The 53,789-nt window shown below is 37.0% G+C and overlaps 4 protein-coding genes and 2 non-coding genes across 6 annotated transcripts; 3 read left to right on the forward strand and 3 right to left on the reverse strand.

The window, feature by feature from the left end:
* Positions 1–2,673: 2,673 nt before the first annotated feature.
* LOC142621399 (small nucleolar RNA Z196/R39/R59 family) lies at positions 2,674–2,760 on the reverse strand. Its single transcript, XR_012841779.1, has one exon. It is a non-coding gene; the product is annotated as a small nucleolar RNA Z196/R39/R59 family (small nucleolar RNA).
* A 151-nt stretch (positions 2,761–2,911) lies between these two features.
* On the reverse strand, positions 2,912–2,997 carry LOC142621398 (small nucleolar RNA Z195/SNORD33/SNORD32 family). Its single transcript, XR_012841778.1, has one exon. It is a non-coding gene; the product is annotated as a small nucleolar RNA Z195/SNORD33/SNORD32 family (small nucleolar RNA).
* A 16,799-nt stretch (positions 2,998–19,796) lies between these two features.
* Positions 19,797–20,405, reverse strand: LOC142620714 (uncharacterized protein At4g02000-like). Its single transcript, XM_075794039.1, has 2 exons — positions 20,253–20,405; positions 19,797–20,210 (listed from the first exon to the last, which is right to left on the reverse strand). Exons 1-2 carry the CDS (start codon positions 20,403–20,405, stop codon positions 19,797–19,799), a joined length of 567 nt encoding a protein of 188 aa, XP_075650154.1.
* Positions 20,406–23,653: 3,248 nt separating this feature from the next.
* LOC142620715 (G2/mitotic-specific cyclin S13-7-like) lies at positions 23,654–24,508 on the forward strand. Its single transcript, XM_075794040.1, has one exon. It carries the CDS (start codon positions 23,654–23,656, stop codon positions 24,506–24,508), a length of 855 nt encoding a protein of 284 aa, XP_075650155.1.
* Positions 24,509–34,532: 10,024 nt separating this feature from the next.
* LOC142619119 (TPR repeat-containing protein ZIP4) lies at positions 34,533–39,544 on the forward strand. Its single transcript, XM_075792187.1, has 5 exons — positions 34,533–35,891; positions 37,303–37,492; positions 37,616–37,648; positions 37,868–38,488; positions 38,676–39,544. The coding sequence occupies exons 1-4, from the start codon at positions 34,561–34,563 to the stop codon at positions 38,162–38,164; spliced, it is 1,851 nt and encodes a 616-aa protein (XP_075648302.1). The 5' UTR covers positions 34,533–34,560; the 3' UTR covers positions 38,165–38,488; positions 38,676–39,544.
* Positions 39,545–39,933: 389 nt separating this feature from the next.
* On the forward strand, positions 39,934–45,364 carry LOC142618293 (rhodanese-like domain-containing protein 4A, chloroplastic). Its single transcript, XM_075791202.1, has 3 exons — positions 39,934–40,683; positions 41,633–41,735; positions 44,929–45,364. Exons 1-3 carry the CDS (start codon positions 40,040–40,042, stop codon positions 45,124–45,126), a joined length of 945 nt encoding a protein of 314 aa, XP_075647317.1. The 5' UTR covers positions 39,934–40,039; the 3' UTR covers positions 45,127–45,364.
* Positions 45,365–53,789: the final 8,425 nt, after the last annotated feature.

The raw sequence follows: 53,789 nt of genomic DNA on the forward strand, positions 1-53,789 counted from the left end.
CATATCTGATTTTCACAAAGTTAAAGTTACTTTTTTCTACATACTACAAAACAGATCTGGTATTTTGATAAATCAAAATCAATTTTTTCTACCAACTAAAACAGATCTGATTCTTTTCAAAAGAAGAGGCTTCATTCATAATAAATTGGTTTGATTAAATTTTATTTCACATGTTCAACATATCATTCATGACATACATAAAATGGTACATTGGTCACAAGAATTTATAAGACCAGATTCTGTCTGGGCGGAATGGGTGCCTAACACCTTCTCATTCTGTAACCTAGCCCCAAATTTATATTCTTTGGATAGGTAGACCTAGGCTTTATCTTTGTTTTTATTTTTGGGTAGATTGTAATTAGGACAAAAAGTCATTTATTTTTAGTAGTTTGTAACTAGAGCCCAAAGCCATGTAATCTTCAAAACTTGTATTTATTTTTAACCAATCAATGACAATGAGGCATTTCAATCATGAAAATTTATATTTTAGTTTTTCTTATTTTTTGTACATAAAAAATAATTGGCAACTCCACACCACTTACCCAAAAAGAGAAGTGCCCTTAAAAGCACACCACAAAATCTCTCTTTTCTGAGAGCACCCCAATTTCGAGGTCTCCCACAGATAGACCAAATGCTTACGCCATATATATCTTCTAGTCATTGGCAACTACTTTGGAAATGGCTACAAGTACCACCAAGCCCCATATCTTCACTTCACTAGTTGGCAAAAATGGCAAAATGGTGACTGTGATCCTTTCATTTTAACTGTCAGTCATGATTCTCGAGCTCTTTGTATGTTGTTCTTTTGTATGAATGAATTTAGTTTTTTTTTTTTTTTTTAATTTTTATAAAAAGACTTTAAAAAAATTGTCATGTTGATTTGGTTTTTTTAGTTGTACAAGTAACAAGATATTTCAGTTTTCTAATATATGCACAATGTTGTCACGTTTGACGTTTGTAAATATGTATTACTGTGTCCCATTGTTGTATTTGTTTATGTACCTCATTTGAGAACTGCCATACGATTACGAGCGGAAAAATCAGATGACCAACATAGTAGTATCCATGTGTAATGGCACCTGATAGATTGGGTCAAGCGTTTGAGCACATGGGTTCTCTCTGTTGGAGGGGGTGGCCACAAATCATAAAGAATTCACCACAGGTTACTCTCTAACATAAATCATAACGCATTACTGCAATGCTGAAAGAGCTATCGGTGTTCCTCAGATGCATAGCCTTCAGCTCAAGCAGTATTGTTTTCAAATTCAGCTGTAAGTGTAATGTAATGGAACTTTGGTCAAACCAGTTATTTTGCCTTTGGGGTAACAACTAACAAACCTTATCCAACCCATATTTCAAAAGGAATTTAGGTTGTGTTTGGTACCATTGATGAAAGTGCATTTTAGAGTTTGGCATAAGATTTCATATATCACCCAAAAAAAAAAAAAAAAAGAAGAAGAAGTTTGGAATAGGAATGCATTCAACTTTTGGGTTTTCCCCTTCATTGTTTACTCTTAGGAGGGGTTCAGTGATGATGTGGCCAATCAAAACTCAAATTGAAATAATCGCACACCCAATTTGTTGACTTGTGTGATTGTGAGTAATTGACATTTTCTATTCGCTAATGACTTATGTGACCCATCACTTTTTGTCGATCACCCGCAATTGCAAAAGTTAGTAAGTTGTGAAATTGGATATAGGAATGATTGCGCTCATAATATTGTTGCCCACCAAAAGTACACTAGTTTGACAAAGGTACTGCAAAGAATGTTACAAACTATAACATCTGCCTTGGTATGAATCCAAAGACAAGGGCTGTGATGTTGTGATGAGGTCTGGGGAGTGAGTGAAGGTGATAATTGAAGCAAGAGAGAGAAAAGGGTCAACAATATTAAAAGGAAAAGCAAGCAAATGCAAAAGACTCAGCAATAAAAGAACTAGAGAATTTCTCAATGAGCTTTCCCTTCTCTATCCTCCTTTTACTTGTTTTCTCTTTTGTCACTTGAATTCTAAATTGAGCACCATGTTTTCTTTTTAGCCAAACAAGACATGAATGCAAAATCAAAGAGACAAATGCAATTCAATTTTGTATCGAAAGCGTTTTTCGTCAAGAGAACGATATATTTCAATATCAATTAATCTAATAAAATATTACGAGATTATATATAATTAAATATAATAAAAATTATTTCATTATTTTTATTGAAGTATAAAACAAATCATTTTAATAATATATTATACATCTTTACCAAATAATTTTTTTTTATTAGACTTGAACCCCGACCCTTACTCCCCACACCCCACAAGCACTTATATTTGTAGAGTGACCATCGCACTAAGGGTGTGTGGTGGTTACTAAATAAAATTTTAAAAGACTAATTGTTTTTTTTAGTAATTAATATTAGACTAATTAATACATTTTTGTTTAAATACAAAATTCTCCCTTTAAATTTCACAATTTTTCATTTCAGTCCTTTAAATTTGAGTTTTGTCATTTCAATTTTCTAAGTTTCAAACTTCCTCAATTCTGTCCTCCTTTAACCTGTCATCCATATTTTCCGTTAACTTGTTCAAAATGACGTCATTTTGGAGATAATTTAAATTTAAATTTTTATTTAATTATTTCCTTCTTAATTAAAAAAAAAAAAAAAAGACCAGAAATTTATCAAAGTAACCAATCTCAGCCGAAAGATGGTGATTATTTGTATACTAATCACTTTGAAATCAGTAACTATTGGAAAATTTTCATCCTTGATTGTGCAATAAACAAAAAAAACAATTATAATTTTTTCTAAAAAAAAAAGGAATTAAGAAAGAAATTGAAGGAGCAACATCCTTGATTGCACAATAAACAAAAACAACAATAAATTTTTTTTTTTAAGAGGAATTAAGAAAGAAATTGACGGAGCAAGAGAGATCAAATGGTAGTGCATGTTATAGAAATCATCAAGTTGTGATATATATAGACTTGCATGGATAAACATCATCACGCCTCTTTTGCGGGATTACTAGTATCTTTTGGGGGATTACCATGAAGCATCGAATGGAGAGATGCTTGTAAGACTGGGGTGACACAACTATTATCATCATCTTCCTATTGTTCATGTTCCTACAAAAACAGATACAGACTGAGACAAATAGAGAGGCTTTCAGTGGCTTGGCTCCAGGGTTTCTCGGCAGCTCTGCTCAACTCCAAAAGTTGTACTCGGTGGCTCCAACCAATACTCCACTGCTCCAGGAGTTGTACTCATTCACTCCTTCTCCCTCTCAATCTCAATACTCCGCTGCTCCAGGAAATGTACTCGTTCACTCCTTTTCCCTCTCGATCTCTTGGTCTCCTTCTCCCTCTCAATCTCTCTTTCTCTCTCTTTCTCCATCTTAGTCTCTCGCTTATTGATGGGTTAGACGGGATTTTGTGCTCTTTAGAGTTCAAAAGAGATGGGCGGGGTTATTTTGATTTCTAGTTTTTTTTTTTTTTTTAATTAAGAAGTAAATAATAAATTAAAAATTAAGCCAAAACCATGTCATTTTAATAAGTTGACGGCATCAACTAATTGAATACTAATGGAAGATTCAATTAAGAGCGAATAAAATTTAAAGGATTGAAATGATAAAATTTATATTTAAAAAATTGAAATGAAAATTTGTGAAATTTAGAGCATAAATTTTGCAATTCCGCCTTTTTTTTTTTATACCACACATAATACATTACTCAAGCACAACATTCATTGTTTAAAAAAAAAAAAAAAAAAAAACCCAACAGTCTTTGCTCAACATCTCTCTCTGCATCAGCTCTGTTTCTCAATGACTCGCAGCCATTCACCGATCATCAGTATCACCAAACAGCATCTCGTTGTCATCAGTTTGTGGAAACAAAGCAACTCAATACAAGAGAAAAACAGCAACCAACACAGCACAACTCTCACTCTCCGTATTTACGCATACACAACCTCATCACTTTACAACAAACACAAAACACATACCCGATCCATAATTTCACGCACTGCAGTACCCGAAACCAAACCCTCCAAATTCTCAAAATTGAGTTGGGTTGGGTCAATTTGAGCCAACCTGTGTCTCTCAATAACCCAGGTCCCACTGAAACTCTCTCAAACTTAAAACCCAATCCCTTGGGCACAGATCTGTTCAAATTGAGCCCCTGTCTAACCAAGCCCATATTTGAGCCCAACTAAAACAAATATCCAAATAAAAAAAACCCTACCAGCCATTAATGGATAAAGATCGACGTCGTTTGTTTACGTTAAATAATAAAGAACGACGTCGTCTCTTTCTTGGATTGTTTTTTCTTTTTGTTATAAATCTTTCTTGGATTGTTGATAGTTGACTCGGTGAACAAGTTTCATTAGGAATTTCGAATACCAAAAGGAAACAATTGTTGGGTATTTATAAGATTATATTGCATTGAATAAATTTTACATTATTTGACAGAGCAGATTTACGCTTATTCTTCCTTCAAAACCCACTCTGATCTGTGTAATTCAACTTCAACAACTACAACCCATGACTATATTTGCTTATCTCCTGGGCTGTTTCAAGAAGAAGAAGAAGGTGCACCATTATACCCATAATAACGTAGCACTAGAACTAGAACAACGACAAAATATGTACGCCTTTTACAAACACATTGAGAACCAAAATCAACTCAACACTAACTTCTTGCGTTTCCAACCTCACGTTACTGAGTACCTAAGAGACTATGCAGTGACGAGTTCAAGACTTTTTTTTTAGGTGTTTTTTAAGAAGCATAAATTACACAATCTAATAAAAAGAAAAATTCATATATTGACAATAACAACAATAAATAAAAAAAACACATTTTTTGCCTTTTATAATGTATTGGTTAATTAAATTATTAATTATTGTTGTTTAGTTGTTTCATCATTAATTATTGTTGTTTAGCACACACCTCACAGTGTAGTAACACACACTCCATGTGCATTATCCATGGCTCAACCCAATGCCTAGTACCTAATATAATTTAATTTTTTGTTTTTTATAATGTATTGGTCAGTTAACCTTTACTGCCTCTACTTGTCCACTTCCTCAATTCAAATATCCCACCCCACAGCCCCATGGCCCCCATTCACCCCCACTTAATAGACAAGAGTCACAAGAGCCAATCAACATTCTGCAAAACATTAAACATATAAAACATTCACAACACACAAAATTCACAATACACAAAACGACAAACTCACAAGCCAATAAAGTCAAAATGTCAAATAAAGTTATAAAGTAAAGGCAATTAGACATAGAGAAATAGAGAAACAGAGAGCAGTAAAGAACTAAAATACCTTGAGGCCTGAGGGGCGACGCTGCGGCAACACGTCGAGGTGCGGACAAAGGACTTGAGGCAACAAGACCAATCTCTGACCGATCTCCAATCTCGCTGTCGAGGCGACAAGGCCGAGCGACATCTTGTTGCTCGAGTTTGAGGCCCAATGTGCTTTGTTGCTCGCGATTGAGGCTCGATGTGCTCTGTTGCTCGAGTTTGAGGCGGTCTAGGTGGAGGCGTTGTCGCGCTGATGTGCTTGGAGCTTGGTCGTTGATAAGATTTTTTTGGTTTTAGGTTAGGATTTCTAATTTCAGTTTAACTTTACCATTTGATGATTTTGATCAATTGGTGGATGCATATTGGGTTTTGGTTGGTTTTTTTTTTTTTTTTTTTAAGAATTCATTTGGGTTGGCTTGATTGGGTATTTAGTTAATAAAAATTTAACAAAATTTTTTTTGAGAATCTGTTTGGGTTAATTTTGTTTAGGATTGATGTTGGGCTTTTTTTCCCTAAGGTGGGCTTGCTATGTTACAATTTTTTTTTTTTTAAGATTTTAGTTCAAAACTTTTTTTTTGGCTTTTTCTTTTTTCTTGAAAGTAGAACAAATAATAGAGCAAAATTTAATTTTATAGGCATAAAAAAAATTGAGTGTTCCCAAATTTTTTTTAAAAGGTAGGCATAAAAAATTTTAAATTGTTATATATAAATTTTTTCACCCTGGCCTTAACGTGGCGCTGACATTGACTCTATGGTTGATTCGTTGACATCCCTCCATTTTTCTCTCCATCTTACGAAATCGACTCTCTTTCTCGCCGTCAATTTCTTTGATCGTTTCCTCTCAGTTGAGCTTGTGTTGTCTGAACATGACTTGAAAATATCCTTTCTGAACCCCTACTAATTGTTATTAATGAGAAGTTTTTTTTTTCCTATACTATGGTTGTAAGTCTATTGTTGTGTTTTGGAATTAGGAGAAGCAAAGTTTCAGCAAATAGAAACTTCATGGCAAAGCTTTAAACAAAGAGGTTGGGTTATTCATCTCATTGATTTGACTTCTCTTTACTTAATTGATTCTTTATTAGAAACATTATAAGATGTTAATTGATTTACAAAACTCTTGGCAGAATCTCGTTCAAAATAATTTTTTTATGAGTTGGAAATTTGCGGACATTTGCGTAATCTATACTATTATTTAAGGGGCTTCCCCTATTTGGATTCTTTATTTTTTTTTGTTCAAAAATGTCTCTACACCCCAATGTTTAAGTAGAGATAAAATTAAAGCACAATCTGATAAAAATAAAACTCTAACTCTCACTAAAATATTGCCTAAAAAATTGTGATGGCGAACCAAAAATCGAACCATCTCCATTCGTCCATCGTGTCATCTAGGTCCACAAGGGTCGTCCACCTGATATATTAAATATTTAGAATCAAAATAGAGATTTAACCTAAGAGTGCCTCCGAAGGAGGTTGTCCAAGTGCAAGAAAGTCGTCCAACATAAGGTCACCTAGACGACCTCTCAACGCTTAGAAACTTTCAGAATAAGTCTCTATCCAAAGGCTTATAACTCGGACCATGTTCTACTATTCTAAAGTATAACCAAAATCCTTATTCATCGCTCTAACTTCTCATTAAGTTCTTAACTTTCAATAGTAGTTGTAGAAATTAAGTGCGAACCTTCTAACTTCCACCCACATTGGGGAAGTTACTAAATAAGTAACCACTCCAAAACTCACTATAAAAGGACTCAACCATGTCAAATCAAGGTAAGTTTTCACCATTTGTAAAGTTTGAATTCCTAAGTTCAAGAGAAGAAAACTTACTTAAGCATGGGAGGGTTCTTGACCGGTTCACCCCGGTCACCTTTGATCTTGTGTTTCTTTCTTTTCAGGCCATCCTAGAAACTTCAAGCCCATTGAAGCCCGAAGTATTTAGCCTGCTAATTTTCTGTGTATCATCAAATAGGGCTACTAATAAATTAGATTTTCAAAATAAAAATTATATATATAAAATAAATACACAGTTTTTTTTTTCTACAAAATAAGATCACTAAGACTCATGATACTCTTGGTTGTATTAGTAGTTTTAAATGCATAATATTAATAAGAAAACGTGTAAATCTCAAATTGGAATGAATGAAAAATTATGACACTAAAAAAAAAAAACTCAACGCACACGCGAAACGTATGTGATGAGACCAGTAATCTAATAGATAATACTTACTGATTATTAGATTATATATATGAAAAAATATTTTTAGTGTGGATTCTATAACTTTTTTTAAAGGTACATTGATAACCTTATCCTCAAATAAATGACTAGTTAAACATTTATCTAAATAATTTATCTTTTGTTAAAAAAATAAAAATGGTGTGTTTTGACTGTCAAAGTTTTTCAACTTTTTCTTTTATAGTTTGACATTCTCTCATTTAATTACCAATGAACTAGAATTATATCAACTAAACAATTAATTAATTACTTATATATATATATATATATATATTTGTTGGAAAAAGCTGTACCTTCTGATGTAACCTGTTAAAAAAAATCACATTTCTAATAATTCAGAATTTTTTCCCCAAAAAAAGAAATAAAAATTCAGAATTCTAACGATAAAAGGGCCGGCGAGGAAAGGAGTCTAGAAGATTCTGATTTAAAAAAAAAAATAAAAGCTGTACTAATTAATGGAAAAAGAACGCGGTCGTTTGCTCTGTTGTTAAAAAAAAAAAACACTTTCCTTTTGGGATAAACCAGAAACACAGAGCAACAAAAGGTGACATTGTTCACCGCCTAATAATAGGAATTCGAAATTCCTATTTCCTAATCACACTCGGATTTTGTTCACCGCCTCATCTTTCTTGTGTTTTACTCTCAGAAGTAGCCGTTGAAGCGGTGATCACAATCCGAGTGTGATTAGGATTTCCGAATTCCGAATAGCGAAAGGAGAAACAATTGTTGGGTATTTATAAGATTGCGATGCTTTGCATAACGACTACAATTTTTTATATTTTGAAATTCCAGTTTCCACAGCGTCTCCTTCACCCATTTGATTTACTCTACATCTTCTTCTTCCTTCAAAACCCTTTCTTACTCTCTCTGATCTGCGACCCTCATTCATGGCTATTATTGCTAAACTCCTGGGTTGTTTTGAGAACAAGGTGCACCATCATACCGACAACAACAACGTAGCACTAGAACAAGAACAAGAAGAAAGTATGTACGCCTTTTACAAACGCATTGAGACCCAGAATCAACTCAGCACTGACTTCTTGAGTTTCCAACCTCAAGTTTCTGTGGATGTAAGAAACTCTCTGGTTGGTTGGTTGACGTCCCTCCATTTTTCTCTTGATCTTTTGCAACCGACTCTGTTTCTCGCTGTCAATATTGTCGATCGTTTCCTCTCTGTTGAGGTTGTGTCGTCTGAACATGACTTGAAACAGGTGGCGATTGTTGCATTAGTCATTGCCTGTAAATTTGAGGAGAACTGGTCTCCTACTGCTCTTACTTTAATGGAGGAGGATGAGGATGGTTATGGTAGTACTTATTACAGTCAACAGCAGATTAATGCCATCGAAAAAAACATTCTTCAAAAATTGGGGTGGAAATTATTGGTTCCTACCATCCATTCCTTTTTGGTTGAAATTTTCGAATCTTGTGGTTGTGGGTACTGTGATCAAGAGTTCAAGGATATGGCATTCTTTTTTGGTGAAGTGGCACTTAACGATTACCATGCTACTATCAGTTACTCTCCATCCACACTGGCTGTCTCTGCCATTTATGCTGCAATGTGCGTGCTAAAGAAAAGCCGTGGTTCCAAGAGGAGATTTCTTAACACCAATCAATCTTATTCTAAAGGAGAAGTCACCTTCTGTGCTAGAAGGCTTCAACGGTTGGCAAGTGTGGCAAGCACTGGGAAACTGATGAGAACCCTTGCTGAGAAGTATTCTGATCAAATTTTGATATTTACATCCCAAAAAGTAGTAACACTAGTTTCTATGTTTTCTGTTTTTTTTGTTTCTTGTAAATTTTAGTGCTTTTTTTTTTTAATAGAATCTAGTATTATTTCAGTGGTTTCAATATGTAACTTGGACACAATGATATCACCAAAAAGGTGATAGCACCATTTTTTTTTTTTTGATAACATAATGTCACCTTGAGCACACTATGAGTGATAATATGGACTAATTTCAATAAAAATGTCACCTTGATGAAAGTGCATTTTAGAGTTTGGCATAAGATTTCATATATCACCCAAAAAAAAGAAAAAATAAAAAGAAGTTTGGAATAAAAATGCATTCAACTTTTGGTTTTATCCCTTTATTATTTGCTCTTAGAAGGGGTTCAGTGATGATGTGGTCAATTGATACTCAAATTGAAATAATTGTATACTCAATTTCATAATTTGTTGACTTGTGCGATTATGAGTAATCGATATTTTCTGTCACTACTGACTTATGCGACCAATCACTTTTTGTTGATCACCCACAATCACACAAGTTAATAAGTTGTGAAGTTAAATGTCAAAATGATTGTGTTTGTGATATTGTTTTCCACCAAAAGTGCACTAGTCTAAGGTACCGCAAAGAATGTTACACACTATAACAACATCCGCCTTAGGTGCACTAGTCTAAGGTACCGCAAAGAATGTTACACACTATAACAACATCCGCCTTAGTATGAATCCAAAGGCAAGGGATGTGATGTTGTGATGAGGTCTGGGGAGTGAGTGAGGGTGATAATTGTAGTAGGAGAGAGAAAAGGCACAACTATATCAAAAGGAAAAGCAAGAAGGGCAAAAGACTCAACAATAAAAGAACTACAGGATTTCTCAATGAGCTTTCCCTTCTCTGCCCTCCTTTTACCTATTTTTCTCTTTTATCACTTAGAATTCTAAATTGAGAACCATGTTTTATTTTTAGCCAATCAAGACATGAATGCAAAATCAAAGAGACAAATGCAATTCAATTTTGTATCAAAAGCTGTCAAGATAAGGATATATTTCGGTATCACTTAATCTAATATACTATTAATAGATTATATATATATATATATATAATTAAATATAATAACAATTATTTCATTATTTTTATTGGCGGATAAAACAAACCATTTTAATAATATATTATACATCTTTACCAAATAAACTTTTAAAAGACTAATTGTTCGTTTTAGTAATTAATATTAGACTAATTAATACAGTTTTGTTTCTATTTTTATTTATACCACACATAATACATTACTCAAGCACAACATTCATTGCTTATTTTTTTTTTTTTCTTTTTTAAAGCTGTCAAAAAAAAAAAAAAACCAACATTCTTTGCTCATCATCTCTCTGTTTCTCAAGGACTCGCAGACAGCATCTTGTTATGGAAACAGAGGAAACAAATCAGCTCAACTCTACGAATTAGCAACCAACACACACAACTCAAATTCTCAGACTTCACTCTCCGAATTTACACAGACACAATCTCGTCATGCTACAACAAACAAACACAAAACACAAACCTAATCAAATCCGAAACCAAACCCTCCAAATGCTCACCAAGGCCCACCTCCCATAAAATAGAGTTGGGTTAGGTCAATTATATCCAAACCGTGTCTCTCAATAACCCAGTTTCGACTGAAACTCTCTCAAACTTAAAGTAAAGCCCTTGGGCCCAGTTCTCTTCAAATTGGGCTCATGTCTAACTAAACCCATGATTGAGCCCAACTCATACAGATATCCAAAATAAAAACCTTACTACGTTAAATAATAATAAAAAACGACGTCGTCTCTTTCTTGGATTGTTGATAGTTGAGTCGGTGAACGAGTTTCATTAGGAATTCCGAATACCAAAAGGAAACAATTGTTGGGTATTTATAAGTTTACATTGCATTGAATAAATTTACATTATTATTATTATTTTTTTTAAATCTGCTTGAGATTACAGAGCAGGTTTACGCTTAACCCATGACTATTTTTGCTAATCTCCTGGGCTATTTCAAGAAGAAGAAGGTGCACCATCAATCCATCATACTCACAACAACGTAGCACTAGAACAAGAACAACGTCAAAATATGTACGCCTTTTACAAACACATCGAGAAGCAGAATCAACTCAACACTAACTTCTTGAGTTTCCAACCTCATGTTACTGAGTACCTAAGAGACTCTATGGTCGATTGGTTGACGTCCCTCCATTTTTCTCTCCATCTTACGCAGCCGACTCTCTTTCTCGCCGTCAATATTTTCGATCGTTTCCTCTCCTTTGAGCTTGTGTTGTCTGAACATAACTTGAAAGTGGTGGCTATTGTTGCATTAGTCATCGCCTTTAAGTTTGAGGAGAGACGGTTTCCTTCTGCTCTTACTTTAATGGAGGATGGGATCGGTAGTAATTAGTTATTAGTTCCAACCATCCATTCCTTTTTGGTTGCAATTTTGGATTCTTGTGGGTATTTTGATTGAGAATTCAAGAATATGGCATTGTTTTTTGGTGAAGTGGCCCTTAACGATTACCATGCTACCATCAATTACTCTCCATCGACACTCGCTCTCTCTGCCATTTATGCTGCAATGTGCGTGCTAAAGAAAAGCCATGGTTCCAAGAGGAGATTTCTTAACACCAATCAATCTCATTCGAAAGGAGAAGTCATCTTCTGTGCTGAAATGCTTCAACGGCTGGCGAATATGGCACCTAATGGGAAACTAATGAGAACGGTTTCTAAAAAGTATTCTGATGAAGTTTTGCTGGTGCATTCCAAAAATATGGTTTCTATGTTTTCTGTTTTTTTCCTTTTTCCTTATTCTTTTTTTTTGTTTCTTGCAAATTTTAGTGCTTATTTATCTATTAATAAAATCTAGTATTATTTTAGTGGTTTCAATAGGTACTTTGGATCCAATTATATCACAAAATGGTGATAATGTCATTTTTTTTTTTAATAACATAATGTCACCTTGAACACACTATGAGTGATAATATGGACTAATTTCATTTACATTTTTTAAAGGGGAAAAAACAAATGATTTCATTTCATTGCTATGTCCAAATTCCCCAAAAAAGTTATTCAATTTCTCAAAATGTAAATGTCATGCAAAAGCATATCCAAGTTTTCTTACCAATTGCAGGGCAGGAACATTTGTAGGCTCCCCTGATATTTAGGCGTTCTCATTAGTTGGTTGCTCGTGTTCCCCCGCCATTTGTTGATCTTGGTTTGAACTTATATAGCTTGAATCATCCATGCTCCGCATCTTTGATTTCAAGGACTTGGATCTCGAGTCCAGCGAGTGGCTGAAAGGACAATGAACATGGTGTTTATCTTTTGTTATATCCACAACCATGGTGTTTATCATGCTATATACACACTCACATAACATGTAAAATAAATATATTTTCACCATTGGCCTTAACATAGATGTGACATTAATATACATCCCCGTGCTTGGAAAGCAACTGCTTAAGGATAGGGACCAACCTCAAAGGAACCATGTAATCTGCAACACTGGCAACCTCTTCTTTAGGAGCCCACTTAGAGCTAACCTCGATAATCTCCTGTACACTATTAAATGGTTCAGGTTTCTTTACACCACAATTAAGAATCTTCACAAATCGTGTACAAGCCTTGTCAGATAATAGGAAAGCTTCATGCACACTGTCTTCTTCATCATGGTCATCCTCTTTATCAATAACTTGTTCTTTCTTCTTTTTTTTTTGGCACCATATTCTTTGCTGTGTTTTTACAAATCAACTTACCAGAATGTCCAAGAGTACTTCTCAATTATACGTCTCCATACTCTCCCTTAAGCGATGATATTACCTAGGAACCAACTAGAGATTGAGTCAAGAGTACAAACCAATAGTATAATGTTCAACAGAGGAAGAATGCATAACTATTGAAACACCCCCTCCCCCCAAACCAAGGATCTTAAACAAGGAACATCAAAAGCAATTACAATTCAAATATTCTATTGATTGTTGCTTTTTACCTGTGTTTTGGGACTTATTTAAACATATCATATTGATTAGCAGAGATTTTAGTTCTCAAGATAATTTTAATAAAAGATACATGTACACATAGTATATGCTACTGCATAATAGAAGTCTCTAGATTACTAGATTACGGATTATATAAGGAGAAAATCTTCATATATTTTGTTATAAAAAAAAATCATTTAACATCATGACCCTTTTTTTTTTTTTGCCATATCTTAACTTTGCAAATTGGTTGAAATTTTCCTGTGCTTTCTGTGGATCTATGATAAATAAAAATAATAACAGAGCCATTATTAATGAGTTTTTGACTTTAGTAATTAGATAGTTGAATAAGATTTTAAGGAAATGGCTTGCAAATAAATCTCTTTTAGATTTGAACCTACATTCAATAAGCCATGTGTAACTTTGAAATTAAGTAGTTTTTGAAGTTCTGCCTTGATGACGCATTCTACACTATGCCATATTTTCTATAAGTTACGTGGTTTCCACCATATTTTACAAACACACGACATTAACGAGCCGTGTTTATCCAATGATGTGCAATAGTTATCATTGATATGGTTGCAAAACTAAACATTACTACAATTTATGTTTTAACATGCTATCCGGAAAATTTTCCCTGTCATAAGTCATAACTTATTATATATATATATATATATATATATATATATATTGTGTTAGCCATAAAGAGTAAAGGGATAATAATTTAGAATGCAACTCAAGTCTCAGGGTGATTTCAATTCTGAAATAAAAAAGAACTTCGCTAGTAGCAAGTAAGTTATGGTTTTAATTAGATACAAGTGAAGAAATATGATTCACAAATATTGTAGATGACATTTAATTTTGATAGTATATGGTAGTGGACCACAAGTAAGATGGAGATTAAGATCACAATAGATACAAGTGAAGAAATATGATTCACAAATATTGTATAGGCAAACACTGCAGTCAAGTTCATTTTTCTCTATATTGTTGTCCCTGGATTGTAGAAGGTGACCGTGACCTACGTATGTTATGGCAGGCAACATTAAAGTGCTGCATTCATCATGCAAGAGGAAATCACATTTGTAATCCTCACAAATGTAGGCGATGCTTTGCCTATTTTGTTGTCCACAAGTGAAAGGAAGGATTAACTTGCGACAGGCATTGCAAAAGCTTTCATTGTTCACGAATAATTTATCAAAATAAGAATAGGACTCACGAATATCACTGCGCTTGAGCAGGGTGAGAGGGTGATATGGATGGAAGACTGTTGCGGCAACTCAAGGCATGAATTGTGAAAGTAAATGCCCTTAACAGTATTTTGAGGAAGCTCTTCCACAAACATAAGTAGGACCTGCACTGCAGCCTTTCCCACAAACACAACAATTATTTACTTCTTCTTCATCATCCAGCAGCTGCTTGTTCTTTCCAAGTATCAATGGATGTCCGTGGAGGAAGTGGTGAATCTGTTCTTCATTGATAGTGGTGGTGGGTAATAGGGCGCAATCAATATCCATCACACAACAACACTGTTTATAGCTCTAGTACCAATACTTAGGAGGCTTGTTGAGATGTTCACAACAAGCTTTGCAAGTAATACCTTGATCTGATTCATTAGTGAAGATGGATAGAAGATGGGGTTGATAGAAGTGTTGGATCTCTAGTGGCAACTGCCTCTCAAAACATGATTTATGGATAAAGAAGAGACATGGGATTCAACCATAGGCCGTATCTCGATTCAAGAAGTAGTCTCCACATACGGGGCAGTAAAAAATTAGCCTGCCGGGCATGTTCTCAATGAGTAGCAATGGATGCTGGTGGTTAGGATGTGTACGAAGTTCTTCTTCCTCTTCTTCATTTAACTTAACCTGAATCATTAAAGTGCAGTCCATATCAAGTTGGAAATTGCACTCGTCACAGCGGAAAATGAGCCTTGTAATTCTTAAAAAAGTGCTGGAGACAAATAAAGAGAGACAAATCGGAAATGATCCCTTTATAAAAAAGTTGCGTATTTTGCCAGCCCACTTTATCATTCTTCTTTCTTTTTAGAGGGTCCATTTTGAATCCATGACTATGAAAGTACCCAGTAATTTTAAAAGATAAAGTAATGTTCAGTGCATGTGGGCACCAAAGTCCAGCCCATACCTATCAGTGCTCGATCATTTAATTAGTTTATGATGTACAAGAATCTTATTTCAAATGGGAGACTTAATGCGACTGGGCAAAGAATCCAAATTCGAATAAGATTAGGAATAAGAGGAGGTTGCTTGCTTATAGAAGCAAAAAATGGTTGTTGCATAAGGTGTGCAAGAAAAAGAAGACATCCAAAAGAGAGTTGTGTGTGGAGAAGAAAATAGAGAGGAGAGAGCAATGTATTGCTGCATTTGAAATAAATAATTAGTGCGTGTGAGAGTAAATAAAAGATGGTGATTTTCTTTAGTCGTGAGACATACGCTAAAGCATTTTAATTTGATAATAATGAATTGATTCAGAGTTTGTTCCATAGTTTTTCCTTTCAAGGAGAAAATGTCTTCCATGTAAATATTTGTATTCTTGTGTGTGATTGTCTGATTACTATTTTAAATTGATAATATATGTGATAATATTATTTGGAACTCAACAATTAATGCCTAAACAAACATTAATTTAACCGGAGTAAAAAAAAAAAATACACACACAAAAGAAGGAATGCAAATGGTGGTGGTCATTGTAGTCGTGGAAGAAACCCCTTCTGAAGATTGAAGGTACTCACTTTCTTATCATCATCTTTTTCGTTTGTATCTAAAAAGTTTCTTGTCTTTACTCTTATTGGTGACTCAACTCAATGTGAACTTTATTGTTTGTCATATTATATTATATAATGTATGTACAGTATATGTACCTTAAAAACTTGGATGGCTACTGAGAAAATATGGGTAGAGAAATTTCTAAAATGGAATTTATTTTCTAGGCCCTTTGTGAAAACAAAAACCATGATGTGATATGAGCCTGGCAATAAAATTTAGCTTTCTGAGTTCAGTTTAGCTTGCTATGAATTAGAATAACATCAAACTAAAAGAAAAAGTACCCTCTTCATTGGTCTCCTTAACAACCAAAGAGTGCATTGGCTACTCTGTTCCAATGTAGGCAAGGAAAAATCTAGAGAACTATGGCTCAAGCTCAGTGATAAGAATTCCAAATTCTTCCACTTGTCCACTATAATTCGCAGAAGAAACAACAATGTTGATGCAAACAAAAAGGAGGATGGTTCTTGGATTTATGAGCCTAATCAGATAAGAAAGTTGTTCCGTGACAATTTTATCAACCTGTTTAAGGAGGAAGAAATCAGCTTCCCTGAGCACCTTATTCTACCCAACATCACTGAAGAAGAAAATGTGCTCCTAAAAAAAATCCCCTCCCCGGAGGATTTTAAAGAAATGTTATTCCAAATGCAAGATTTAAAGGCCCCAGGCCCAAACGGATTTCTAGCCTTATTCTATAAGTAGTTATGGCCTACAGTGGGCAATGATCTCGTCAAGGCAATCACATCCTTCTTTACAATCGGTTCCATGTCAAAAGAGGTAAATAGTTCCTTAATTATGCTTATCCCTAAGATTTCTAACCCGACCTCTGTAAATCATTTTAGGCCTATCAGCTTGTGTAACGTAATATACAAAATTATTTCTAAGCTGTTTGTTGCTAAGCTTCGACCGCACCTGGACAAAATCATCTCGCCTACTTAGTCAGCCTTCATTCTAGACAGATGGATAGCTAAGAATCAAATTATTGTCCAAGAAATCTTACACAGCTTCAAATCCCGTAAAACAAAGCCTGGACTTATGGCAATCAAGCTTGACCTCCAACAGACGTATGATAGGGTTATCTGGAAGTTCATCCAAGCTGTCCTACTCCATTTTGGTTTCAAAGAGACTTTCACTAAATGGGTAATAGCTTATGTATCCTCAGTCTCTTTTGAAGTGCTTGTGAATGGTGGCAAAACTAAGTCATTTAAGACGAGCAGGGGAATAAGGCAAGGTGATCCTCTCTCACCTTACCTATTCATTTTGGGCCAAGAAATGTTATCAAGGCTGATTGATCATGAGTTAAATCTGAAAAATATCAACGACATCAAAACTAGCATCAGTGGGCCAACCATCATTCATGTCATGTATGCCAACGATATTATCTTGTTCTCGAAGGCCTCTAGAAGAGATGCAGCAAATCTAGTGAAAACTTTGTAAAAATATTGCAGATGGTCGGAGCAATCCATTAATAGGAACAAGTCAGGGGTATTTTTTTTCTCCAAGCACACTCAAGGCCAATCCCGTAGATCAGTTAAGAGCATTCTCCAAGTAAAAAGCCTAAAAAAGATGCGGTCTACCTAGGAGCACCGTTGTTCTTATCCAGATCTCCCTCCAAAGATTTTGCATTCCTCCAAGACAAGCTCGAAGCAAAATTGATGGGTTGAGAAGCAAATGTTTGTCATGGGTAGGGAGAAGAACCCTCATCAATTCTATAGCACAAACTCTACCTATCTACACCATGTCCACTTTTAGCATTCCCAATAAGGTGTGTGACAAATTGGACTTCTTAACCAAAAGGTTTTGGTGGAAGCCATGTCAATGAGAGGGCAGATTTATTGCTTGGAACTCATGGGATAAACTTTGCTATTCGAGGAGTGTTGGAAGTCTAGGCTTCAAAAAAGCAAAGAATGTGAATTCCGCATTGCTAGCCAAGTTGGTCTGGATGATAGCATCCAAAAGGGATAGCCTTTGTATGAGGATTCTAAGATCAAAATACAAGGTCAAGGAAGATTGGCCCAGGGCTGAAGCATTGAAGCATGTTTCCCTAATCTGGATAGCTATTAAGAAAGATAAGGCCACTATTTCAAAAGGAGCTTGTTTCATTATCGGAGATGGCAGCTCGGTAGATGTTTGGCTAGATCCTTGGGTGCCATGGATCCAGGGCTTTATTCCAACCCCTAAAGGTCAGTCCACACCCCAAACATCTCTTAAGGGGGCCCACCTCATGAACTCTGATCATCATAGATGGAAGGTAACTTTAGTCCTTGACCTCTTTAACCCAAACTCTGCCAATGCCATCCTCTCTATCCCTATTCCCTCTAGACCTCGTCCTAATAAGTTGGTTTGGATTCCTGATTCCAAAGGGCGTTTTTCTATAAAGTTTTCCTATAAAGAGATAGTCAATCTCTCATCCCATCCAACCACCCCTAATGTGGACTAGAGGAAGCTTTGGAAGTTTAAAGGTCCTGAGAGGATAAAATTATTTCTTTGGAGAGTTGCTGTCAATGCCTTGCCTACAAAAGAAAATCTAATGTGCTAGATGCAGGTTGAGGATCCTTGCTATGTGTTGTGTAATTAGGGGGTGGAAACATTTGCCCATATCTTCTTATTTTGCCCTATGGCCAAAGCACTTTGGTTCTTTATTTATCCTATATCTACTCTCCCATCCACTAATGCGTCAATATGTGTTTGAGAGTACGTTTGAACCGCCACTGTTACCCCTTCCTTCCAAAATAAGGCCAGGCCCCCGCTTTTCTCAACACTCGAAACAAACAAGCCGTCTTTCATGTTGCATTTATCCTTGACCATATCCATCCAATTCTTCTTATCAGACTTAGTCTCAATGAGGAAGACAATTTTGGGATCTTCTTTTTTAACAACCTTTTCCAAGGCGTTGACTGACCGGAGGTTCCCAAGCCCCCGACAGTTCCAGCTTAAGCAAAGTCATTGTGTCCGGTGGGGCTGCCCCACAGCCTCCGCCGATCCTAAATGTTCAAACAACAAAGTACTAAGTTGCCTGGTTTCCTCCTCCATACGCAGCTTCTTTTTTATCTCGAAACACTCAGCATGGGACGTGTATGCATGCTCTTGTTTCCTTTTTACTACGTACCCACTAACGGATTGCATGGCATCCTCATGTGCACGTTCATCATCCTGTGCACTTAAGAGATTACCTTTGTGTGGGCTTTTCCTTATGGCCGATTTAGGCTTATTTGGTGAAGGACCATTTTTAGTTTTTGAAGAGTTCTTACTTTTGTTTTTATTACGGTTGGGCCTATGCAAGCCCACTACATTATCCAGTACTTTGTCAACCCGACCCACCACGAAGGAAGATTCTGGAGGAGTACTAGAACCCTCTCTGACATAATGATCATCCTTATCCCTCCTTGATTCTTGCAACACAGATTCTGAGTTCAAGAGCAGAGATGTGTTACCGTTGAGAAGTAGATTTCTTCCTATATTTCCAGCGTGAATTTCGGGATCCCCACTCCTTGAGGGCGTGATCTTTGGGTCAGCTGTTAAAGCGTCATCAATTTCCCTGATACACACCTCGAAATCCGGGATTTTGCGCCCTGTTGTTGTCACCTCGATCCTCGCCAAATCACCGTCGAACTGAGGACCACCAACACTTTCAACGACCATGGAGGCCTGAGCGAAGTCCTTCTAGTTATCGGCCTCTACATCGTCAGCGTTTCCCAGCTCTCAATGTCGTGCTTTTTTCACCGCCGTAACCGTGGTGTGTGTTTGGTGCATCGACAATGGTGCGCGCTATACTTCGCTCTCTGGTTTATCAAAACCCAGGACTTCCACCACAGATTTCTTTGCACCGCTGAATTGAGGAGCTCGAAGCCACGGTCCGTACTGCTGGTCCTCCGTTAAAAGGCTGCCTCGGCTGCTCAGCCACACCACGTAGTCCTTGTCGTCGTGGGTGAGGCTACCACACCAATAACATAGATTTGGTAGCCTCTCATAACAATAGGAAACCCATCCTTCTTTGTCACACTCCCATGTCACCAGTCGCCCCCTGCTCAACGGCTTAGTAATATCCACTACTACACGGACTCGTACGAAGTTTCCTCCCTGCATCTCTGAGTAGTCCGCTGGCTTGATCACCGTTCCCAGTGTCGCCCCTAGACTCAGAGCAACCTCCCTTGTCAATAAAGAGAAAGGAAGGCCATGGACCTATATCCAAAAGGTCGTATTGCAAAAGTTAAGCTCATTCACTGGCTTCTGACCATCGTAATGTTCTAAAGCCACCAGGTGTTGATCATATGTCCACGACTCTCCATGCAAAACCTTTTCCACATCCGCCTCCAACTTGAAAGCGAACAAGGCTATGTTGTCGCCGGCTGCCCTTATCTCGAAATTTCGACACATTCTCCACAAAGGTCGAAACGTTTTAGCAAGAGCTTCGATGTTAATCGCTCGTCAGGTGAAAAACTTCCCTACAAGAACATATTCTGGTAAGTGCTTTTCATTTGACAAATCAAACTTTGAACCTTCCGTATTTGTTAGGGAGAATTTTTTCCACTTTTGGGCAAGCTCCTCCATTAAATTGTTTCCCTGTACCCTTGACAAAAACCCACTAGCCTCCTAGCAACTGTGTTGCTAAGAGGAGACAGCCCGTCCTCCTCTGAAGAGAAGGGACTCCTATGCTACAGGTAGAGAGCAACTTCCCTACCAGAGAACTTGTTTTTGTATTCGGTAACTTGATTGTATGTACACCTTTTATAAACACATTGAGAACCAGAATCAACTCAACACTAACTTCTTGAGTTTCTAACCTCATGTTACTAAGTACCTAAGAGACTCTATGCAGTGGCAACTCCAAGAATTTTTTTTCAGAGTGTTCCTTAAGAAGCATAAATTACACAATCCAATAAAAAGATAAATTCATATATTGACAATAACAACAATAAAAAAAAATGCAAATACATATAGTTTACGATTGCCTTCTAAGAGTTTTCATAAATTAATTTGTTTAACATAATTTAATTTGTTTGTCTTTTATAATGTATTAGTTAATTAAATTATTAATTATTGTTGTTTAGTTGCTTCATTATTAATTTTTTTTTTTAGCACACACCCCACTGTGTAGTAGCACACACTCTATGTGCATTATTCATGGCTCAACCCACTACCTAGTACCTAACATAATTTACTTTTTTGTCTTTTATAATGTATTTGTCAATTAACCTTTACTGCCTCTGCATGCCATTACTGCCTTTACATGTCCACTTCCTCAATTCAAATATCCCACCCCACAACCCCATAACCCCCATCCACCCCCCACTCAATAGACAAGAGTCACAAGAGCCAATCAATATTCCACAAAACATTAAACATATAAAACATTCACAACACACAAAATTCACAATACACAAAACGACAAACTCACAAACCAATAAAGACAAAATGTCAAATAAAGTTATAAAGCAAAGACAATTAGACATAGAGAAATAGAGAAATAGAGAGAAGTAAAGAACTGAAATATCTTAAGGCTTGAGGGGCGACGCCGCAGTAGCACGTTGAGGCGAGGACAGAGGACTTGAGGCTACAAGGCGAAGCCAAGCAATCTTTAATCCGATCTCCGATCTCGTTGTCGAGGCGACAAGGCCAAGTGACTCGTTATTGCTCAAGTTTGAGGCCCAATGAGCTCTGTTGCTCGCGATTGAGGCTCAATGTGCTCTGTTGCTCGAGTTTGAGGCGGTCCAGGCGGAGACGCCATTGCGCTGATATGGTTGGAGCTTGGTCATTGATAAGGTTTTTATGGTTTTAGGTTAGGATTTCTAATTTCAGTTTTACTTTACCATTTGATGATTTTGATCAATTGGTAGACGCGCATTGGGTTTTGGTTAGGTTTTTTTTTTTAGAATCCGTTTGGGTTGGCTCGGTTGGGTATTTAGTTAATAAAATTTTAACTAAATTTTTTTTGAGAATCTATTTGGGTTAATTTTGTTTAGGATTGATGTTGGGCTTTTTTTTCTCTAGGGTGGGCTTGCTATGTTACAAATTTTTTCTTTTTTCAGAATTTAGTTCAAAACTTTTTTTTTAGGCTTTTTCTTTTTGCTTGAAAGTAAAACAAATAATGGAGCAAAATATAATTTTATTGGCATAAAAAAAATTGAGAGTGTTCCCAAAATTTTTTTAAAGGGTAGAAAAATAAAAAATTTTAAATTATTATATATAAATTTTTTCACCCTAGCCTTAATGTGACGCCGCCATTGACTCTATGGTTGATTGTTTGACGTCCCTCCATTTTTCTCTCCATCTTACGGAATCGACTCTCTTTCTCGCCGTCAATATTTTTGATCGTTTCCTCTCCGTTGAGCTTGTGTTCTCTGAAAATGACTTGAAAAAATCCTTCCCGAACCCCTACTACTTGTTATTAATGAGAAGTAGTTTTATGCATAATATTAATAAATAAAAAACTTGTAAATTTCACATTTGAATGAATGAAAAATTATGACATTAAAAAAAAAAAACCTCATCGCACGCGCGAAACTCGTGTGATGAGACCAGTAATCTAATAATCAGTAAGTATTATCTATTTTAATAAGATATTTTTATATTAAAAAATTATTTAGTGGGAATATTTCATATATAAAAGAAAATTATATATATATATATAAATATTTTTAGTGTGGATTCTATAACTTTTTTTAAAGGTACATTGATAACTTTATTTTCAAATAAATGACTAGTTAAAATTTTTGACATTTATCTAAATAATTTATCTTTTGTTAAAAAAAATAAAAATTGTGTGTTTTGACTGTCAAAGTTTTTCAACTTTTTCTTTTATAGTTTCACGTTCTCTCATTTAATTACCAATGAACTAGAATTATATCAACTAAACAATTAATTAATTACTTTTATATATATATATATATATATATATATATATATATATATATATATTGTTGGAAAAAGCTGTACCTTCTGATGTAACCTGTTAAAAAAAATAACATTTCTAATAATTCAGAATTTTTTCCCAAAAAAGAAATAAAAATTCAGAATTCTAATGATAAAAGGGCCGACGAGGAAAGGAGTCTAGAAGATTCTGATTTTTTTATTTTTATTTTTTATTTTAAAGCAGTACTAATTAATGGATAAAGAAGGAGTCTAGAAGATTCTGATTTAAAAAATTAAAAATTAAAAGCTGTTCTAATTAATGGATAAAGAACACCGTCATTTGCTCTGTTGTTAATAAAAAATAAAAAAATAAAAAACCTCCTTTCCTTTTGGGATAAAACCAGAAACAGAGAGCAACAAAAGGTTACATTGTTCACCGCCTAATGATAGGAATTCGAAATTCTTATTTCCTAATCACACTCGGATTTTGTTCACCGCCTCATCTTTCTTGCGTTCTACTCTCAGAAGTAGCCGTTGAGGCGGTGATCACAATCCGAGTGTGATTAGGATTTCCGAATTCCGAATAGCGAAAGGAGAAACAATTGTTGGGTATTTATAAGATTGCAATGCTTTGCATAATTACTACATTTTTTTTTTTTTTATATTTTGAAATTCCAGTTTCCACAGCGTCTCCTTCACCCGTCTGATTTACTCTACATCTTCTTCTTCCTTCAAAACCCTTTCTTACTCTCTCTGATCTGCGACCCTCATTCATGGCTATTATTGCTAAACTCCTGGGTTGTTTTAAGAACAAAGTGCACCACCATACCGACAACAACAACGTAGCACTAGATCAAGAACAAGAAGAAAGTATGTACGCCTTTTACAAACGCATTGAGACCCAGAATCAACTCAGCACTGACTTCTTGAGTTTCCAACCTCAAGTTTCTGTGGATGTAAGAAACTCTCCGGTTGGTTGGTTGACGTCCCTCCATTTTTCTCTTGATCTTTTGCAACCGACTCTCTTTCTCGCCGTCAATATTGTCGATCGTTTCCTCTCTGTTGAGGTTGTGTCGTCTGAACATGACTTGAAACAAGTGGCTATTGTTGCATTAGTCATTGCATGTAAATTTGAGGAGAACTGGTCTCCTACTGCTCTTACTTTAATGGAGGAGGATGAGGATGGTTATGGTAGTACTTATTACAGTCAACAGCAGATTAATGCCATCGAAAAAAACATTCTTCAAAAATTGGGGTGGAAATTATTGGTTCCTACCATCCATTCCTTTTTGGTTGAAATTTTCAAATCTTGTGGGTACTGTGATCAAGAGTTCAAGGATATGGCATTCTTTTTTGGTGAAGTGGCACTTAACGATTACCATGCTACTATCAGTTACTCTCCATCCACACTGGCTGTCTCTGCCATTTATGCTGCAATGTGCGTGCTAAAGAAAAGCCGTGGTTCCAAGAGGAGATTTCTTAACACCAATCAATCTTATTCTAAAGGAGAAGTCACCTTCTGTGCTAGAAGGCTTCAACGGTTGGCGAGTGTGGCAACCACTGGGAAACTAATGAGAACCCTTGCTGAGAAGTATTCTGATCAAATTTTGATATTTACATCCCAATAAGTAGTAACACTAGTTTCTATGTTTTCTGTTTTTTTTGTTTCTTGTAAATTTTAGTGCTTTTTTTTAAATAGAATCTAGTATTATTTCAGTGGTTTCAATATGTAATTTGGACGCAATGATATCACCAAAAAGGTGATAATATCATTTTTTTTTTTTTATAACATAATGTCACCTTGAGGACACTATGAGTGATAATATGGACTAATTTCAATAAAAATATGTCACCTTGATGAAAGTGCATTTTAGAGTTTGGCATAAGATTTCATATATCACCCAAAAAAAAGAAAAAATAAAAAGAAGTTTGGAATAAGAATGCATTCAACTTTTGGTTTTACCCCTTTATTGTTTATTCTTAGAAGGAGTTCAGTGATGATGTGGCCAATTGATACTCAAATTGAAATAATCGCACACTCAATTTCATAATTTGTTGACTTGTGCGATTGTGAGTAATCGATATTTTCTGTCACTACTGACTTATGCGACCCATCACTTTTTGTTGATCACCCACAGTTGCACAAGTTAATAAGTTGTGAAGTTAAATGTCAGAATGATTGTGCTTGTGATATTGTTTTTTACCAAAAGTGCACTAGTCTAACTAAGGTACCGCAAAGAATGTTACACACTATAACAACATCCGCCTTGGTATGAGTCTAAAGGCAAGGGATGTGATGTTATGATGAGGTCTGGGGAGTGAGTGAGGGTGATAATTGTAGTAGGAGAGAGAAAATGCACAACTATATCAAAAGGAAAAGCAAGAAAGGCAAAAGACTCAACAATAAAAGAACTACAGGATTTCTCAATGAGCTTTCCCTTCTCTGCCTTCCTTTTACCTGTTTTTCTCTTTTATTACTCAGAATTCTAAATTGAGAACCATGTTTTATTTTTAGCCAATCAAGACATGAATGCAAAATAAGAGAGACAAATGCAATTCAATTTTGTATCAAAAGCTGTCAAGATAAGGATATATTTCGGTATCAATTAATCTAATATACTATTACTAGATTATATATATATATATATAATTAAATATAATAACAATTATTTCATTATTTTTATTGGCGGATAAAACAAACTATTTTAATAATATATTATACATATTTACCAAATAAACTTTTAAAAGACTAATTTTTCGTTTTAGTAATTAATATTAGACTAATTAATACAGTTTTGTTTCTATTTTTATTTATACCACACATAATACATTACTCAAGCACAACATTCATTGCTTTTTTTTTTTTCTTTTTTAAAGCTTTAAAAAAAAAAAAAAAAAAAACCAACATTCTTTGCTCAACATCTCTCTGTTTCTCAAGGACTCGAAGACAGCATCTTGTTATTGGAAACAGAGGAAACAAATCAGCTCAACTCTACGAATCAGCAACCAACACGCACAACTCAAATTCTCAGACTTCACTCTCCGAATTTACACGGACACAATCTCGTCATGCTACGACAAACAAACACAAAACACATACCCAATCAAATCCGAAACCAAACCCTCCAAATGCTCACCCTGGCCCACCTCCCATAAAAAAGAGTTGGGTTAGGTCAATTATATCCAAACCGTGTCTCTCAATAACCCAGGTTCGACTGAAACTCTCTCAAACTTAAAACTAAATCCCTTGGGCCCAGTTCTCTTCAAATTGGGCCCATATTTAACTAAGCCCATGATTGAGCCCAACTCATACAAATATCCAAAATAAAAACCTTATTACGTTAAATAATAATAAAAAACGACGTCGTCTCTTTCTGGGATTGTTGATAGTTGAGTCGGTGAACGAGTTTCATTAGGAATTCCGAATACCAAAAGGAAACAATTGTTGGGTATTTATAAGTTTACATTGCATTGAATAAATTTACATTATTATTATTATTTTATTAAATCTGCTTGAGATTACAGAGCAGATTTACGCTTAACCCATGACTATTTTGCTAATCTCCTGGGCTGTTTCAAGAAGAAGAAGAAGGTGCACCATCATACTCACAACAACGTAGCACTAGAACAAGAACAACGTCAAAATATGTACTCCTTTTACAAACACATCGAGAAGCAGAATCAACTCAACACTAACTTCTTGAGTTTCCAACCTCATGTTACTGAGTACCTAAGAGACTCTATGGTCGATTGGTTGACGTCCCTCCATTTTTTTCTCCATCTTACGCAGCCGACTCTCTTTCTCGCCGTCAATATTTTCGATCGTTTCCTCTCCTTTGAGCTTGTGTTGTCTGAACATGACTTGAAAATGGTGGCTATTGTTGCATTAGTCATCGCCTCTAAGTTTGAGGAGAGACGGTTTCCTTCTGCTCTTACTTTAATGGAGGATGGGATCGGTAGTAATTAGTTATTAGTTCCAACCATCCATTCCTTTTTGGTTGAAATTTTGGATTCTTGTGGGTATTTTGATTGAGAATTCAAGAATATGGCATTGTTTTTTGGTGAAGTGGCCCTTAACGATTACCATGCTACTATCAATTACTCTCCATCGACACTCGCTGTCTCTGCCATTTATGCTGCAATGTGCGTGCTAAAGAAAAGCCATGGTTCCAAGAGGAGATTTCTTAACACCAATCAATCTCATTCGAAAGGAGAAGTCATCTTCTGTGCTGAAATGCTTCAACGGCTGGCGAATATGGCACCTAATGGGAAACTAATGAGAACGGTTTCTAAAAAGTATTCTGATGAAGTTTTGCTGGTGCATTCCAAAAATATGGTTTCTATGTCTTCTGTTTTCTGTTTTTTTCTTTTATCTTTTATCTTCTTTTTGTTTCTTGTAAATTTTAGTGCTTATTTATTTATTAATAAAATCTAGAATTATTTTAGTGGATCCAATTATATCACAAAATGGTGATAATATCATTTTTTTTGATAACATAATGTCACTTTGAACACACTATGAGTGATAATATGGACTAATTTCATTTACATTTTTAAAAGGGGAAAAAACAAATGATTTCATTTCATTGCTATGTCCAAATTACCCCAAAAAAGTGATTCAATTTCTCAAAATGTAAATGTCATGCAAAAGCATATCCAAGCTTTCTTACCAATTGCAGGGCAGGAATATTTGTAGGCTCCCCTGAAATCTGGGCGTTCTCATTAGTTGGTTGTTCCCCCGCCAATTGTTGATCTTGGTTTGAACTTATATAGCTTGAATCATCCTTGCTCCGCATCTTTGATGACAAGGACTCGGATCTTGAGTCCAGCGAGTGGCTAAGAGGACAATGAACATGATGTGCATCTAGATTTTCAATGTGAGACCACAAATTGGGCAATGACTCTACCAGCTGCCCAACTTCGTTACCAGAAACCTTATGACTTCTAGTTATTATAATGGGGCTTGATGTTACCTTTGATTTTTCTTTCTCAATATCAGTCAATAGATTCAGATGAATATGACTTAAGTTCATATATAGCTAGAGGTCCAGAATGTTTTCCCCTGAAATGAAACACAATTTTGGCCAAAGGAAGCTTGATTTAAAAAAAAAAAAAAATCTGTATCACAAACATGAGAGTAATGTTATGTGAAGTATAAATTTTCTTCTTCTCCCTTTGTTTTTGGATAGGTTTGTACAATATAACTTGGGTTGATAAACTACAACGATAGTTTATATGTTGGCAACAGAATATTCTAAGAATGGAAAGAACAAGGAACCAAAATGCCTCAGTAAAGATGTGTGCATGGGTTTATTGACCAAAGACTTGTTTGGATCTAAAATAGCATAAGGATAAGCAATGATTTGATATATTTTGACAGTCACGTTTCCTTTACAAAAAATCACGACACATAAGGTAGACTAATACAAGGCGTATTTAGTAATCTAGTATTTCATTCCCCTAACCCAAATGTTGCACAATCAATTGTGAACCACATCTCATGAAACAGTGATCACTAGTTAAAACATCTCCTATCTCCTTCCCTTAGCGCCAAAAACCTCACCTATAAAGCAAAAAGGTACCTACTTTCCATGCTTTAATATTGAAGTCTCTCTCAAGCATTCCTCAATTAAGCTGGATTTTGCAGCTACTATACACTTGCGTTTAAGTGCTTGAAAATTTTTACCAAGTTCATCAAGAGCATTGTCTGCTTTCTTTTTAACATGAAGACCGTGGTAAGCAAGCGCAAGTCTCTTCAAATGGTCAAAAGTAAATTGGATTTAAAATTTTTCGAATTGTAAGATCTTCAAGCTTGTCCACCAATTGAGAAGCAAATCTTTTGTTATATCCACAACCATGGTGTTTATCATGCTATATACACACATAACATGTAAAATAAATACATTTTCACCATTGGCCTTAACATAGATGTGACACTGATATATATCCCCGTGCTTGGAAAGCAACTGCTTAAGGATAGGGGCCAACCTCAAAGGAACCATGTCTACAACACTGGCAACCTCTTCTTTAGGAGCCCACTTAGAGCTAACCTCGATAATCTCATGTACACTATTAAATGGTTCAGGTATCTTTACACCACGATCAAGAATCTTCACAAATCGTGTATAAGCCTTGTCAAATAGTAGGAAAGCTTCATGGACACTGTCTTCTTCATCATGGCCATCCTCTTTATCAATAACCTGTTTCCTTTCTTGAGCCCCCAAATAACTATTCAATTGCTCAATATCATCTTTACTCCAAGATTCCAAAATATCAAATAAAGTCAAAGCTTTCTTGACTTGGTTCTTTTTTTTTTTTTTGGCAGCATATTCTTTGCTGTGTTTTTACAAATCAACTTTCCAGAATGTTCAAGAGTACTCCTCAATTCTACGTCTCCATACTCTCCCTTCAGCAATGATGTTACCTAGGAACCAACTAGAGATTGAGTCAAGTACAAACCAATAGTATAATGTTCAACTGAGGAAGAATGCAAAACTATTGAAACACCCCCTCCCCCCAAACCAAGGATTTCAAATGTTCTATTGATTGTTGCTTTGTACCTATGTTTTAAGCCTTATTTAAATATATCATATTGATTAGCAGAGATTTTAGTTCTCTTCTGTTCTCAAGATAATTTTAATAAAAGATACATGTACACATAGTATATGCTGTTGCATAATAGAAGTCTCTGGATTAACAGATTACGGATTATATAAGGAGAAAATTTTCATATATTTTGTTATAAAAAAAATCATTTAACTTCATGACCCTTTTATTTGGCCATATCTTAACTTCGCAAATTGGTTGAAATTTCCTGTGCTTTCTGTGGATCTATGACTAGTAAAAATAATAACAGAGCCATTATTAATGAGTTTTTGGCTTTTATTAATTAGATAGTTGAATAAGATTTTAAAGAAATGGCTTGCAAATAAATCTCTTTTAGGTTTGAACCTACATTCAATAAGCCATGTGTAACTTTGAAATTAAGTAGTTTTTGAAGTTCTGCCTTGATGACACATTCTACACTATGCCATATTTTCTGTAAGTCATTGGTTTCCACCATATTTTACAAACACACATTAACGAGTCGTGTTTATCCAATGCTGTGCAATAGTTATCATTGATATGGTTGCAAAACTTAACATTACTACGATTTATGTTTTAACATGCTATCCGGAATTTTTTCCCTGTCATAAGTCATAACTTATTATAATTATAATTATTATTTTTTGTTAGTCATAAAGAGTAAAGGGATAATAATTTAGAATGCAACTCAAGTCTCAGGGTGATTTCAATTCTGAAATAAAAAAGAACTTCACTAGTAGCTAGTAGATTATGCTTTTAAATTTTGGATCTTCAAAAATAATAATAAGATTCTATATATATTAGGTTACCCGAGAGATTACGCTTTTAAGTTCAGCAACATAATGACATTCTGCACAGTGATAGATGGGTAACAGTGGGTCTCTTTCTTCCTCACAAGCATCAAAACAATTTGTATGCCTTGTCTTCCTCTCCCTCTTGAAGTGGAGAATTTGTAAGGACGAGGGGATGTAGATGACATTTAATTTTGATAGTATATGGTAGTGGACCACAGGTAAGATGGAGATTAAGATCACAATAGAGACAAGTGAAGGAATATGATTCACAAATATTGTATCGGCAAACATTGCAATCAAGTTTATTTTTCTCTATATTGTGGTCCCTGAATTGTAGAAGGTGACCATGACCTTCGTATGTTATGGCAGGCAACATTAAAGTGCTGCATTCAGCGTGCAAGAGGAAATCACATTTGTAATTCTCACAAATGTAGGCGATGCTTTGACTATTTTGTTGTCCACATGTGAAAGGAAGGATTAACTTGCGACAGGCATTGCAAAAGCTTTCATTATTCATGACTAATTTATCAAAATATGAATAGGACTCACTAATATTACTGTGCTTGAGCAGGGTGAGAGGGTGATATGGATGGAAGGGATGGAAGATCTGTTGCGGCAACTCAAGGCATGATTTGTGAAAGTAAATGTCCTTAATAGTATTCTGATGAAGCTCTTCCACAAACATAAGTAGGACCTATACTACATCCTTTCCCACAAATACAACAATTATTTACTTCTTCTTCATCATCTAGCAGCTGCTTGTTCTTACCAAGTATCAATGGATGTCCTGGAGGAAGTGGTGAATCTGTTCTTCATTGCTAGTGGTGGTGGGTGATAGAGCGCAATCAATGTCCATCACACAACAGCACTGTTTACAGCTATAGTACCAAAACTTAGGAGGCTTGCTGAGATGTTCACAACAAGCTTTGCAAGTAATACCTTGATCTGATTCATTAGTGCAGATGGATAGAAGATGGGGTTGATAGAAGTGTTGGATCTCTAGTGGCAACTTCCTCTCAAAACATGATTTATGGATAAAGAAGAGACATGGGATGCAACCATAGGCTGTATCTCGATTCAAGAAGTAGTCTCCAATGGATGTTGGTGGTTAGGATGTGTATGAACTTCTCCTTCTTCACTTAATTTAACCTGACTCATTAAACGCAGTCCATATCAAGTTGGAAATTGCACTCGTCACAGCGGAAAATAAGCCTCGAAATTTGTAAAATCACAATATTCTTCTATACAAGTATCACACATAGGATTAATTGATATGGTCACGTAGCTATCGATGTATGGTAAGTGTATGTGGTGGTGAAAGAGGCCTTGCAGCTCTTGTGAAGCTGAAAGCATTGCACATGATTGGTGCAGGGCGTAACTACATCCTTCGCTACAAATGTACAAGGTCTGATCACCATTCCAGTTGAACAAGCATGCAGTGCAATGCAAGCAATCAGGTTCCTTAGTGATAATCGATGCTCATAATCAAAATGTTTAATCTCCTCCATATCTCTCTCTCTCTCTCTCTCCCTCTCTTCCCACTCTCCAGCATGCAAAGCAGAACCAGAGTGCTGGAGACTAATAAAGAGAGACAGATCGGAAATGATCCCTTTATAAAAAAGTTGCGTCTTTTGCCAGCCCACTTTATCATTCTTCTTTCATTTTAAAATTACTGTGCTAGAAAAAGAAGATAAAGAAAGAGTTGTGCTGGAGAGGAAAATAGAGAGGAGAGAGCAATGTATTGTTACATGTTTGAGATAAATAATTAGTGCGTGTATTGCTGCATTTGAGATAAGTGATTAGTGTGTGTGAGAATAAATAAAAGAATGTGATTTTCTTTAGTCCTGAGACATAGGCTGAAGCATTTAAATTAAATAATAATGAATTGATTCGGAATTTGTTCCATAGTTTTTTCTTTCAAGAAGGAAATATTTTTCATGTAAATATTTGTATTCTGGTGTGTGATTAACTGATTACTATTTTAAATTGATAATATATGTGATAATATTATTTGAGACCCAACAATTAATGCTTAAACAAACATTAATTGAACCAGAGTAAAAAAAAAAAAAATACACACAAAAGAAGGAATGCAAATGGTGGTGGTCAACTGGTCATCGTAGTCATGGAAGAAACCCCTTCTGAAGATTGAAGGTACTCACTTTCTTATCATCATCTTTTTCGTTTGTATCGAAAAAGTTTCTCGTCTTTGCTCTTATTGGTGACTCAACTCAATGTGAACTTTATTGTTTGTCATATTATATTATATAATGTATGTACAGTATATGTACCTTAAAAACTTGGATGGCTACTGAGAAAATATGGGTAGAGAAATTTCTAAAATGGAATTTATTTTCTAGGCCCTTTGTGAAAACAAAAACCACGATGTGATATGAGCCTAGCAATAAAATTTAGCTTTCTGAGTTCACTTTAGCTAGCTATGAATTAGAATAACATCAAACTAAAAGAAAAAGTCCCCTCTTCATTGGTCTCCTTAACAACCAAAGAGTGCATTGATTACTCTGTTCCAAATCAAATTAAATTTTGTCAAAAGAAAAGGTTCTTACGGAATATTAATAATTTATGCTAATGACTGAGTACTTAGTTTCATTTTTGAGAACAAAATACGTAAAGTTGTAATTTCCAATTATATTATGTTGGTTTTAATTTTATGTCAAATTTGATTGTAATTTCTTCAATCATTTTTCCTATTTGTATGTGGATTTACTTGTAAGGGATGAGTGTGAGAGATCAGTGAAGAATCAAGTTTCAAATGATGAATCAGTGGATTTCACGACTAGCTCGCGAGAAACAACCCGCGAAAAGGTCACATGTAGAGCACATGATTGAAAGACGAAGAATTTTGCTAGACTGTCAATTTCGCGAATGTTTCGCCAGAAGAGCCAACCAGCGAAAGTTTCTATTTGGCAAAAAATTGTGTTGCTTTCTCAAAAATTTTAAACACACTATATATCCCCTCATTACTCACGAATTGTAAGGAGGGCTTTTCAAAGAGAAAACCCTAGTAAATACACTTGAGAGTTAAAGATTGTTATATCCACAATCACTACACATTTTCTTGTGGTTTTTCTCAATTCCTACATCTCCATCTCTAAATCTTTGAGCAATTGTTAGCTCAAACACTTACTACACTCATTCTGAGTGTCAAGTGTGTTTTTGGTGTTGTTTGGAAGTATTGGAAGGTGCCATTCATTGGCTAATGCAATTGGGCTAGATTGCGAGATCCGAAAAGATAGAGAAGACAAGATTCAGAGAAGTCTGTTAGCAGCAAGAGCTTGGAGAGCTTAACCACATGAGATAGATTAGGCTTAGAGGACCGAATGGATTGACATAAATTAAAATGGACTGAAATGGATTGAAATGAACCAAATAGGACCGAATGGAACCAAAATGGATTGAGTGGATTGAAATAGACTGAAGTTGATCGAATGGGACCAATATTGTGATATAACTTTTAGATATCATATAGATTTGTACTAACTACAGTATAGCATTTAGCAAGAATCAATACTATTATATACTACAGCTTTTGGATATCAAGACTTTTATGGAGTAAAATCTATACTAACTACAATATTACTAAAAATCATTAGGAATTTGTTTATTATATTGTTGATGTGAAACTAACCAATCATGTCATTTTGTACATTTTTAGTTAGTAAATGATATCATTTATATGTGCTTCTTTTTACTATTACAAACTTAAACGAAAACATTCAAAAAATGCATCATTAATATTTGGATTAAACAATTAAATTAACTCATATAGTTATTTACTAATTACTACCATAAACATGAGGTTACTAAACTCGTTAAAGCCAACTAAATTTTAGCTTCACCTTCACCTAGTATTTATCTCATTATAGAAAGACCACAAGTCACGATGTTCTAGAAAAAACAATAAAAGTACCATAGATAAAGTAAAAAACTAGTTGAAATAGTAAAATAGTATTTATGAATAGTACAAAAAAGTATAATAGGACTTATAAATAGTAGCAAAAGTAAATTGAATAGTAACAACAATAAGTTAAATAGTAAAATTAATTGTCTTTTTTAGCCCATGCCAAACATACCCTTAAGCTATAATTTTTTAACATATTACACAAAACATATTTGAAAATATTTTACTTCAAAATATTATACAAAATTGTGATAAGATTTGGGGGTAAAACACTAACTAGGTATTTCGGCCTAAATATATATTTATTTATAGGACGCATTCATTCAAATTTTTGAAAAAGACAAAGGCGAAGTGTGTGAATTGGCGCCAAAGGCAAAAAATGAGAATAGCAGAGATATCATCATCACCATCACCTTCAACTCAACACCAACAAGATTCCCAACTCCTTCTGTCTCAAATCGAATCTTCAATCAAACAATTGGAGCATTTCTCTTCGACTCTCAACAACACTAACACTAACACCAACACCATCTCCTCCAATCTTCGTCAATCCCTCACTCACCTGAGTCAACTCGGTCCCTTCTCCTCCGAGTTCAACCTCCATCTATGGAAACTCAGTTACCGTCTCTGGAACTCCTGCGTCGACTTCTCCAACCTCAACTCCAAACTCCGCTCCTCTTCTTCTCCTTCTGCTGCTGCTTTGTCTCTCGACCTCGCCAAGCTCCGCCACATCGCTGCCGATATCCTCTCCCTCGCCGGAAACGCCTCCGGCGTTCCTTCTCCGTCCATCAAGTCCGCTTCCTTCTACTACAAGACCGGCCTCATCTGGCATGACCTTCGCCGCTTCGACCTCGCTTCCTCTTGCTTCGAGAAAGCCACCGATCTTCTCTCTAACTCCAACGCCGCCGCCGCAATCTCCGCCGACGATGCAACGAAACTTCTCCTCGATGTCAATCTCGCCAGATCTCGTACCGCCTGGGAACTCTCCGACCGAAACCTCGCCGTCGCTTTGCTTAGCCGGTCTAAGACCTTGCTTCTCTGCTCCGATCACTACGGTTCGCTCGCTAACCAGTACTTAGCCTTCGGAAAATCTCTTCTATCGAAGAAGAATGAGTCTGAATCTCTCTCCGAAGCTCTCAAATTGATGAAGGAAGCATTGGATCTGTGCGAGAAAGTCGGAGACGGAAATCTGAGAGAATTGAGATGGAAAACGCTGCGGTTCATCTCAGCCGTCCATTTACAGAAAGAAGAGTACGAGAGCGTGATCAAGTGCGTTAGGGTTCTGAGACAGAGTGAAGACGAGAAAAAACAGCATCCGAGTCTGCCAGTAATGGCGGTGAAGGCCTGGTTAGGGTTAAGAAGGTTCGGTGAAGCAGAGAAGGAGCTCAGGGGCATGGTGGTAAATACTGGAATTCCGGAGGGGGTTTGGTTGTCTGCGGTGGAAGCCTATTTTGATGCGGCGGGAGGGTCAGCCGGGGCAGAGACAGCCAAGGGGCTGTTCTTGGGGCTAATGGGGAGGTGCCATGTAAGCGCCGGGGCGGCGGTGAGAGTGGCTCACAGGGTGGTTGGGGATGGTGTTGAGAGTGAGGGGTCTAAAGTGAGGGCTAAAGTGGTGGCAGAGCTGGTCTCCGATGACAGAGTTGTGGCGCTATTTGCAGGCGAGGCGGTAGCTAAGGAGAGGATGGCAATGCACGCTGTGCTTTGGAATTGGTAATCACTGAACTGAACTCCAAATCTTTTATGTTTCATGATGATTAAATTGTCAATTTCAATTCCATATTGATTTCATCACAGCTATAAGTTAAAGCTGTATTTAGTAATTTATTATTAGCATTTGGATTCTCATAACAAAATCCATCTATATTTGAAATTTTGAATGTGGGACTGGTTTATCAAAATCAGTACTAATCCCTCCATGGAGGATCAAACTTTATGTTGGGATTTTATTGGCTTCTTCTGATTCCTTGTCTCCTTTGCCGCATGGAAAAAACGTCTACCCCTCAATCAAGTTCCTAATTACTGATAACATAGGGAACTACTTTCGACTATAGAAGTTGATTCATAATGGTTTGCTACAAAATGTTAGTACAAAGTATAACATTGTTACTTGGATTGATTCTACAAGGGCTCTGATTTAAGAAATGAAAGGCCATATCAAAGCATTTTTCATTCTGATTGTTGTGTTTGACATCTAAATGAGCCAAAATACTTGGAACTTAGAATATCTTAGTCCTTTTGTTCCTATTTGTTCCCTCTGCAACTCTTTTTCTATTCCTGAGTAAGTTTGAACCAGGATCAGATGATCACTAGCCCTTCAAAGGAGTCTCCTAAAATAAAATGAATTCCTGGGGTACTGTTCTATATGTCTGTCAGCTTTGACCATTGCATGCATCATATGGGTAGTGTTCTATATGTTTGAGAACACTTCCAAACTTTGGTAGATAGATTTAATCTGTTTGGATCTTCATTAGGTCATTGCTAGGTAATTTAATAATGTATCTTCTGGCGTAGGATATTAGGGATTGTTGCTGCTCATTTCTTCTCTCTGAACAGCTCAGTGAATGAAGGTTTTCTTATTAATTATATATATATATATATATATAAGTGAATTTGTATTACACAGAGAAAATCAGTACAAAAGCATAAGGGCATATCATACCCCAGCGAAAAACTATAACCAGGCCAGGGAAGTAAAAGAACACTAGCATTGACACCAACCTGTGACAAGGAAGAATATTCTAATCACAGCTTTCCAATACAACTTTAAACTGATTTACAAAACTAAATAGTTCTTGAGAAGATGGACTCAGATAGTTGACCTCTGAAACCAGCAATTCTGTTGATTCTTCTCCACTCTCTTCAGCATACTCAACTTCCTGCTGAACCACATAAACATGTTTCCAATAATGTTGAAAGATTCAAATACTGACCGTATCTTCCACTCTTACCTCCCACTTAAAATGTTAGAATTCTCATGTGTTGGACCCATGGTAATTTATCACATGTTGCATTTGAAACAACACAGTGATGCCCTCTGCCTCATAAGAAAATATGAGATTAATTGAAAGCACTCCTTCAATCCAAGTGCATTTATTTCAACCGTTTTCTGTCTTTGTTACAGCGCTGCTGACTTCTTTCGATCAAAAGATTATGGGACAAGTGCAGAGATGTTTGAAAAATCAATGCTTTATATTCCATATGATATCGAGAGTAAAATTCTCCGAGCTAAGGGCTTTAGAGTTTTGTGCCTCTGTCACCTTGGTCTATCTCAGCTTGATCGAGCTCTAGAGTATATCAATGAGGCTGAAAAGGTATTTTAAATAATAACTATAAGTTGGGATTCTGGCCTCCCAAGATAGTTAAGATCTTGAAACGTTTAGAACCGTATAAATGTGACTAATATTTTAACTTTTAATGCTTTTCTATGTCTGTAGCTGGAGCCCAACATAGCCTGTGCTTTCCTTAAGGTTCTCTCTCTCTCTCTCTCTCACACACACACACACACACACACACACACACTTGCATGTGTTGATACAAGCACAGACAAGTTGCTGTCATATGTTGGACCAGCAAAACACTGCCACTGTTAGCTTCAGTGCTAAGCTTGATAACAAACGCACGCTTCCCTGATCTCCCCAAGATTATCTAATAACATATGTGCAAACTTGATATTTTGTTTAATGTAGTTCAAGATTTACCTGCAAAGGAACGACCATGATTGCGCTATTAGTCAAATCCAAGCAATGACAACCTGCCTCGATTTTACAACAGACTTTGTCTCCCTCTCAGCTCATGAAGCTGTTGCTTGCCGTGCTCTTCCTGTTGCTGTGGCTGCTCTATCGAATCTACTAAACTTCTATACCCCAGGAAAATCAATGCCTACAACAGAAATTGTAGTGCTACGTACCTTGGTTACAATCCTTACTCAGCAGCCTGGCAATGAACTGGAAGTTGTGAAATTTATAAAACGTGCTCATAATTGAGCATCTGAACTTGGTTCAGATCTCTTCTTTGGAAAAGGGGAGATTGGAAGACGGGAATGGAATTGGTTTGCTGTAACTTCATGGAATTTAGGGACAAGAACTGGAAAGGAGGGTAACTACGAACTATGTGCTGAATTTTTTAGATTAGCTTCAGAAATATACTGTGTTCCGGTTGATGGGCAAGCGGAAGAAAACAATGTTATGGTTTGCAAATCGTTAATACTGACCGTATCTTCCATGATAGCTTCAGAGAAACAAAGGAAGGCTGCATTGTCAGAAAGTGAAGTGAATGAAGCTGTAAAACTGCTAGATAAAGCAGGGAAGGTATGGATTATTAGTTATTTGTTTGACTGATAAAGCACTTGATGCCTCAAAATCTTGCTCTCAGTGTTGATATATAATATTAATGATAAATTGTATCCATCATAATCCACTGGGAATGATACAGGCCTACAATTTATGCTCTAATATTCCCTAACTCCCTCTTAATGGCATTCTTTCATGGAAGCAGATACTGAAGTCAATCTCAACTGGGACTCGACTAAATGATGATCAAATTACCACACTTGAACCTGATCTCTTCTTCATATACACCTTCAGTGCCTATGATATAAAAGGAAGGCTAAATGATTTAGCATCGCAGCAACTCCTGGTGAAAAGTTTTGCCAGTTCAAAAGCTTGCAATTCCAAGCATCTCCTTCAGATAGGCCTTACTGCCTCACAGGCTCCACAGTCCAATCATGAAGTAGCTACCTTTGCTTTAAATGAGTGCCTCTCATCACTTCTTTCTTCTCCATCTCCAGATTTCGAAAATGTGGCTCTTATTCTGCGGAAGCTTATTGCAGTAGCAAGTATTCATAAGGGTGATACAGATGATGATGCTGTGTATGGCATGTACAAACAAGCTTACCAAATAATGGTGGGGTTGAAGGAAGGAGAGTATCCTACCGAAGAGGGAAAATGGCTTGCCATGACAGCATGGAATCGGGCAGCACTGCCAGTGCGATTGGGGCAGATTGAAATGGCCAAGAAATGGATGAATATTGGCATGGAGCTTGCTAAGCGCATTCCAGGAATGGAGACTTACAAGGCATGCATGGTAGATTTTGTTGATTGCTTTCAAAAGAAATGTAATGTGCAGAATAATGGTGAAAACAGGCCTCAGCTAGTGGAATGATGTATACATCTGTTGTACAGGAAATTAATGGTACATCTTCCTTGTACAGATGAACTTTTAGGTGCATAAAAAATTTACTCCATATAATTCAATTTAGGTCTTTTTAGGCTAGTGGGATTGGCTTTTCCACTTTCTGTATCAGCTCTTTTATTTGTGACTAGAAATTGCATGTGAAGAACAATGGCGAAATAGAATTTCGGACCCTTAAGATGATTATCATTGCTCTTTTATTTTATATTCACCTTTTCTTTAGTAGGAATACCAAAACAATTTCTCGTTAGAAAATTTTGGAGTAGCAAGGCATCTTTTAAATAAAAGTAACAGTCTATAGGATGTTTACTTAAATTTATATTTACCACGCTTCTCTCAATTTCTGAAAAAGAAATCTATTTTTACGTTCATTCTTGGGAATATTTATTTTCTTCAGGTCAAAAGTTTGTGGATTTAAAATTTTAAATCCTCTAGTATTAGTGTATTTTTAAAATGAAGGAATATGTAAGTTCTAAGGACAAATAGCAAGTTGAAAAAGTTTCTTTCTTCTTGGACCAAAGAAGAAAAAAATAAAAATAAAATAAGAGAAAAAAAAAGAAAAAAAAAAAAAGAAAAAAAAAGAGAAGACCCAACGGAAAACGAGAGAAGCCAATCGCATAAACTGATATACTGCCAACCTTGCCTTTATCCTCTCTCTCTCTGTCCAAATGTTCCTCATGGAGTCTCTTTCCATGGTCGTCTCATCTTGTCCACTCAAAACCCAGAAACCATGTAGCTCTAAGCCCATTTCCACTTGCCATTTTTTAGCTTCTCATAAACCCCATTTCCCCACCAACAAAACCCCTCTCCAAAACCATCCTCTGCTTCTCCAAACCTCTCATTTGGCTCCCCTGTTTCAAAATCTAACAAAAACCCAACTCTCTCTCACTCTAATCAACCTCCTCACTCCTCTTCCTTGCTTTGCTTCTGAACCTGTTGTCTCTGACAAAATTAACCTGGAGTCAGTGTTACTTGCGATTGATGATTTTTTTAACAGGAACCCATTTTTTGTTGCTGGGTGTACTTTTATTTGGCTGATTGTCATACCTCTAACTGACGAGTTTTTCTTAAGAAAATACAGGTTCATTTCTGCCATTGATGCATTTAGGAAACTCAGGGACGACCCCAATGTTCAGCTCTTGGATATTAGGGACAATAAGACTGTGAAGTATTTGAGGTCTCCAAATTTGAAGATACTGAACAAGGGTGTGGTCCAAGTTCAGTATTCTGAGGGAGATGAAGATGGGTTTGTGAAGAAGGTCTTGCAAAGTTTTGGGGATTTGTCAAGTACTGTGGTCTGTGTTCTGGACAAGTAAGTGTCAAAATTTTATATTCAAAGTAACTCGTACCCTTTGAGAAACAAGATGTTTGGATTTTTTGGGAAGATAACAACCAATTGAGGCCTTAATATAACATATAGATACACTGGTGAACCCAAAAGATTAAGACTATCGGTTTGGGCCAGTTTTGTTATATTATTTCAACTTCTTCACTTTTTTTTGTTTGTTTGTTGTCTTGGTTATTGTTGTAGTTGCTTAGTATATTTGAAGTGTGCATTAAATTTACACTAAGAAAAGGAAATAATTCTGTTGCATGTTGTCATTATTAATTCGCTATTTTTTCCCTACAGTATAGAAAGTTAAACATTGAAATAGAGTACAAAAAATGGGCTTTGGAGTTGGTAAAAAATGCCCCCCCCCCCCCCCCCCCCCTTCTCTCATGTGGCTCAGTTGTTCAATTCTAAAAGATGAAAATGCACCATTCTTCTTAAAAAGCTTGCAATTTATAAAGAGTAGAGAAATAACTTGTCATAGATTGCTCATTTGGCTTATTTTCTGTTTCCCTTAACTCAACTGAATTTGTTATAAACTTGAATATCATTCCCAAATTTGTTTGTTCTAAGTATTGTTGTAGAGGTTAAAGATGAATTCAGTTCAGTACAACTGTTTCTTTTCCTTTCTTTATTGGTATTATTGTTGTTCTGTAGCTAATTTAACTGTCAATTGAATACTTCCTATTGAAATTTATGCTGTTTTCATGACTTGTGAAAAGAATGTTGTAGTTGGTTGACCACTAGTTAGCTGTAAAAATTGTTGTCTGTCTAAGTATTTCAGTTTTCTTTCTTGATAAATAAATGCTCTGCAAAGCATATGTCTATGGTGTAAAGATTACATCAAGCTCCAGGCTTTCTGATTTTAACTTCCCTTGTTTGCACCAAAACATTCTTAATTTCATCAGTAGTTTCTCTTTTTGTAAGGTAGTTTTGATGGCAATTCCATGAAAGTGGCTGAGTTATTGTTCAAGAATGGTTTCAAAGAGGCCTACGCAATCAGAGGTGGGGTCAGAGGCGACAAAGGGTGGTTGGTATGCCTCTTTCATTCTTTTTCTCTCTATGTCAACCAGTTTTCCCCTATAGCATGGATATTAGTTTCTTTTCATTCATACATTTGTTGTAAATGGTCCACATCTGGTTGTGTCAAGATCTGTGTAACTAATCCTAATTATAAATCACTTTTGGTCCTGATTAGCTAAAAATTATTAAGTAATGGTAGGTTGGTTATATATGAAGAGACTGTAACTTCTAGGTTAGTTGTGTTCATCTACATCATATGCATGTGAGCTACGTTGCAACAGAAGAATTTGGATGTGCAGAGTGCTGACACCATCTTGACACTTGTTGAGGAAGAATAGATTTAGGGAAATCTGTCTACATACTTGTGGGCTTAGGATTTGGAGAATTTGTGGATTTAGGGTTTAGAATTTCAGAAGAAAGAGCTGGGTTTTGAAAAGTTAGAAATTAGGTAGCTATATGGTAGGTAAAATATGAGAGATTTCAGGGTTTGGTAGTGGAAGGCAAAAGGTTCTATTTTGGGTTGCAAAGAAGAAAATAACACTTGTTGCTCAAGGATTGTGAACAGTCCTGTGAAAAATGCTGTGAACGTTCCCATGAATAGTATCCACAAAAGAAAACAAAGCAGATCAATAAGCATTCTAGGCACACAAGCCTTCCAAAAACCAATATGCTCAAATTTTCTACTAATCAACTCTGAATTATTTGAGTACAGAAGTACACTTCTATAGTCTCTAGATCTTAACTCTCATGATAAGACTAGAATTCCCTTTTGACTAGTAAACAAGCTCCTAAATGAATTGGACTAAAGCCTACACATAGAACCCATAAACTACATAACTCACATATAGGTTAAATAAAAGTCCAGACCTACAAATATAATTATTACTGACCTAATTAACTACCAAGTATATTGCTTGACTTTGCCTTAGGCTTCCAAAGAGGATGCTTCATATCTAACCATGTTATAGATGCATCATCACTTTGTCTACCTATACTGCAGTTGTAAGTTGTAACACTTCCAACTCAAAAATTTCAATCCATGCAGGAAAAACATTTCATTAGGAAACTTGATTTTTTTTTTTTAACCTTTCAAAAAAAAAAAAAAGTTTTATCTGCATGGATTTCAAAGCCACTTCAAGACCCTACAATAACCATATGCAAGATTTGTAAACCTACTATAACTTAGGAATTGTTGACAAGCTGAGAAGCATGGACATGGTGATTCAACATGATAGGCTCTACATGGGGATTTTATTTGGAAAGAAAAGAAAAAAAAAAACAAATGGATAGGACTTAGGGTTTTGCTTGAAGTCAACATCAAGTGAATAAAACATAAAAATAGATAAAACCTTTGTATCGGCACCTAGGGTTGCTTGGAATTAGCAGCAAGCATGATAGAAACCCAATAGTCAGCTCCTAGGTTTGCTTGGAATTAGCACCAAGCACTGGAAGTAAACCTCCACCCCAATTTTTTAAATTCACAATCGACTGCTTACAATACTGCATTTTGGGGCCTTTAAATGCACCCCAAATTACATCATAGAAGGAAAGGAAATAAATTTCTAACCCAATAAGGAAAGGACATAACTTGTAACCTATTACATTAAATGCAATATAAAAAGAGAATAAAATCCTAAAACTCTTAGCATGCATGCATCACCACCAATAGGAAGATAACATGTGCATTGCACATGTCAAGGGCAAATGTTATCTTCCTATTGGTGGTTGGAGCCAAACTTTGTCCTATTTTATTTATTTATAGGCATATTTTTATTTTAAGTTATAAATAACAACTATCAAAATCTTTAAAAACATATCTAAAATCAAAGGAAAACTCTTAGCTTAGTTCCCTAGTAGCTTTTCTCTTGTTGTTCATCATCATGAACTTCTTGTATGACTTTCTTTCTTTAATTTATAAAAGCTTTCTGATTACTTATCAAAAAAAAACATGCATGCAAGAGTGTCCCCAACATGTTTGATGCGGTCATGCTGAGGAATTTTAAGTTCCTGTTTGTCAAGAATATGTACATAATTTGAACTGATTGAATGAATAGTTCAAGACCCAGGTTGATCAAAGGGAGAAGTGCAAGTCAGCTTAACTCAAGGAATCCTTGTAAGCCATGTACATGGGTCAAGAAATTTAGGGAAATTATAACTAGAACTGGTTTATAAAGTAGAGAACCTAGGTCAATGTTTTATGACTACTACAGTAGTTGGGAGTATCTATAAATGAGTCACTTTTGTGGTTAGATACAGCGTTAAACACTGAAAAACAGAGCTCTGAAGAATTGACAAACCAGGACTGGTTTTACACTTTTATCCTCACTCTCACACAACTGCATATTCAGAACAATTTTGTTTACATTATTCAGGCAAATGTATAAACATATTCCTCTAGGATACTTCACATATTTAGGTACAGGTTTTACCAATTACTTGATGTACTCAGAAAGTTGTGTTAAATTCCATGTAAGGCCTATCCTTAGCAATGAATTGAAAGAGAAAAGAGCTCAATAAAGTCATCTTAATCTTTTTTCTTTTTCTCCAGATTAGGTTCTGTGTCTTGCACATGAAGGTTTTATCTATCACAGTATCACTAAATAAAAAATAATTAGCCAGTCCACAAAGCATGCTATTTCCTTTTCTGTTTTGTTATTGTCTTTTGTATGCCTCTGTGTTTGTAATGGAATTTAAGAATTGAGCCCAAAAATGCCATCTTTAATGTGAGCCTTGTATATTTTTTCATAGTCCCATTATTAATACTATTTATCACTTCTCTCATAGGAAAAGGAAATTTGTTAACTTTTGTTAGATCTTAGGAAAAGTGGAGAAATTATTAGATCATAGGAGGATTGCTGACGTGGTTCTTCCAACCAATGAGACAATGCCATCTACGCAAATGTATCTACGCAAATGTGTGAGTGAGATTCCTAATTAGCATAAGAAATAAAAAATAAAAATTACCATGTGATGTCACATTTATATAAATAATGACATTTTATTGGTTGGAAGGTTGAGGAGGACCACGTCAGCAATCCTCCTAGTAGACCTAATAATTTCTCGGAAAAGTGCATCTTTGGCACTTTCTTTGGTAATATCATTGAAATTTTGCTCAATTCACTCTGATTTGTCTTTTCTTTTATAAGAATTTACTTTTGATGTTTGGTAAAGTTATTAATTTATATAGAAATTGAGCTTTTGTAGGCAATACAGGATTCTCTTTTGCCTCCTTCGGTGCATATCTATCCCAAGAAGAAGGTTAAAACTTCTCAACAACTTAGGATGAATGGAGTTATTCAGCAAACCAAAGATGAAAATGGTTCTGCCTCTTCTGCTAATATCCCTATAGAAGAAAAATGGATAAATGATGGTCATCTGAACAAGACAACAGAATCCCAATAGTAATATATGTCCAGCTTCACTCTCTCTCGGTTGCGTGTTTGTGTAATATGTTTTATATTAACACAATAAGTTTAATATAGAGCTTTTGATAATTGTAAATGCAAGCTTGAACCTTTCATGTCTAAATACCACCACGCTCCATGGTGTGCAGCTGAATGTAAATTTTAGCACAAGGCATTTTTCAAAGTCGTGCTGCCAATGGCAAAGGAAAAAAAAGGGTTAGGTGTGGTTTTGCATACTTCGCCATCTTTCTCATAACTCACAAAAAATTGAATTATGGTACTTTTTATTTTTTTTAGTCACAAAGTCAAAGATGATAACTTTTAAGATTATCCACTCTATTATGGTGATTATAACTTTCTTTGTGGGTGAATCATTATAGTGATTATTATTGACAAAATTTTGTTTTTTGTTTTGAGAATCAAGATAAGGATATATTATTAGCTTAGGCCATTCAAATCAACCATGTATATAGAGTTAAGTTCTAGTGGTATTTCTTCCATCCAGATCGACATAAAAGGGGTAGAGGATGCTCGTCTAGCTAAAAGCATGTGCCAACCCATTACATTGCCTCCTAACATAAGATAAACTCATCAATGAAAACCGAGACATAAGAACTTAAATATCTGCAGTCAGGTGACCATAGTGAGCCAGAGAGTTGCAACCCGTCTCCAAGGACTTAAAAAGGATTTCAGAGTCTCCTTCAAGAGCGATGTTGTCGAAGCCAAGCTCAAGTTTGAGTTCCAATGCTCTCCGTGTAGCCAAGGCCTCTACCTCTATAACTGAAGCAGGCAAGGGTATTTGCTGAGTAAGCAAAGCCATGCTTTTTCCTTGTTCATTGCGGATCACTACTCCTAAGCCAGCAAGACCTTCCTCTGCAAATGTAGCTCTGTTGAAGTTGACCTCGTAGGCATGCTGGGTTAGTGCTTTCCAAACTGTTGATGGGCGTTGTTGGGTTGCTGAACACCAACACTGCAAGTGCTTGTCTCTAGGATTCGGTCTTGAGCAAAAGCAATCACTTGGCCGAGCGGGATTGCTGGCTTGCCCAAGCGCAAATTATTCCTCCTATTCCATATTTTTTACAGCACAACAGCAAAAAGATTAGGGTCCCTGTTACTTGCAAAAATGAGCTCAAAAATGTTAGTGAAAGAGGAACACGCCTGAAGCGTGCTATAATTTGGCTGAGATCTCCATACAAGCTGCAAGGTTGGGCAAAGGAATAAGGTGTGAACAACATCTTCATGATGCATCTTGCAGGCATCACAACAGTCCTTAGTAATGACTCTTCTTCGGACCAAATTTGTCTTGGTTGGCAATGAATCTTTACAAGCTTTCCAGGCAAGGTGCTTAACTTTATTTGGGACTTGAAGCCCCCAAATCTTCTTCCATAGTGGCTTGAGCATCGAACCATCAGATGGCCCAGGTTGGCCATGAGTCTGTTGTTCATGCAAGTATCTATATCTTGACTTGATTATGTACACTCCATCGGGGTTAAACGGCCAAATTAAGACATCATCCTGTATTGATCTGCAGAGAGGCATGTTTTTGATAATGGCTGCTTCAAAATCATATAAAAAATTATCAATAACATCCGTTCTCCACTCCTTAAGGTTTGGATCAATCAAGTCACTAACCATGCTTACTCCCGTTCCTTCAATCCGTGGTGAAAGAACCTTGGAATTAGTTGTGGTGGGTAACCAATTTTCACCCCAAATGTTGATAGACCTGTCCGACCCTATCCTCCATTTCGTCCCTCGTTTGATCACATCCCTACGCTTCATAATACTCTTCCAAGCATACGAAGAGTTGGCTGGAATTTTGGCCTCCATAACCGAAGTATCAGGGAAGAACTTTGCCTTGAAAACACAGTAGAACAAAGATGACTTGTCATGGAGCAACCGCCAAGTTTGTTTAGCCAAGAGTGTGTGAGAGTCTGTTTTCAGACAGTATCCAGGGCCAAGCTTAAACAAGGACCCCGAACCCTCTAGTTGTAGTTTGAAGGGGCTGGGCTTGGTCTACCGCAGCTAAATGGACCATTTACAGACCAAGTGATACACAGGGCAAGACTCCTGCAATACAGATACACTAGCAAGCGAGGATATATGTATTGATCAACGAGAAAAGCAGCAAAGGCAGACAAAAGTAATAAAGAAGAAAAAAACACAAGATAATTGTTCGGGATCCTCAAGTCAGTAGGAAATATTTCATTAGTTTTCCTAAATGTGAATTACAATGAGCCCACTAAGACGTAATAAAAGGTTCAAATAAGCTCAAAAATTACAGACTTAGATGAGTCTTTGAGCCTCTAAGACTTGCAAAGTTTGAATCCTTTTGAATCAGAGCATGTGCTATAGTGGCTGTTTTTGGAATACTGGGAGATGTTTCCCTGTTTTCTTTGAGTTTTACAGAGCCTTTTCTTAACGATTCTATGTGATTTCCTTCTTGCTGAGTACCCTTCAACGTTGGTTGCTTCTTCCTTTTATAGTGTCACTTTAGGATTCTGGGGTACCATTGATTTTTCCCCCTTCTCTCCCTGGGTACCAGAGCCTCTGTTTGTCCTAGTCTTTCTGACGACTGATTCTTTCCTTGTTTCTCATAGTTCTCTTCCTTTGATGTTTTTTTTTCTTCAAAAGTGACTTGCTGACCTTCCATTTTGAGGTGCCTTTTGGGGAGCTGACCTTTAACTTTGCTCCCTCCAAGTTTTCTCTGTCTTCTCTGTTCAGGCTTAGCCCCCTTTTGGCCGCCCCTCTCCTTTTGTCATTTTTTCCTGGGAAGCCAAGTCTTCCTCTACCAAATCGAAGGTTCCCCTGGCTATTTCCTTCTTTTACTCTGGGTTCCCCGAGGTGCCACCCTCCCGCTCTTGAGTCATTGCTCTCCATGCCCTCTGACTCTGTGCTGCATCGCTGAGCGCTCAAGAAGGACCCCTCTGTCTTTTGTTCCTGGTGCCTTTTAATCCTCCTTTGAGTTGTCTTAATCCTATCTTGGCCGTGCTGCATGCCCAGAGGTCCCAGGTAGGCCCCGATATCTCGGCCCAGCCCCTTTTCTTCTAGACCTTTTTAAAAAAAAAAAAAAAAAAAAATTCTGGCGGGCTGAATTCTTTTCTTTCTCCTTTTTTTATGGACTCCTTGCTTCTTCACGGAGCCTGGGCCATAAGTCCATTATCCTTCTTTCTTTTGTAGCCCCAATCTTTTTTTTGTTTTTTTTTTTTCCCACAGAGTGGCCCAATGTGCCATTTCTTTGGGCCTTTTATCATGATTTCTCTTTTTTTTTAGACCTCAACATTTAGCCCCCCAAGCTTGTGGGTTGCCTACAGCCCACGTGTGAGTAATGTGGAGTTCGAGTTCCCGCAGAGCTTCCCTCTTCGTTATTTAGACCATCCTCGGGTTCCTTCTTTCTTCTTTTAGGGTCCTGACTTCTTGCTGACTTTGAGTACCCTAGTCTTCTTTGCACATTGTAATTCTCTCCCTTTTCATACGAGACGTGGCAGTTAACCTCTCTCTTTTTATTTTTATATATTTAAAAGAGTGGGAAAAGAAGAAAAACTTCCTCCCTCCACTTTCCTTGTTCCCTGTAACTCCCATTAATAACTGCCAATAACTTTCTTCCCTGAAATTAAATTTGGCAACTGGCGCATCTTTCCATACATTGTCTTCCCTAATTGCTTTTAGTGTCATTATTGCAATTGATTCATATATATGTCTTTTTTTTTTTGAGCTTTTCATTTTCAAGCTTATCTCTTTCTTCTTAATTAACTTTTGCCTTCCTGCCCCCTTTTTTTTTTTTTAGCCTTGTGTTCTCCACTCTTCGACCCTTCTATCTCCAACAAGCCTGCCATTCCGATGGCTTCCTCTTCATCACGAAAAATGAGGGAGTGCACTCCCAGCCCTTCTAAAGGTGAGGGTTCCTCTAGCTCTGCGCAGGACGAATCACAAGGAGTTACGGAGCGTCCTGCCTTCCTTTTACGGGACCCTTGGTACACTCCTAGCTTGTTCTTTCCTGGGGTGTCTCATGGTGAGGCCCCTCCCTCTTCTCATGTCTGGGTGTTCTCTAGTGAGGTCGGTTTTGCTAGTTCCGCTTAGGTGCCAGACCCAAGAGAGATTTTAGATCTCCAAATTAGGCAGGGATCTCGTGAGGCGGTCCTTATTTTCTTCGATTTCGTCTCTGGGAGAATATCTAGTTGGCCCATTTGGGTGGACAAAGAACTCTCTGATGGGGAGTTCGTGGGCTGTTTAGAGCGCGCTGGGATCCTGAAGGCAGTGGCAATTTCCAGGAATCTTGAAGGTTTCAAAGACGCTAAAAGTCTCAGGCACTTGGTACGCCGTTGGTGCCCTTCCCTTCATACCTTCTGCTTTTCTGTTGGTGAGCTTACGATCACCTCGAAAGACGTGGTCAGTAACTTCCTCCTTCCAGTGTTTGGGGATGAGAATCCTTTTACCATCAATCTTTATGACGAGGATCTCGAGGTGGAAGACGGGCTATATGCCCATTTTGGTGGGCGTGGTGCTTCTCCTGGCAGGAAACCGGCTAGAATGGGCAGATGTGTTATGAATCTTTCGAGGGAGAAAGACAAGGAGATCAGGCGAGCTGGGTTCCTGGCACTTTGGCTCAGCAAATTCCTGTTTAGTGAGTTCCTCGGGTATGGGGTTAAATCTGTTTTCTTCCTTTTGGCGATTAGGATGGCCCGGGGTGCTCAGTATCCTCTAGCCCCCATGTTTTTGAGCCATGTTTACACTCAACTGGATCTACTTCACAGAGATGAAGTTGAAGGTGACTCTTGCTACGTGATCACCTCGTCCCTTCACTGTGCCATCCTCCAGGTATTTATGTGGGACCGTTCTTCAGTTACTTTAGCAAAGTGTAGGAATTTTAAATTTGTAAAAGACAAGTTCGAGGGATCCCCTGATGCAGTTAAAGGTTTGTGTGGTAGTTCTACTGATAGCCACCCCATTGTCTTTTGTTGGGCTAGTTTGAAAGGTGGTGGTCTCAATCTGGTCGAATTATTTGATCAGGCAGGGCACTTAAAGTGGCGATCTCCCCGGGAGTATAGCCACGGGTTTGCTTGTGGCTCTGTATTAGCTTCCTTTCTTAATTCTCCAGGGAACACTTTTGACTTACGTCCTGGTGATGAGAGCAGCCTAGCCTACTTGGCCTATGTTAGTCCTTCATGGCTTCTAGTGCCCTCTTCAAGTGGCCCCAGGTATACTCACTACTCAGCATATCGGGTACTCCGGCAGTTTGGCTTTGATCAGGATATCCCTCCAGTGTTTAAGGATGTAGTACCTTTCCTCCTTTCTCTGGACCCGTTCCTGAGACCTTAGGCCTTCTCCTATTGGTCGCGTAGGAGTCCTCAATTTGTGGTGCCCAACTCTTAGAGGGGAGTCTTTGCCTCTAGTGGTTTTGCTGGATATTGGAGAAGAGTACAAGAGTCCTTTGTTGACTATGTGGGTTCTAGCAAAATTGGGAGAATTCCTAGCCTTGCTATTCTTTCTGCTCCAACATCCAATAAGCGCTTGTCCCTCCCTACTACTGGTATTGTGTTTGGTGCTGTAAGTAGCAAGATAGGATTCGTGGAGTGGCATGCTTCCAGGGGTGATTGGGTGTGCTATGCTCAGGAGTTTCCGAAAGAGTGGCTAGGATGCGACCTCATTGTTGGTGCTTCCTCCGGAGTGCCGATTAAAAGAGGGGTAGTGGAGGCAATTGGGGCTGCTACTCCCATAGGTAAGGGTAAAGAGAAAAGGATTAAGCAGGAGAAAGCCAAGCAGGCTGAACTTGAAGAAGGTGTTGAAGGTGTTGAGACGAGCCATGAAACCAAGAAAAGAAAAAATGCGAGGTCCCAGAAGCAGCTGGTAATTTTTGAGGAACCTGAGAGAGTGAGTTCCCTTGCAGTGGGAAAAGAAGTTGGGCATTCTTTAGCCCCCAAGTCTCGAGTAAAGACTAAGGTAGAGTCCTTTCTCTCTTAGGTTCCTGTGAGTTCTTTAGCCCAAGGTTCTTTGGGATCCTTTGATCTTGTACCCCAATCTCCTCTGGGACTCTCTAGGCGTACCCATAGTAAACAAAAGACCATTGGAGGTTCTGTAGAGAGAGAGAGAGAAGGGCAAGGCCTCTTTCCTTCTTCTCTCTTTTATTTTATTTTATTTATTTTATGGTGGTTTGTCATTGTTGTTGCAGTGCCTTTCTTTCTCTTTTAACTGATGCGTGACGATTTTCTTCCTTGCAGTCTAAGCGCAAGTCAGACCCCAAGAAAGGCCAAAGTCAATCATTTGGTGATGATGTGGTATGTCCCTTTTCGTGCCTTTTTCTCTTTCTTTCTTTTTTGGTACTGTATACTTATATCTATATTTTGTAGGTGGAAGTGTCCCTTCCCGTGGCAGGCAAGACTTTGGAAGAAGTAGTGGTTACTGCTTCTTCTACTGGTTTTTTAGGCATGGAAGAAGAGGCCCCTGGTGGTGGTGTAACTGAGGAAACTGGGCAGCTAATGCAGGATGTCCAATCTATTCCACTTGCTGCTCCTTTGGCTACTCGGGATCCTGAAGCCCCTCAGCCCTTTGCTTCCCAAGACCTCCAGCCTAAGCAGACTTCTAGTCCTGCCAAGACTGTGTTGCCTGATCCTACGTTGAGTAAAGAATCCTCGGGGGGCGTATCTCCATCCGTTCAAATAGGTAAGTCCCCACTCTTCTTTAATAAAACGTTTGACCTTGTCTACACATATATATATTTTTTTAGACTTCCCTTCTTCTTTTCTCTTTTTTAGGTCAAACCAGTGCTCGATCTACCCCTGAGGTTGATCCTTCTTTGGAATCAAAAGGTTCTAAAGGTGCATGTTGATCTCCCTTTACTGTGCTATCTTCTCCTTTCTCCTTTTGTGCTCTTCCCTTGCCTTTTCCTCCTATGGCGACGCCCCCAGCATTCTTTCCTTCTTTTAGCCATTTTGCTAAGGTTTCCTCACCCTTTCTTCAATGTACTGCATGTTCTTTTATAGAATCCTCCAAGAAATCAGAAGAGCAAGAGGGGGAAGTTCCACCACAAGAAACCGATACAAGTGCTCTCCCTTCTTTTTTATTTTTATTATATTTTTTTTTGGTGCCTCTTTCTTTCTTGGCCCCATTCTCCCTGTTGAATTATGCCTGTTCTTGCAGGTGTTGATATAGGTGCAGGAGATCCTCAATTCATGGTTCCCGAGGCGGCTGTGGGATTTGCTCAGGTCGTTGACTCTCAGGCAGGGACCCCTTAAACTGTCCAGAAGATTGAGAGTTCTCTAGCACCTGTAAGTGGAGATGTATCGATGGGGGAAGCTTCAGAAGTTGTTGCCTCAGACCCTGACCTGGGGCTCTCTGCCTTCCTGGCCCATTTTTATCTTCTGGAGTTTAAAAACCTTCCTGCGAGCCATTTTTATCGCTTTGGGCCTTCCTATGGCAACTTCCTACGTTTCTCCGTGCCTGTGGAGGGTCTGCCGTTGCTAGAGGGGTTGCTCAAAGTCCATGGAGACTTTACCAGTGGCTTTAGGGGAGGTATGTTTCTGGGTAACATTCTGATGGAGCTGATGTGTATTGTGCTAATCTCTCTGAGGAATTCCTCCCTTGACTCCTTATCTGAAGAGAAGCTTTTGGAATGGAGGGGAGTGGTGCAAGATCTTTTAGAGGCAAAGTTCAACCTGTCCTTCCTGCTGAAGCATTTGCCCTTACTGGCCCTCATGCTATTCTAGAGGCGGGCTTCCAGGAGTATAGATGCTGAGATTGCTGCCGCTAAGGTGGCTCTAGCTTGTGCTCATAAGGTCCTACAGGACTTGAAGACAAAAAGGCAAAGGGTTCTGACTCCTTTAGCTGTTCTTGTCATTTCTCCAGACGTTTCTTTGCTGACCGACCTCCTTCCTTAGCTCCTTCCTCCCTTCAGCTAGTTTATATATATATATTAAAAACGCTTTAGGCTATATAAGATTTACCTTTCTTAAACACTGTTTCTGGCTTTTCTTCCTATTTTCTGTAATATGGATTTTGCATTTGTATTGTCTTTTTTTTTAGGACTGCTTCTGTCTCTTAATAGCATATGGGCTTGTCTTTTTTGTGTGTGTGTGTGTGTGTGTGTGTGTGTGTGTGTATGTGTGTGTATATCGAGTCCTAGGCCATGGTCCCTGCGAGTCTTATCGTAGGGGATGGACTAGGTACCCTAGTGATTGCTTTATTGCTCAGGTGCTGAATTGGGTACATTGGGTCCTTCCCCCCTCCCCCCCCTCTTTTTTTTTTTTTTTGGGAGTCCCAAATCATGAACTAGACAGGTTTTCTTTTGCCAAATATTGGGCTAGGTATCCTGGGTACCTTTTTTTTTTTTTTTTTTTTTTGTACCTGTGGTCCTAGGCCATGTACTTTTGGACTAATTGTGATGTGGGTCTTGGATCGAATGCTAGAGTTTTTGCATCGGTCCAGGTATCCTCCTCAAGTCTACCCATGTTTGGATTTTTATAGTATTTAGTTTGACCATAATTTAAAGGAAATAAAAAGAGGCTCCATTGAATCAAAACGTAGTTGCCAATCTTGAAGAACACAGAATAATTGATAAAACAGTAAGAAACCCAGAGTGTTTTTTTTTTTATCATGGGTTCCTGGATAATGCTACTTAAACAAAATTCATGACAAAGTAAAAAGGAAAGATGAAAATACTTGGCAGGC

Source organism: Castanea sativa, chromosome 12 (assembly GCF_040712315.1).
Source record: "Castanea sativa cultivar Marrone di Chiusa Pesio chromosome 12, ASM4071231v1".
NCBI lineage: Eukaryota > Viridiplantae > Streptophyta > Magnoliopsida > Fagales > Fagaceae > Castanea > Castanea sativa.

Bases quoted from the DNA above. Each gene is read 5' to 3' on its own strand.
- LOC142620714 (XM_075794039.1), bottom strand. From the start codon at position 20,405: ATGTGTCGAAATTTCGAGATAAGGGCAGCCGGCGACAACATAGCCTTG. The intron at 20,211-20,252 runs GTGAATGAGCTT...TTTTGGATATAG, and splicing joins ATTACGATGGTCAGAAGCCA to GTCCATGGCCTTCCTTTCTC.
- LOC142619119 (XM_075792187.1), top strand. From the start codon at position 34,561: ATGAGAATAGCAGAGATATCATCATCACCATCACCTTCAACTCAACAC. The intron at 35,892-37,302 runs GTAATCACTGAA...TCTTTGTTACAG, and splicing joins CACGCTGTGCTTTGGAATTG to CGCTGCTGACTTCTTTCGAT. The intron at 37,649-37,867 runs GTTCTCTCTCTC...TGTTTAATGTAG, and splicing joins TAGCCTGTGCTTTCCTTAAG to TTCAAGATTTACCTGCAAAG.
- LOC142618293 (XM_075791202.1), top strand. From the start codon at position 40,040: ATGTTCCTCATGGAGTCTCTTTCCATGGTCGTCTCATCTTGTCCACTC. The intron at 40,684-41,632 runs GTAAGTGTCAAA...TTTGTAAGGTAG, and splicing joins GTGGTCTGTGTTCTGGACAA to TTTTGATGGCAATTCCATGA. The intron at 41,736-44,928 runs GTATGCCTCTTT...GAGCTTTTGTAG, and splicing joins GAGGCGACAAAGGGTGGTTG to GCAATACAGGATTCTCTTTT.
- LOC142620715 (XM_075794040.1), top strand. From the start codon at position 23,654: ATGGCTATTATTGCTAAACTCCTGGGTTGTTTTAAGAACAAAGTGCAC.